Source organism: Rhinopithecus bieti, unplaced genomic scaffold, assembly GCF_001698545.2.
Source record: "Rhinopithecus bieti isolate Rb0 unplaced genomic scaffold, ASM169854v2 scaffold_2453, whole genome shotgun sequence".
Lineage (NCBI taxonomy): Eukaryota > Metazoa > Chordata > Mammalia > Primates > Cercopithecidae > Rhinopithecus > Rhinopithecus bieti.
This window is the reverse complement of record NW_016804447.1, coordinates 4,981,109-5,053,197: the sequence shown is the minus strand read 5'-3', so window position 1 is coordinate 5,053,197 and position 72,089 is coordinate 4,981,109. Positions and strand designations below refer to the sequence as shown.

At 42.7% G+C, this 72,089-nt stretch overlaps 1 protein-coding gene and 1 long non-coding RNA gene across 7 annotated transcripts; one reads left to right on the top strand and one right to left on the bottom strand.

Moving 5' to 3' along the window:
• Positions 1 to 30,596: 30,596 nt before the first annotated feature.
• On the bottom strand, positions 30,597 to 36,946 carry SOCS2 (suppressor of cytokine signaling 2). Of its 6 annotated transcripts, none has more exons than XM_017868381.1 (3): positions 36,553 to 36,946; positions 33,729 to 34,080; positions 30,597 to 32,073 (listed from the first exon to the last, which is right to left on the bottom strand). In XM_017868381.1, the coding sequence occupies exons 2-3, from the start codon at positions 33,865 to 33,867 to the stop codon at positions 31,616 to 31,618; spliced, it is 597 nt and encodes a 198-aa protein (XP_017723870.1). In that variant the 5' UTR covers positions 33,868 to 34,080; positions 36,553 to 36,946; the 3' UTR covers positions 30,597 to 31,615. The 6 variants fall into 6 exon arrangements, with proteins under 6 accessions (XP_017723870.1, XP_017723873.1, XP_017723868.1 ...); XM_017868384.1 differs by lacking the exon at positions 36,553 to 36,946 and adding an exon at positions 36,086 to 36,360; XM_017868379.1 differs by lacking the exon at positions 36,553 to 36,946 and adding an exon at positions 35,536 to 35,829.
• Positions 34,986 to 60,417, top strand: LOC108527234 (uncharacterized). The gene is made up of 3 exons (XR_001884753.1): positions 34,986 to 35,186; positions 39,783 to 40,009; positions 57,531 to 60,417. It is a non-coding gene; the product is annotated as an uncharacterized LOC108527234 (long non-coding RNA).
• Positions 60,418 to 72,089: the final 11,672 nt, after the last annotated feature.

Genomic DNA, 72,089 nt, shown 5'->3' with positions numbered 1-72,089 from the left:
GCAGAGGTTGCAGTGAGCCAAGATTGCACCATTGCACTCCAGCCTGGATGACAGTGAGAGACCCTGTCTCAAAAACAAAAACAAAAAAAATTTAATGTGTGCTTGTTTTCAACTCTAAAGAACACACCACAAAGTGCCTTACTGGATAACTGTTTTAAAAGGTGTGATGAAATCAAGCAAACACTGATGAGGTGTGGCAATCCCAAGGAGCCCAAGAACTCTCAGCCCTGATTCTAGTATTAGAGCTTCTCAGCAAACTAGATGCAAAAGCAAAAAGGAACAAAAATAAAGTCACACCTCAGCAGTTCCACAAAGTACTAACTGTGTGACCTGAAGCATTCGACCTAGTCTTTTGCTCATGTGTTGAATGGGGTAAGTTGGGCTTGACTCCTAGTGTCAGAAGGATTAACAGAAAGTCTCCACTTGTGGCACTTCTAGTGGCCCTCAGTATCCATCTCTTCTTCTTCTACAGGAATAGAACCCCAATTTTTATGGCTGCCATCCATAGCTGTGTGGAACAAAGACCAAATTTCCCAGTTTTCCTTGCAGCCAGATGCACTCACATGATTAAATTCTGGCCAATGAAATATAAGCAACAACTAGACGTTGCAGCGGAGAGTCAACAGCCATTTTAGGTCGTGAGTAAAAGGGCAATACTCTAGGAAGAGCAAAGCAACAAGATAGGAGGAGCTTGCATCCTTGACGCATGTGGAACCATCATATCAGTCGTGGACTACATATGTCCAGACTGTCATGTGAGTGAGAAATAAAATTCTCTCTTGTTTAAGCTGCTGTCACTTTGGGTCTCTGTTCAGGCAGATGAAACTATACCCTATCTAATACCTCAAGTAAAGTCCTTGGCAAGTGACAGACATAAAGCACTCAGTAAATATCATCCATGATGGTGATGGTGGGGGGTATGAATTCTGCCTCTACTGCTGTTCAGAAGAGTGTCAGACAGAATAAAATTAGGAAGGACACAATTTGAAGTACATTTCCTTTCCCCGCTCCCATTCTTTTACATTTGCTTTTTCCCCATTACCTGACTCAAGTGATATTCATACCATAGAAATACATGCAGGAGGCATCCACCTGTGGTCATTTCACATAATTCCTTTTTATTAATTGCAAATGTGCCTGATTGGCACAGGAGGTGCATTTCTAAAGGACCAGTTTCTGCCTGAAGAGTCAAACTGTCTTACCATACGCTCTACACTGAAAATCTCCAGGGATCAACAACTATTAACATTTCCCATATTCACCTCAGGTGATTTTTTTAAAAATAAGGCTTCACAGATATGATTGAAGACCCTGGCCTCATCCACCCAATTTCTGACAGGTAATGGCCCTTCAGAAGTGGTTAAGTATTTTCCCCATTGTGTATTTATGTCTTAAGAAGCATTATCCATAAGCAATACATAGTAGAGTTTGGGGTAATTTCTTATCTTATATACATTGGCTATATAGTGTATGTGACACTCAGCAACTTGCTCCTTTAAGAGAGTGAGAAAGACAAGCCGCAACAATTATCCTTGTTACATGTGGGCGGTGGTGGCATTGGTAATTACTGTGCTCTGTGCTTTTTATATATTTGAAATACATTATAAACACAATTTTAAATTAAAAGTAAGAAAATGTAAAAGTACTGAGAGCTGCTTTGACATATTTACAAGACTACTGGGACTGGAGTGGGGAGTGGGCATGGCTATTTATTTCCTAAAAATTTTACCCTATACATGTAAGCAATCAACTTAAAAAAAAAAAAAAAAAAAAAACCCAGGCCGGAACAGTGGCTGACACCTGTAATCTCAGCACTTTGCGGGGCCAAGGCTGGAGGATTGCTTGAAACCAGGAGTTTGACACCAGCCTGGGCAACATAATGGACCTTGTCTCTACAAAAATAAAAAAAAATTAGCCAGGTGTGGTGCCGTGCACCTGTATCCCAGCCACTATGGGGGTGAGGTGGGAGGATCACTAGAGACCAGGAGGCCAAGGCTACAGTGAGCTGTGATTGCAGCACTACACTCCAGCCTGGGCAACAAAACGAAACCCTGTCTCAAAAAAACATAAAGAAAAGCAAAGAAAAAGAAAAAAATCCAACATGCAAAAATTCTGAACTTGCTCATATGTTAATAGGTGACTAAACACTTTACAAATGTAAGTCTAACTTTCTAAAATACCCACCACAGTTTTTTTTCATAAAACATTGAGTTTAGGTATATTTGGTAGGCATAAATGTGCCTATAATATAATTTGTCTGACAAAACTACATTTTATTGCAGTTTTGTTGTTAATTTGAACAATAAAACTCTTTGAAGCATAAAAATATTAGATTAGGATAAAATGCATCATTTCTGCTTGGTCTGGGAAATAAAAATGCAGATTATTGGGGTGTTAATTTTTTAAAATATGCATTGCCCAATATTTAATTTATATATGGCTTATTCATGTAAGAATGTCATCTGCTTTTCACATTCTTTCCACACATCAGAGGATTACTACTGAGAAAAACTCTTTTTTTTTTTTTTTTTTCTGGAGAATTTATGAGTGCAGAAGAATAGGAACTAAGAATGCTTCAAAGCTTTTTTACACCCGTATACCCAATGAGGACTCACCAGGAAGAAGCCAACACCACAACGTTTTCCCTCTGAGAGCTGTCAAATTAGAAACAAGCATGTTGCCTCCATGTGGGTGTTTCATGTACTTTTATTTGGCAACCAAACTATCATTTGTTGTTTTCCATATGCCATTTACATGAAGTCAATAGATTTAAGTCGGAAATTTTCCAGGTGCAGCTACTCTGATAATGTGTGCCAATCATCTCAGTAAACACAGGATCCTGAACTTGATTTTTCTGCTAAAGCAATCAGCCCAAGGAGCAGGCGGCCACATTTCTGGTCCCGCCCTGAAGTTTGCTCATACTCTGATGATTTTATTGGCCATTTTCAGACTACATTCCACACAACTGCTGCGTGCCCTTTAAATTGCCAGGCATTACCCCAAATAATACTGCATTGGAAAAATATCAGGTTTCTCTGTAAAAAGGGAACATGATGAGGAAGACAAGGTAACTTGTAAACCCAATGACTTTTAAAAAAATAATAAAATAATCAGAAAGGTAATAATCTCTTGATTATTTAACTTGATTGAATCCAGTTTACCAACAAAAGTGCTTTGAGGAAACTGGACCAGATCCATGTAATAAACATCCCACCATGGATGGCATAATGGGAGGTGGAAAGGTGAGAAGGAGAAGTGGTCAAAACCATGGGCTGTGGCCTTAGGCTGTACTAACTTGGACTCGGGCTTGGCTCTGCTTCTGAAGGGCTGTGTGACTTGAGGCAGAGGGCCTAACCTTTTTGAGTCTTCTTTATCCCATCTGAAAAAAACAGGGATAATAACAATGACCACCCAGTGTGAGGATTAAACAAAACAATGCATATAGCACAATGCTCTGCACACAGTGACCCCAGGTAAGTGTTAATGGTTCTTTTATTGTTGTTGTTAAGATTGTTGTTGCCACAGGATGGTCTGTGAAGCTAAAGGCTGCTGAGACTTAAAGGTCTGGATTTCGAGCTATTTTTTGCAAGCAATTAACTACTAAAAATAGGAGGCAGTGTTTACTCTCATAGCTTCGGGGAACAGCTATGACTTGGTCTCGGACCAAGGTTAGGCAGTGGACTAAAAAGTCTGGTAACAGCCTCTTAGTTGAGCCCACATCTTGAATGGACCTCACTCCAGGAAAGTTTGGAGAACCCAATAAAGCAGCAGTGCTCTCCAGGTCAGGCCCTTTGTCAGCTACTTCATCTAGAAAACTACAAAGATGGAAAGGACCCAGATGACAACCTGGCTGTGAGTTGTATGAGTTCACTGACTTCTGTGTTTTCCCCATCACCACCCTCTCCTTCTCGCAGCGTCAAGGTGAGTATCTTAGTGGATTACAGAATGCAGGGCTCTGAGGCAAAAAAGAGCCCCCTTCTTTCCTGGGAGCTGAGTAGTGAAGGGGAGATTTGTTACAAAGCACCCTGTGAACTGCCCTGACCATAATCCTAAGTGGTGAGTACTACTCAAATTTGAGCCACTCCTGGTCTGAAAGGCCTGTTGAAGAGGAGAGACTCAACCGTGAAATAATATCTCCCAAAGTCTCTTGTAGACCTGTCATATACCTTTGAATCTTAATTGGAAACTGGTTCCATTTCCTGGAGATTATTCATTCACAGGAAGCACGTTCACATGTTCTCATGTCAATATGTTGTACAGGTCACATGACTTTATACATATGTGTGGTGTGCATGTGTACGTATATGCTACAAATACCGAGGATTGACAAGTGACAGTGGCTTATGCTTGTAATCCCAGTACCTTGAAAGGCCAAGGCAGGAGGATTGTTTGACTTTAGGAGTTCGAGAACAGCCTGAGCAACATAGTGAGACCTCGTCTCTACTAAAAATAAAAATTAAAAAAAGAAATTAGCCAGGTAGAATGGCACATGCCTGTAGTCTAGGATAAACTGAGGCAGAAGGATTGCTTGAGCCCTGGAGATGGAGGCTTCAGGGAGCTATGATCGCGCCACTGCACTCCAGCCTGGTCAACACAGCAAGCCCTCGTATTAAAACAAACAAACAAACAAATACTAAGGATTGACATAATTTTCTTTTTCTTGTTTTTTCTTGGCCACATCTTGCAATCTGTAATATGTCTAGTATGTGTCTGAGTCTATAGTCATACTCTGTCAGTAACTGTACGTGCTGATGGTCATCAGAAAGTGATAAAAGGTTGTTGAATCTCTTAAAGATTTTATTTTGCTATATATTTTAACATCTTAATCTAAATTTACGTGAAAATTTTCTAGTAAATTCAAAAGAGATGGAGGCAGGAATAAAAAAAAAGACAGCTGTATAATGCATCAAGATATTGTACAATGTATCAAGAATGAGTTCTCATGCTTAATTTTTACCCATACATAGGTACAAAAAGCACAGAATAGCATCATATATTCTAGAGTTTGGAAGAGAGACAAAGAGATTATCTAAATGCTGGTTCTTTGAGAAAACTAATAGCTACTTAAAAGCAGTATGAACAACTCTGTTTAAAAAATCCAGACTTGGGCCAGGCACTGTGGCTCTCACCTGTAATCCCAGCACTTTGGGAGGCCGAGGTGGGAGGATCAGTTGAGTTCAGGAGTTCGAGACCAGCCTGGCCAACATGGTGAAATCCAGTCTCTGCTAAAAATATAACAGCCTGGCCAACATGGTGAAACCTGGTCTCTACTAAAAAGCCGGGCATGGTGGTGGGGACCTGTAATCCCAGCACTCGAGAGGCTGAGGATGGAAAATCCCTTGAACCCAGGAGGCAGAGGCTGCAGTGAGCCAAGATCAAGCCACTGCACTCCAGCTTGGGTGATAGACCAAGACTCAGTCTTAAAAAAGTAATAATAATACATAAATAAATACAAAATTTAAAAAAAAAATCCAGACTCTTCAGACAAACTATTAGAATTAGTAAGAGTTCAGAAAAGTTGCTGGATACAAATGAATATCCAAAAATCAATAGTGATCCCAAATACCAGCACAAAACTAATAGAAGCTATATTTAAAAAAAAAAAAAAAAAAAAAAAAAGAGAGAGAGAGAGATTGAGATTCCAGCCAGGCAAGGTGGCTCACACCCATAATCCCAACACTTTTGGGGGGTCGAGACAAGAGAATATCTTGAGCTCAAGAATTCAAGAGCAGCTTGGGCAATTTAGCAAAACCCTGTCTCTACAAAAAAATTTTAAAAATTAGTCAAGTGTGGTGATGCACAATCGTAGTCCCAGCTACTTGGGAGGCTGAAGCAAAAGGACCCCTTGAGCCCGGGAGGTTAAGTCTTCAGTGAGCCATGATCACGTCACTGCACTCCAGCCTGAGTGACAGATCAAGACCTCGTCTCTAAAAAAAAAAATGAAAATAATAAATAATAAAAATTTTAAAAGATTCCATTAACAATAGTAAAAAAAGAATTTATGTAACTTATAAACAGATTTAACAAAGGAAATACAAGATCATTATGAAGTGAAGCTTGATTGAGGTACATAAAAAATCTCAAGAAATGAAAGGATATTCATGTTCATGTATGGGATGGAAAAGCTCAAAGATGACAATTGTTTCAGATTAATCTATAAATTCATTGCAATTACAATTAAAATCTATACAATTTCCCATCAGAGCATTTGACAAGTTGATCCTTAAGTTAACATCAAAGAGTAAAGAATCAAAGATGGCCAAGATAACACAGAAGAATAAAGAAAATCACTCACCACACTAGATAGCAAGGTTATTATAAAGCTATAGTAATTACAAAAGAATGGCATTGGTGTGGAGACAGACAAATAGAAGAGCAGAACAGAATAGCGAGCTCGTAAACAGACCCACGCTTATGGAAAACTTGATATTTTACAAAGATAACCTTAAAAATCAGCAAGGAAAGGAAAAGACTATCCAATGAATGGTACTGGGTTAGTTCATTTTCCATGAAGAAAAGAAAAAAACGTTTTAATCTATACCTTTATCTCCATTCATGAAATTGTTGTCCAGGTGAATTCAACAACTAAAGTGAAAAGCACAACTTGAATATATTTATGACCTCAGGGCAGGAAAACACAAAACATAAAGAATAATGTTGATAAATCTGACTACAGTAAAATTTTAAATGTAAAGCGTTACTCTAAACAGTGAAAAGACAAGCTAAACACTGGAAGAAAAAAATTCAGTGCATGTCTTAGTCCATTTTGCATTGCTATAACACAATACCTGAGGCAGGGCAGCATATGAAAAATTTTATTTGTCACAGTTCTAGAGGCTGGGAAATCTAATAGCTAGGTGCCAGCATCTGGCAAGGGCCTTCTTGCTGTGTCATCTTACGGTAGAAGACAAAAGAGCAAGAGAGCATGCATGTGCAAGACAGCAAGAGAAAGCCAAACTTGCTTTTACAACAAACCCACTCTTGAAATAATAAACTCGCTCTCATGATAACTACATTAATCCATTTGAGAAGGCAGAGCCCTCATGACCTAATCATCTATTAAAGGTCCCACCTCTCCTCAACACTGTTGCACTGGGGATTAACTCTGGGGGATACATTCAAACCACAGCAGTGCATAAAAGCCAACAAAGGTTTTTTTCAATGCATATCTCAATGCTTAAAATCCAACAAAGGATTGTTCACCTGGAATATGTAAAGAAGTCCTATAAATCAAAAAGAAAAAACAGCCTGGGCACAGTGGCTCATGCCTGTAATCCCAGCGCTTTGGGAGGCCAAAGTGGGAGGATCACTTGAGGCCAGGAATTCAATACTTGCTAGGCAACATAGCAAGACCCCATCTATACAAATAAAAATTAAAATTGAAAACTAGCCAGGAGTGGTGTTGCACACCTGTAGTTCCAGCTACTTGAGAGGCTGAGGCAGGAGGATAGCTTGAGCCTGAATTTGAAGTTACAGTGAGCACTTCACCCTGGGCCACAAAGTGAGACCCTGTCTCAAAAAAAAAAAAAAAAAAAGACAAACAGCACAACAGAAATCTGGACATAGGATAGGAATAGGAATTAGAAAAGAAATCTAACTCTAAAGGGTCAAAAAGCATAGTGACTAGTAAGCAGGAAATGCAAATTATAACAATGACATATGATTTTAAATCCATCAGATTAGCAATAGTTAAAAGCCTAACACTAACTGTTGAGGATGTGAGGAAATGGAAATTCTCATATACAGCTAGGGACTAGGGACAATAATTGGTACAACCTCTTTGGAGAGCAATTTTGAACTATCTGACAAAGTTGACAATGAGTATATCAAAAAGACCCCAGCAATTCTTTTGCTAGATATACACTCCAGAGAAACTCTAGTATCCTATCCACAAACCTCTCTCTATAAGGATGCTTTGGCAGAATCGTATCCAGGAGTAAAAAAGTTAGATATTTCTTTAACATCTACTAATAAGTAACTTAATAGATAAAGAAAATTTGTTATACTGTACTCATAGATTGGAATATACATAGCAATGAAAATGAGTTAACTTTATCTAAAAGTATCAACATAAGTAAATTTTGAAACACAACGTTGAATCCTTCAGGTAAATCCAGAAAGATAAATCAGTATCAAGCTTTCCATCTTAATAGAAGACATCACCATCCCTCTGGTTGAATTCTCCCCTGGATAAACGGAAACAGTGTCCTAACTCTTCCCACTTAAACGCCTTTTATGCCATCCCCTACATGATAACTATGTCATGACCCTGCTTTTATCTTTCAATGGCTTCCCATTGCAGCCTTAATAAAACCCAAACTCCTCAGTGCCATCTCTTTGGCCCTGCCTAATCTCCCCCTCTCCTCCCACCTTCACCTTCTACCCCTCTGAGCTCATCTCCTACTTCCTCCCTGGCGTCTGTGCTGTTCCAGCCACATTGTGCTTGTGGCTCTTCCTTGTACAAACCAAACTCATTCCTACACTAGGGCATCAACACTTGCTCTTCCTTCTCATCATTTAGGTTTTGATCTAAAACACAGTATCGTCACCAACGCCTTTCCTCAGTGCCCTGCCAATCCCATCACTTCCCCACCTCCCCTGCCAGTCTGAACTACAGTATCCTGTATTATCATTTTCACACAGTTACAGATGCCTGCAATTATCTCATGTATTCAAATATTTACATATTTAGAACAAAAGATTTGCCTTGTTCACTACCATATTCCTGAGGTCTAGTACACAGTAGGCACTCAATATATATTTGTTGACTTATGTGAATTTTTAAAACCTACAAAGCTAAACTACGTAGTGTTTGTAGACACCTAGTTATGCAGTAAAAGAGAAAAAACACGGACAGGAAGGATATACAATAACTTTTGGGTAGAGTTTATCTCTAGGGAGGGTAGGAAGCCAGTAGGGTCAAAAAGTAGGACAAAGATGTCTTAAAATAAATCAGCAAAGGAAGTACAACAGTATTTATTAAATCTGGCTATCTATTATGGCTAAGTGGTGATTACATAAGTATTGTTACAATATTCCATTCCCTGTAGTTTTCTGATTGAGCTATTTCATAATACAAAAAATTATTTTTTAAAAGAGAGATGTGAGTTTGGGTATGGCAGCTCATGCCTGGAATCTCAGCACTTTGGGAGTCTGAGGTGGGTAGATTGCTTGAGGTCATGAGTTTGAGACTAGCCTGGCCAACATGGCAAAGCCCCATCTTTACTGAAAATACAAAAATTATCTGGGTGTGGTGGTGCACAACTGTAGTCCAAGCTACTCAGGAGGCTGAGGCAGGAGAATTGTTTGAACCCGGGAGAGGGAGGTTTTGCAGTGAGCCGAGATTATGCCTGGGCAACAGAGCAAGACTCTGTCTCAAAAAAAAAAAAAAAAAAAAGAGGCATTTGAAATGATAAAAATTATAGCGATAGGTAAGAAATCAGCAGCTGCAAAGGATTAGGAATGTAGGGGTCACTATAAAGGGGTAGCATAAAGGAGGTCTTTGTGATGATAGTTCTGTATCCTGGTTTCAGCGGTGGTTACGCCGATCTACAGGCAATAAAATGGCACAGAACTATACAAACACTTTATAGCAAGATCAGTTTTCTGGTTTACTTGTGCTATAGTTACAAAAGATGCAACCAACCACTGGGGGGAAACTGGGTGACAGGTACACAGGCCTTCTCTGTACTATCTCAACAACTTCCTTTGAGATCTATAATTATTTTAAAAAATTTTTAAATATGTTCTTTTTAAAGGAGAGATATAGTCCACATGAAATAATACTTCTATTTTACAGACGAGACAAGTGAGGCCCCCAAGAAGAAAGGCAATTTGTAGTAGGTAGTGGAGGGTATAGGGCAGAAAGGCCTGCAGAACCTGCAGCTTTTTTTGTTGTTGTTGTTGTTTGTTTGAGACAGGGTCTCCCTCTGTCTCCCAGGCTAGAGTGCAGTGGTGTAATCTCAGCTCACTGCAACCTCCGGCTCCCAGATTCAAGCAATTTTCATGCCTCAGCCTCTCGAGTAGCTGGGGTTACAGGCGCAGGCCAATATGCCCAGCTAATTTTTGTATTTTTAGTAGAGACAGAGTTTGGCCATACTAGCCAGGCTGGTCTTGAACTCCTGGTCTCATGTGATCTGCCCGCCTCAGCCTCCCAAAGTGCTGGGATTACAAGTGTGAGTCACTGTGCCCAGCCCCTGCAGTTTTCTTTGAACATTCCAGAGATCAAATGCCTGGGCCTGGGTCTCTTGGTAGTCTTATCTTAGGAATCTGATATAACAATGACTTCCCAGTTAGTAACTCAGGCTGCATGGCATAACTTAAGATCCCAAATATTAAATATTGAATCAGGTATTAAAATCAGATAAGCTGGGTTTAAATTCCAGCTCTGCCACTTAGTAAAGGGATGCCTTTCTACTTTAACCTTCTTTGAGCCTCAGTTTCTTCATCTGCAAAATGTAAAGAGACTATGTGGTTTCATACCAAGCATGGTGTTATGGGGATTAAGTCAAATAATGTATGTAAAGTGCATGGCATAAAATTTGGCAAGAGTTAGCGCTCAACTAAAAGTCAAGAAACACAGCTTAATACCTGCGAAATAAATCCAAATATGTCTATTATTGGTCCCAAGGACTCTCCTTCACACAGTACTATCCAACCATTTAACAATCAGGTTTCCGTGCTAGGTGAAATGTGAAAGTTCTGAGAAGTGTTAAATTGTGAGTAAATAGAAGCAGGGGCAAACACAGGCGTGAGGCAAATTCAATAAAATTATGTCTGTTTCTGCCCTCTATTTGCTACTGGAAAGTAGCTAGAAGAATCACATCCCTACTAAAAAATAAATTAAAAAACAAAAAGACCAGAAAAGAAAGTAAAGTAAAATAAAATAAAATTGCTTATTTTGTTGATGTGACTCTGTAGACTGCAATAAGGGATAATCACAAATTAAATGCCCCCCAAAAATGTAGACTCTATTAGATTAACCAAACACAAAGTCAAACATAGTTATATAACTTGAAGCTCTCAAAGACTACAGGAAGACTATAGATGGTGGTTGTTTAAAATTAAGAAGAAAAAGGAGAGCACTTCTTTTCTTTTGGTCATGAACTAACTGAATTTAACACGAATGAAAGCAGATTTAATCTGTGAGAGGAGAAGAAGCAGGCTCTACTTTCAGTTGGCCGAAGAAAAGCATTCCAGCTCTAGGGGCACAAACACATGCAAGAAATGAGAGACTCAATTTATTTCTCAAAAGGTACATTAAAGTTGACAACAAACTGGCCTGGAGTTCTGAAATCAGAACAACAAAGAAGGGTAGAACGATTGGTCTTTCAACTGAATTTATAGTGACTGGATCTACAATTTATCTTCAGAAACACGTAAGTCAGGTATCTAAAAGGGGGAAAAAATTCTAAAATGTACCTCCTTTTTAAAAATTTAATCATAAAATTAGTTAAAATATGTGAAGCATTTCCTAAAGTTAACTATCAGCTTGGAACTCAGTAAAATAAATGTCTACTGGAAAAAGAAAAAGCTGAGCATATTTTATTTTCAGTAACGAGTAAGATTCCAAAAGCAAAATCACCCCCCATCCCTTCACAAATGCTTTTAAATCGGCAATACTTATGACAAAAAGAGCTTGTTTCATTTTGGTAAGATTTTAAGTACCCTAATAAATCTAAGTGTAATACCCATCACATAGTTTACAAACCTAAGGAAGTCAAGGCAATAAAAGAACTCTCAATAAATCCCTACTTTCAAAGTATTGCTGACAAGAGGAATTGGTACCCTATGTTTTGGATTGGATTATTCAATTCGATGTATTAACAAAATGCAGTAAAACCTAATTCATGTACTGATTATGTAATCATAAAATTCTTGGTTAATTTTTATTTACAACACAAAGATCAATGACCTATAAATTCATTTCTTTCCCTGAACTCCCAGTGTTCGAGAGCTGATATTCCCCGACAAACTCCCTTGCATAACATTCTTTCTAGTAATGTGGGTCAAACATATATTTATATTATCAGCTGTCAGAACAGAGTTCTCTACAATAAATAAATTCTATACTAATTATCCAGGGAAAAAAAAGAATTGTATCTAAAGAAATAAAATGAGAATAATAAAAGGAACCTGGAGATTTCTTGATTTGGAAAATAAAAATGGAAAAATCCTATCAATGCCATTAGCAAATTGTTAATTAAATGACAGATTTGAGAAAGAATATCTTCTAAAGTCTTAATGGACTCAAAAAATTAAAAGAGTTAGGCAATAGAAATTTTAATAGTTAAGAAACATCTTCATTTCACTTTTAAAAGCTTTTTTACAGAATATGTAAAGAGCTGTAAAAATGAAAGTACTATAATATTGAAAGTCAACTTGGGTCAAAATAAGAAAAGGAGACTCAGAGTTCGGCTCAACTGTTCTATTGGAATTTCCTATTTTGGCATTCCCTGCATTATCCTTAAATTTAAATACATTATTAACTTGAATTCATTGTCTTCTGAATTGGGATTATAAAATTGATGTATGTGAAATGTTAAAACAACCTGAACTGAGAAATCGATTTGTTTTCCCTTTTATTTCAAAAAACAATTTATTTTGAATTTCTAAAGCAAATAATCATAATCCCCCAGGTGCTTCCTGTCAGTTGTGAACATTCTATTTGGGGACATCATGGAACTGTACATTTTGCCTCCCCTCTCTTCCTGCTGGCTTCTAATGTGTTATGGAAACACTGATTTGAAATTAAGAGTTTTGATTAAACAGGTTTTCTATGCTCTTGGTTTATTTCCTTTATTTTAAGGCAGAAACCTCTGTATGGTAACAGTAGCTTACAAAGCCAAAGAGATTCAGACCTTAAATGAGAAATTTATTTTATTTTATTTTAGTGTGGTTTGGTTTGATTTTTTGTTTGTTTTCCTTTTTGCTGACACCCAGATCCTATTCTGACTTGACTTGGCTTTGTTTAAGATGAGTTTTCAGGATGAGTGGGCTTGGTCTTACTAGGGTTATTTTCCAGATAAGCAGGTAATTTAAGAAATAAAATACTCGTAAAAGTCTTGTAATTCCCAAAAAGTTGGCTATAATCTAAAAGGTAATTGGGATGCTACTACGATCACTTATAAAACAATTTAATATCATTGTGAAACACATTTTTTTGAAACATATTTGGTATCTGGTTTCATCTGTAATGGGTCTTACCTATACAAATCTAAATTAAAATTTTATTTTAATTTAATTTTGATATCTAATTTATTTCTGTTCCTTGTATATGTAAATCAAGGTCGAGTCACTTCTAGTATCTCGGGCTGAGCCCTGTTTGTTTTTTTTAAACCTCCTTCTCTAACCATAAAAGCTCTCTCTTCTGGTGCTTTAAAGAAGATGTGGTGTTTCTGTGTAGGTGGAGTGCTTTCGGCATTTTGGAGTCATAGCAGATCAAGTATCCCACGGGAAGCAGGATCTAGATATAGAGTCGGGTCAGCGTGATAATAACCTTAGGCAAAGCTAATCCCCTCTCCAGAACCACCTTCCAGTTGTAGGAAATCAGTTTTACTATTCCTAGAACTGGCCACTCCATCTGGCATCAGCAGTGGGTGCAGAGGATAACTGCTATGAAAAGAAACAGACACAAAAGGGGAGAGAGAAGACGGGAAACCAGGATAAGGGGACAGAGAATAGGGAACTGGAGAAATTTTTACCATAGTTGTGCTTAATCAATGTCCTTTGAACAGAACGAATTGAAGATATTGTTACACATACCAAAAAAAAGAAAAAAAGAAAAAAAGCTTTCTCAATCCTACCCTAGGGTTTTTAAAGACAGCTGTCTTTGAAGCCACAGTCAAGGAATAGAGCCATGTGCCTGTCCGATAGCTGTGAATGTCTCTGATCAAGGCTGGGACGAAGTTGTTGAGGCCTTTCCACTAGGTTTCCAAGACATCTTTTCTAGAATAGAGATTTAACTTCAAGGGCAATTAATTAGCAAATAAACAAGTTTATTTGATCTCCGTGGAAAATATGCTGTTTAAAAATGAACAGTATTTTAAGGAAAACCTTCAGCTATGTGTACAACTTGAAAGACAGAATTTATTTCCATCTGAAATATGCATGGGTACAACCTTTTGGGAATGTGATTTGGAAATAAATATCTATTAAAATGTTTAGTGCCATGTATCCTTGGACCCCAAAGTTCCACTGCTAAGAATGTACTCATCATATATGTTCCCGTAAGCACACAGCAACATTAGTACACAGATTTGTACTGCACCATTGTTTGTAACAGCAGGAAACTGGGAACAACCTGAATATCCACTAGCAGGAGATTGATTCAATCAGCAATGGTGCATTCATATTATGGAATATTGTGCAGCTGTTGAAAAGAATGAGGCAAAGTCTTATGTTGCCACGAAGATATAAATAGATATAGATATAGGTAGATACAGAGAGTCCAAATATTAAAGTTTAAAGCAAATTGCAAAGCAGAAAGTATAGTACAATAATATTTGTGTGTGCTTTTAAAAAATGATTTAAATAGAGGCTTCGATTGCATTAAAAAAAATTCTGGAACAATAAAAAGGAAACTTTTAATAAAAGTTACCTCTGGGGAGTGGGACGAGAGTTGGGCAATTTTTTTCATTTTGTGCACTTCTGAACTGACTAAATTTTGAAACATGAGCATGTTATCACTTTTAGAATAATTGAAAAACTAGCTCCTAAGAAGAGGTTGTATTTACCCTGCATTAACAAAAATAAAAGGGATGCTCTTATCTGGGACAATCTATGGAAGCCACATCCCTGGACACATTCTCGTATACTGTCAAGTGAGACTCTTAAGGCTACGTGAAAAGATTAAAATAACCCATGAGATATACTGCAAAAGCGTTGCACCCAGCCGTCTGCTCTCAGTACCACACTCAACTGGTGCGCTTCCAAAGTGAAACGCCTTGACGTGGGTCAGCCTGTGACCCGCTCCTTGCTGCCGACGCCGGGTTACATAAGGTCCTGGGAGACCCTAGCGGCGCCCCGGACGCGTCTGGGAGGAACTGCCACGCCACAGCTCCATGGGGCTCCGCACTCGAGCCTGGCCACAGACAAAAAGAACTTTGCTGCATCACCCCCGTGGCGCCAGGATCACTTCCCTCTCGAGAGACCGTGTATGCACATCGTAGACGCTACAGCCAGCCCCTGCAGGAACTCCGTTTGAAAATTCTTCAAGAAGAAATAACCGAAACTCTGAGATTCGTCTTTCCGCAGACAGACAGACAGACAGCCACACACGAACGCACACACGCTTTCTTCTCGCTCCCATCTTGTTCATTCTCCCTTAACTAGTTCCTAGAAATATCTAGCGGGCTAATTCATTTCTGTTCCTTGTATATGTAAATCAAGGTCAAGTCGCTTCCAGTATCTCAGGCTGAGACTTGTTTTTCTGTTTTTTTGTTTTTTTTTTTTAAAAAACCTCCTTTTCTAACCACAAAAGCTCTCTCTTTTGGCGCTTCATTAACCTAGTGATTAAATGTCAAGTCTCAGGGAAAAAAGCTGGATTTGAAGGTCTGTAACCTAAATACTTCTTCCAAATCGAAAATGTTTACTCTCTTAAAGTTTATATTTCAATAAAGCGTTAAAAAAATTAGTTATTTTGTTCCAAGAGTATTCGGAGGCTAAACTGCACTGCCAACAAGTAAAAACTTGTTATCCAGCCCATTAGTGTTTAGGGAAAAGCCAGTAAGTTTAAAGAAAAAGTAACTCATCATATTACCAGGTAATCACTCTCATTTCTTCACTAACAATATCTAATTTGCTCTTCAAATAATTATAATATAAATGAAGAAAAGGAATGTAATTTTCATGTGTACATTGGGAAGCTAACTTTTTTTTTTTTTTTTTAGGTGGAGTCTTCCTCTGTTGCCCAGGCTGGAGTGCAGTGGCGCCATCTCAGCTCACTGCAACCTCTGCCTCCTGGGTTCAAGCGATTCTTCTGCCTCAGCCTCCCGAGTAGCTGGGACGTGCCACCACGCCCAGCTAATTTTTGTATTTTTAGTAGAGACAGGGTTTCACCATGTTGGCCAGGATGGTCTCGAACTACTGACCTCGTGATCCACCTGCTTCAGCCTCCCAAAGTGCTGAGATTACAGGTGTGAGCCACCACGCCCGTACGGGAAGCTAACTTTTAATAGTTCATTTCTCCCAAACTCTGCTCTCCTCTCCAAAAAACAAGAACAGTAAACAGCAATCAAACCTCAAGTTAACCCCAGAGTAGTCTCCCTGGTTACCAGATTGAGAAATGTTATTGGAAAATAAAAGGGAAAGAGTGCCTTTTTCTAAAATCTTGGGTGCTAGTCTTGCGTCAGTAGCTAAAACTGTATTTTACTGTATCAGTAATGCTTAAAAGTCCAAATACAGTACTTGCTTATTATTATTATTTTTATTTTATTTTATTTTATTTTTTTGAGACTGAGTCTCGCTCTGTCACCCAGGCTGGAGTGCAGTGGTGCAATCTCGGCTTACTACAACCTCTGCCTACTGGGTTCAAGCAATTCTCCTGCCTCAGCCTCCTGAGTAGCTGGGATTATAGGTGCATGCTACCACACTCGGCCAATTTTTGTATTTTTAGTAGAGATGGGGTTTCACCATGTTGGTCAGGCTGGTCTCGAACTCCTGACCTCATGATCTGCCCACCTTGGCCTCCCAAAGTGCTGGGATTACAGGCATGAGCCACCGCACCCGGCCTAGAAAGTCCATCTTAACAATCCAGTACTTTATCAACCTTCTCAGCTTTGGCACTAAAGGGAGTGCTGTTAACAGCCCTCAAAACTAAAGTTCCTTTATTTCTTCTGCCACTTAGAAAAAGTTTTGCCACAAAGTTCTAATAACGCTAAATTCCTACAAATCAACTTGGAAATGTCTACATGTGTTTCTCCTAGAAAAAGTGCCAGACATCAGTTTTATCTGGCAATCATCAAAATACATCAGACCGCAAATCTATACATTCCTGGACCTCATAAGAAGCATAGCGAGGAATTTCAGCAAGCGAACCAAAGTACTCAGCTACACTGCAACATCTGCAGTCTACAACATGGGCAACAATACTGACATCAACCACTGCTGCCAAGAACATGCAACAGCAAAAACAAAACAAAACAAAACAAAAACAAAAAAAGGTAATGGGGACATTTCAAATCCATATTCTCAATTTCTGGCTTAAGATTACAGTATTATTTAACCCACCATCACTAAACTCACTTAAGAAAAACAATCAGGAAGCCCAAGGATATGGATTTATTTTTATTTGCACATTTTGTATTATTTTATGAGAAGACAAATGATAGAACCCAAGGGAATTTAGGCTAAAAAAAAAATTTCCCAGAATGTCAAGGTTGGTATAACTTCTCTAACTAGAATAGGGTGTACATGGTGACCTCAAAACAGGAAGTGCATTTGAAATCTGTCAGTCATGTATTCACCACCTACTGTGAAAAATATATGATGGGGTTGCAGACTGCAAGGCACTGCCTGCCAAGAATCTGCAGTCTAACTAGAGAAGATAACACTAAAAGAGTTGAGAAAGGTGTAGGACTGGCAGGCACAGAGGAGGGAAGCAAAGGATGGATGTTTTCCATGTTTTAAACCATGCTGCACGGTAAATAATGATAGCATTGGGAAGAAAGGAACACATGTGACAAGCATAAGAATTCTGCTCCAGCCAGAAACCTGCTGGAGGAAATGGGGTCTATGCATACCCCTACCCCTGCTTTATGTCCCTGATCTATCAACAAATTCACTCTGTCAGGCCAGGCGCGGTGGCTCATGGCTATAATCTCAGCACTTTGGGAGGCCGAGGTGGGTGGATCACCTGAGGTCAGGGGTTCAAGGCCAGCCTGGCCAACATGGCAAAATCCCTTCTCCACTAAAAATTAAAAAAATTAGCTGGACTTGGTGGTGCTGCCTGTAGTCCCAGATACTTGGGAGGCTGAGACAGGAGAGTCACTTGAACCCGGGAGTTGGAGATTGCAGTGAGCCGAGAACATGCCATTGCACTCCAGCCTAGGCAACAAAGCGAGACTCTGGCTCAAAAAAAAAGAAGAAAAAAAAAAAAAGAATCACTCTGTCTCCAGAATTTCTCACAAATTCCTCCAACTCCTCTTCTTCCTTCTCCCCATTGCTGCCTTAGGCTGCACTGACCTCCTCAACGATCACTTTCCTTTGATGATGTTGAGTTTTGACTCACGTCCTCTGGTGTGTGAGTTTTGACTTTTTTTAATGGACCCCTTCTCAGAATACTGTGCTTAAATCATAAAATAAAATACAAAAGATAAATTATATTAAAATGTAAATACAAAATTTTTTTTAAAGTTGTCACACAGTATATATGTGCTCCTTTATTAATTCATTAACAATTTCTGGCAGTGAGTCTAATATCTACAATAATTTCAGTTTAGTGATAAGTGTAAAAGATATTTTGAGATACCTACAACAGCTGCAATATGCTATCAGAACATTTCTACTGGTGATAAACTCATATCTTCTGTTAATTCTACTGTGATCTGTTGCCTAGATTCATATTTAAAGGAAAGGCTAAATTTCAGTTTAGAGGATAGTGACAATGGCCAGTATAACTTTTTTCCAGTCCAAGTTCACAGATCCCAGACATCTTATCCATGGGTCCCTTGGAAGTCTAGGGATAAAGTTCAGAAGCCCTGACCTCAGGTCATGTCCCTCCAGAGCAGCCTCCACATTGCCACCAAATCTGATGTGGTTACTCTGTTGTTCAAAAGCCTTCGATAGCTCCTTCACTTCCCAGGTAAGATACTAACTCTTTTGAAAGGCAGGCAAAGCCCTAAGTGCTCAGTTCCCTGCCCACCAACTCCGGGTTATCTCCTGGTTGGTTTCCCCTTTTGTGTTTGGAGTTCCACCCACAGTGGTAGAACATATGGGAACAAACTGTGTTCTCTCACACCTTCGTGTGGTCTGCTCTACTTGGAACTGCCTTGCCTGGCTTTTTGGCCAGGCCAACTCTTTTTTTTTTTTTTTTTTTAGACAGAGTCTCGCTCTGTCACCCAGGTTGGAGTGCAGTGGCACAATCTCAGCTCACTGCAACCTCTGCCTCCCAGCTTCAAGCGATTCTCCTGCCTCAGCCTCCTGAGTAGCTGGGACTACAGGCGCATGCCACCATGCCCGGCTACTTTTTTGTATTTTTAGTAGAGACGGGGTTTCACCGTGTTAGCCAGGATGGTCTTGATCTCATGACCTCGTGATCTGCCTGCCTCAACCTCCCAAAGTGCTGGGATTACAGGCGTGAGCCACTGCGCCCAGCCACCAACTGATTTTTTAAGTCTCAGATGAAAAGCTGCCTCCTTTCTGATGTCTTTCTTGACTCCTTCAAACAGATCCAGATAGGTCTTCTCTGCTTAGCTGCTCTTTGCAGAGACCTCCATTGCAGGCATTATCTTACTGTACCATGCATCATGGCACTGCTGGCTTGTGTGTTTCTCTGCTACACAGAATCTCCTTGAGGTCGGCGACTGTGTTTTTTGTTTTTGTTTTTTGTTTTCTCTTTGAGACAGTCTCACTCTGTCGCCCAGGCAGGAGTGCAGTGGTGCCATCTCAGCCCACTGCAACCTCTGCCTCCCAGGTTCAAGTAATTCTCGTGCCTCAGCCTCCAGAGTAGCTGAGACTACAGGCGCATGCCATCACACCTGGCGAATTTTTGTAATTTTAGTAGAGATGGAGTTTTGCCATGTTGGCCAGGCTGGTCTTGAACTCCTGGCCTCAAGTGATCCACCCATGTCGGCCTCCCAAAGTGTTGGGATTACAGGTGTGAGCCACTGTGCCCGGCCAGGGACTGTGTTTTTTAACATTCCCCAGAACCTGCCTCATGACTGCAACAAGTAGATGCTCAGTAAATACTTATTGAATGAGTGACTGAATGAATGATCGAATAAATGAATAACTAAATAAATGAAGGAAATAAATATAAAGAGGGAGAAGTTAAAGATAATGCAAAGTTTCAATCTGGGTTAGTGTAGAAAAACTGAAATGAAGAAAACATTGAACGAGGGAAAAAACAATATGTTCAGTAGAGTGTTGTAAATTAAGTACATTTTTCATATTCTAATTTTTTCAGAGATAGTGACCCATGAATGTAGTAGTGCATAATTGTCCATTAAAACACAGCATTTATTCTGGTATTTTCGTTATACAGAAATTTGCTACAGAAATTTGCTATAGGAAAAGGCCCCATCCTAGAAAGAAGTTGCATTCTAAAGCAGGGTTTGCAAACCAGTTGTCTGGAATTTACAATACAATTTTCCTCAGAAGCAAATTAAAATTGGTGATTAGGTAGCCAATTTATCACACAAAAGTCCATTTACTCTCTAATGTGCCTGAAAAGCTTCAAGTCTGATTAAAAACTGGTAGAAAATAATACTATTTAATATTATTGAAATATAGCCAATTAAGCAAAACAGTAAACAATAGAAGTGAATGTGAACATAATTTATTTATCTTGAGTATTGACACTGGAGAAAAGACAGGGTTAATTTTAGCAAGTGAGGAAGCCCAAGAGATGTTTGTGAAGATCAGAAGAACTTCCGATCATTCAGAAACTTTTTGAGGTTAGTAGCCCTAGCTCTTTAATACATAAAGAGCAAGACCCCTAGCTCTTTAATAAAACTTTTTGAGGTTAGTAGCCCTAGCTCTTTAATACGGTCAGTCCTCTGTGTCCGTGGGTTCCCATCCACGGATCCAACCAACCAACAGAATGAAAATATTTGGCAGGAGGAAAAAGCAATAAAAAATAACAATACAACACTAATAAATAATACAAATCTTTAAAATATAGTATAACAACTATTTACATAGCATTTACATTGTATTAGGTATTATTAATTTAGAGATGATTTAAGGTATATGGGAGGGTGTATGCAGGTTATATGCAAATACTATACCATTTCATATAAGAGACTTAAGCATCTTCAGATTTTGGTATCCTTGGCAGGGCTTGCGGGGGTGGGGGGCGGGGGCGGGAGTCCTGGGATCAATCCTCAAAGATAATGAGGGATGAATTACATGTAATTTCACTTCAAGGCTTGAGATCATTCCTTTGGCTTACACAAAGGACAGACACTGTTTTGCAGTACCTGAAAATCTTTTGGAAGACAAAGGCAAAAGATAAATGGAATTAAAGAGGCTATGTGTGTCCTATAGAGTTTACGTGAAGTCAGATTTGCCAAGCTAGGCAGAAAAAAAGAAGGAAGCAGGATATATATGGCATGGTATATGTGGTGGTTACACCGTGCCGCTCACCAAACATTTCTGTTTCTCTCCTCGGCACAGGGGAGAACTGTCCTTCCTGGCCCCCTTATGGTTGGGTGGCACTATTTTGCAGAGTTCTGACCAAACATTCAGGAGCAGAAGTGACAGGGCATTTAAACACCAATAAGAGATCCTCTGATTCTCCTCGCCTATTGGCTCGGCACCTCAGCCCAGTTTTTTGAGGAGGTGCTGCAGCTGCTTCATCAACCTTGTTCTGAGTGGCTAAAAGAGCCTCCCTGGTGATTATGACAGACATGTATAGATGTAGAAACCTTTACTGTCTTAAGCCACTGAGAGTTTGGGGTTGTTTGCTCTGCAACATAAAATGGCTGTTATGATGGACACATCATTTATAAAATTTACCTCCATAGAAAGGAAAGGAGTAATAGGGAAGAGCTTGTGGGCTATGGTTGCCCCAGATAGACACCTAAAGGAGATTAAAAGAAGGGAGGAATGGCCAGGCGTGGTGGCTCATGCCTGTAATCCCAGCACTTTGGGAGGCCGAGGCAGGTGAATCACCTGAGGTCAGGAGTTTGAGACTAGCCTGGCCAACATGGTGAAACCCCGTCTCTACAAAAAATACAAAAATTAGTTGGGCATGGTGGCAGGCACCTGTAATCCCAGCTACTCGGAAGGCTGAGGTGGGAGAATCGCTTGAATCTGGGAGGTGGAGGTTCCCTTGAACCTGGGAGGCGGAGGTTTCTGTAAGCTGAGATCACGCCATTGCACTCCAGCCTAGGTAACAAAAGCGAAAGTCCGTCTCAAAAAAAAAAAGGGGGGGGAAGAAACGGTGTAAATTCAGATGTCAGGGACTCTTCCAAGCTGGATGATCAAGATTTGGGTAGATCTTATATTACTTCTGAAACCAAAGTCCCAATAATAGCATCATTATTAAGATGCATCATTGTTAAGAGGTCATAACCCTCTTAATATTAACCACAAGATGATATATTAACTACATGTGACTAGCAGACAATATTGAGGTACATACTGGTTGCAGGCATCAGAGGTTAAAAGCGTTTGCAAGCTTATTGAGAAAATGAACAGAAGAATGAGAAAACCATGGTTTTTGAGTCAGAGTGGTTTGAATTCAAATCTCAAGTTTCCCTCGTGTTAAATAAAAATTATAGAAAGTCATTGTTTTGGACTAAGGTCTTACACTAGATCCCAAAATCTAATCTAATCAAAATGGAGTCACTTAAGCTGAGGTTTTTACCAAACTGAGACTAAGTTGTTATCTGACCTTCTGAGAAGAAATCAGGAGAGGGATAACAGCCTAATTTCCCAAGCAGGCTAGTTTCAATCAGCATGATAATGAAGTTCCCTCTACTGTAATCCTTACAAAAAAGTAACCTGGAGTAACCTGATGTTAACCAATCAGCTGCTTTTCTATTTTTCTGTCTCCCTGTCCCCACCTTACAAGGAACTTAACTTTGGAAAGGACTAAACCACTCCGGGTTCTGTTTTTGCTTTCTTCAGCTCCTTTCTGGCTGTAAAACCAACCTCTTCTGCTCAGCTCATTGGAACACTTACTCTATTTTACGGAATTAAGTGCTACCCAATTCTAGAATTGCAAATAAAGGTAATTAAGGTCTTTAAGAGAAATTGTTGTGATTTTGTCTTTTGACACTGTTAAATCATTTAATCTGTGTACGTGTCAATCTCCTTGTCTCTGAAGTGGTGATAAAAGCAGAATCTACTTCAGAGGTTTGTTGGGAGCTTTCAATGAGGTCATACTTGTAAAGGGTCAAATGTAATGCCTGGCATTAGTAAATGTTCTAGCTTTTTTCAGTCTTCTGGAAGCCTAAGAGTTGGTTTGTTATAGAGTGGTTGCCTATCATGCCTCGGACATAAAAAATCCCATGGCCTACCCAATGCAGCTTCAAACTGGATCTCTGGGGGGCCTTCAGCCATTACCAGGCCCAATGATGTACCTCTCCTTGAGACATCTGATTACCCCAACCTTTCTCCTTGCCTATCAAGACTAGAGATATGCCCCACTTTAACGAAGATCCAGGAAAACCCAAATATGCAAGATGGATAGATTGGGGCAGGATGATTCATGCACCAAGATTCTTTTAATTTTACCAAAGAATCTAAGAATTTCCTTTAGTATTTTATAGCTTTTTTGTTTCTTTTACTTTTTTCTTAATTGCTTGACAGATGAAAATAAAGCTCAATGGCACTCTTATCTATTGAGGATCAATTGGAAATAAGAATAATCTATGTAAATGGGAAAAATGACTTGCAAAAACACACCCTATGCTCATCATCTACTGGGAACACATCTGTATGTTAGCTGGGGAGCAGAGCGAAGACAGCCCTCTAGGTCCCTTGATAATGAAAATTCATCTAAAGGGTTATGATGATGATCATGATGACTGGCACACACCAGATTCCTGTGTCTCCATCACAACCAAGATCTAAAAACCCAAGTCAAAACTCGTCGATGATAGGGTGGTGCTCAAAGATCCATAGCTAAAAGAAAACACAAAATTCTTCTAACCAGGATAAAAAACAGCTGGCTGTGAAAAAAATCCCAGAGTTAAGAAGGAAGTATAGTTTCAAAATAAATGAGAACATATGATGGCATGGAGGTAAAATCTATATTACAATCTACATAGAAACTGAGATTCCACAGTTATGTGGAGCCCGTCTCTCCTCTGAGCACTCCCGCCCCAGTGTGCTATCACATCTGGGCAGATGGGGACCTCCTTGGAAGGGACCGAAAATCATGAAGACTCCAGGCTCTTCAATGTACAGATAACAGAGATTCAACGTTTGGCCCAAGGTCAGAGAACCAGAGTGGACTCCAAGTTTTCCAATTCCTAGTTCAGGGTTGTGCCCACTGTACCATGACCTCTTGCTTTCCTGAGAATAGAATCTGTGCCAGTTACCCCAACTTGCCCAAAGTGGAAGCCGGTCCTCAAAGGGAAGCGTGCAATCTGTGTGACTCAAAGCCCTAAACTCCAGGGCAAATCTGAGCCTGCAGGCAAGGAAAGAGAGTCAACGTCTGACCCTCTCCCCAGTCTTCCCACAAGGACCACCTCCCTCCTACCCACTTTGCACCTAACCGGTCTCCCTCACTCTGCCCTTGCTTTGTTCCATTTTTCCAAAGGACCTCCAAAGGGGTGATATAAAACACAAACCTAGTTCTGTTGTTTCCCCCTCCATTTGAAAAGCTGACATCTGCTCCCTACTGCCCTCAGGATAAATTCCAAGATTTTCAGCCAGGCCTGCAAGATCTGCCCCAAGTCACCCTCAGACAGCACCTCCTACAAGCCTCATCTCTACCCTCTTCTTCAACCTTTCAGGCAAAATATCTTCCCCACTCAGCAGGTCTGAGGACTCCCTCCAGCCTATTAATACTCAGACACAAGATACCTTCCTCTGGGGGCTTGTCTTCTACAAACCCTCAAAGCAGGTCAATGGCACCCGGTCCGCAAAGTAACTACACTGCCTTTAACAATGCATTTTACAGTAAGTTATTCATGTAGTTACATCTCCTGTACAATATGGTATCCTGAGATACAGAACCTGGGTTTGATTCATGACTTCCCTACTTAACTGGGCAGGATATTTTTACCTAAGTTTCTGTTTCATTTGGAATAAATGAGGGTCATACATACCTCTTCAGGTTGTTGTGATGATTCAATGCAATGGCTAAGCAGAGTATGGGATATATTAGACTGTTTAATAAATGTTAGTCCCCCTCCTCTCCATCCCTTCTCACAGTCTGTAAGAGCTCCCTCCGTGAAAGAACACTTCCTACTTGTCTTTGTATTCCTGTTGAGTAATACAGTATACATTCAATAAATGTTGGCAGAAAGGAGAGAAGGAGGGAGAAAGCAGGTGAGAAGGGAGGGAGGAAGAAAAAAATTAGAAAACTAATGAGATAAATGAATGAAGCTAGAAGGAAAAAAGAGGCCCTGATCTGTAAGAGTTGTTATAAACAATGATCACGTGATTTTGAGATTGCCCAACACCTTCCTACTAAGAAATTGAAAAGGTAGCTACAGATACCACAGAGTAACTAGAAAAAGACACAGAATCAGGAGATGGCCTGATCCACAGTAGAAGACAATGTAGCCCAATATAATATTGACACACATTAAAATAATAATAATAATAATTCCTTGAATTGTTCACTCCTACTCTGCTCTAAGCACTGGGCTTGGTATAAAAGAGGCTACAAATAAACTGATCTTACTCTAATGAGGTTTCAATTATTGAGGAGGACATAATACCTAGATCAGTGCTATGTTGTTAAATCAGCTATCTGGTGGGGGCAGTCTTAATTTATAGCATCTGCCCATTTCTGTGGCGTAACACTCCCACCATGGCTGATTTTAATCTACCAATAATTTATGTATAATGATTTAGCTCACAAAATCTCTCAGTATTTAATAATTGGCTCTCAGGAGCCTCCACACACTACTGATGCTCCATCTCCCTTGCTTTTCTCTCTTGATATTTTTTTTAGCCAGTTTGTTGCATATTAACATCCCTATCATGTGACGGACAAGGAAAATAAAATGACAGAACGGAGAAGCAGCTGAGTTTTCTGTCAGTGGTTCTAGCAAAGGAGATAGAATGGGGAAGTTGAAACTATTGGCTAGATGTGTTTATGGGCTTCTATTATTCCCCATTCTCTCTGCCTCTTATTCCTACAGATAATTATGAGCAGATGCTCTAATCCAATATGTAAAATACAAAGACGCTTTCTGACCAAATACAGAATTGATGGCCACAACCTAGAAATAAAAATGAAGAGAAACAAGCTATGCTGGAAACCTAAGATGGGTCAAGTTCATCAAGATGGCAGGGGGGATGTTAAAATGGGAAGTCAAACAACTTTCTCTGGGTAGAAATAACATGGCCTCTTTTTCTTTTCGTTTTCTTTTTTTTTTTTTTTGAAACATAGTCTCACTCTGTTGCCCAGGCTGGAGAGCAGGGGCGAGATCGCCACTCACAGCAACCTCTGCATCCCGGGTTCAAGCAATTCTCCTGCCTCAGCCTCCCAAGTAGCTGGGACTATAGGTGCGCGCCACCACAACCGGCTAAATTTTTGTATTTTTAGTAGAGACGTGGTTTCTCCATGCTGGTCAGGCTGGCTTGAACTCCTCCGTCTACCTGGGCCTCCCAAAGTGCTGGGATTACAGGCATGAGCCACCACACCCGGCCAACATGGACTTTTTCTGAATGTTGAAGATCACAGTGGCATTCTGGACCAAACACTAAACAGGAAAAAGGATACCAAACTAACAGAAGGGAAAAAAGTGCTTAGCAAAAGAGAAAAAAACAAACGAACAAACAGAAATTTTTATCTTTAACACTGTAGGAAACTGGGGAGATGTAGGAAAATTTTATGAAGTTCTGTGATGGTTTAACTGGCAAAAAAGCCTTACCCCACCATGGCAAGGGGACTCCTTGGGTGGCATTTATGCTGAGACAGGAGAAGAAGGCAGCTGGCGATACTTCCTTTTCTCTCACTGGGACTCTGGCAAGCCTTTCTCTAAGAGAAGCAAAGCCATGTGAATAATACATCACAAAATGCACTCCTGATCTAAGGCAAGTCAGAATGCCTATAAGTTAAGGATGTGGGTCAAAGTGAGAGTTGTCTGTAAAAGCAGTTCATTTTATCTTTATAGATACATGTTTATTGAAGTAAGTCCTATTCTCTGTGGCACACTTAGCTGATCCAGCCTCCTTTGCTGACAAAGCTCAGGTAGGTATAGATAGGAATAGCCAGCTCTGCTCCATGACTTCAGACACTGGGGACTCCAGGACTTTTAGAGGCTACTCTAACAATGGTTGTTAACTTTATTACCTTAGTAATAAAGTCACCTGAACTCAAGCCATGCAGAGGAAAAGTTAGAAAAATCAAAAATATGTGAAGATGAGAATACAAGAACCATGCATATGAAAAAATGAAACAAAACTCTCACAGAATCATTCTTACATATAGACATAAAGCAGAAGCAAAGGAATGGAGGGCATTTTTATTCCGTGCAAATGAAGGTTAACTTAACACTGAAAAAGGAGCCTGCTATACTTAAAAAATAAGTGGATTTAAAAAATGCCCATAACAAAAGTGTGGCATCTGGGGCTGGCTACTTGCTTCATAATCTGAATGGAACCAAAGAGAGATACAAAGAGATTTAATCTTACGGTAGTCCAAATCATTCAATTACCTAACTCAAGGAGAGTATAATTATCCTCTTTCACTGGAGTATCATGCGGCCAGAAGGTCTGTGTTAGATGAGTCAAGAGGGCAACTTTATGATAGGAAAGGGAGAAAGTAAGGCAGGAATTAACTATGCCCTTATGCCCATGAGCAGGCAAAAGCAAGAGTGGGTCCTGCTGGTAAGGAAGGGAGGGTGGGCAGTGGCCCGGGCATTGTGGCTGGGTGTGAGTCACATCTGGCGGAGGTAGAAATGAGATCATCAAACAGCATGGATGGGAGGTTTTGGATTTTAAAACAGCAAACAGATTAGAAATGTTAAGGAGTTAAAATTAACAAAAAACTAATGTGGATCAAGACATGAAACCCAGCAGAGGCAGATTTTTCAGAATCGGGTAGAGGAGGCCGAGAACTGGAATTATCCCACAGGGTATTCCACAGGCCTGGTTTCTGAATCCCAGCAGAAGAAATATATGATGTTAAGAGAACTGTAGGGCTTGCAGGAGAGCAAAGAAGAGTCTCGGCAATCTTAACAAAGGGTAGGAGCGTGCAACTTTTACAAATAGCAATCCTAAGATTAAAATATCTGCGTTTGAATCCTGACTCTGTCATTGATTGGCTGGGTTGTGTGCATGTGTGTGTGTGTGTGCGTGCAAATCTCCCAGCCCCTCTGGATCCGAAAGTCTTCCATAAAATCCATAATATGTGATCTAAAAAGTAGTTTCAAGCTTTAAAATTCTAAGAAGTCAAAAAAACTGGAAAAGGAGAATACAGAAGACCTGTTAAGTAAATGAAAGGCATACAACAACATTGTTTTGCTCTAAAGGATAGGAAGGACCACTTAGAGAGAGAGACTTCAGTCCAGCTGTTAGACGTAACCACAGCCACTCAAACCCCACCTACCCTGTGCCTAAACTCACAACTGAGAAGGGCACGGCCTGGTCTCAGGACATTCCATCCCTTGGATTATTTGACGAGATGACGTCTCCGTCTCCTACCCTCCTAACAGGGTACAATTTTCTAAAACCAGAAAAAATCCTCCCCAAGAAAATAAACACTCCCAAACAACTGTCCCATTCTGTTACCTATTTGGATTACATAATTATTATGAAGTCAAGACTTTCTTACTGACACACCAAAAAAGACCTCTCATCTCATAAGCTGAACTGCCTTTTTCTCCACTATCCAAAGTTCCGAAAATCTCTAAGTCCTTAAAAAGCAATCACCACTGCTCACTGTAATGGTCATGAAAAACTGCACTGCCTCATCTCTGCCCAGAACAGAAACTGAGGTCAAAATATTTTCAGAGTCTGGGGATATATAAATCCTGTATACCATATTCTTCAACAACAACAGTAATAAATGTCCTCACAAAAGCCCTAAATTGCCATGCATTGGGAGAAAACACTGGATATTTTTCCAGGCTTTGCTGAGGAAAATTCAGACAAGTGTACTTTTTGTTCCACCATGTATAAAATGGGGCAACCAATAATTGGTAACTGGCATTGATCAGCCACTGAGTGAAATAGGAAGTGCCCTCCCCACCCACCTGCACAGCAGTCATTATGAGCTCCCCTTTCAGGCGTGTTGGAGGGGGAAAAAACCACTGGGCCAGGCTGACTAGAATCCCACAGAGCACGGTGCTAATTAAAGTATCTATACTTTTCCAGTTGATCTGGCTGAAGAGCAGTAAAAACACCAAGGGTTCCTTTTCAGCCTGCTCTAACTTGTTTGTCTGGATCAATGTAGACATTTTCGGCAGCAATTTGCTCTTCCCAATTCGTCTCCCGAAAAAAAAAAAAAAAAAAAGAGCTAGGATATTTCTAGAATGCCTCTTGACTCACCAATCGGGAGGGGAACCTCCTATCATCATTGTACTTTGCTCCTTTTGTTCTTGGGAAAATTAGATAATACAAGTGCTGAGTAAGAACCTGGTTCACAATAAACTCAGTCAATAAATGATGTCAGTCATCGTAAAAAAATAAATAAATAAAATAATTGCCTCCTGATGTTTATCAACTTACTTGCAATACAGAAGATTAAAATATAAGGCAATAGGTTTCATGGCACACTCCAGAGATGTTTGTGCTGTCCTCCAGCCTTCTCATAATTAGTCACTTGCAAGCAGTAACTCAGAACTTTTTCCAATTTCACGGGTACTCATGCCCCACAACTGCCTCCCCGCTCCCAGTAACTGAGAAATAGTGTTCGAAACAGTGACAATAGAAATGCAAAAGACCTTTAAAGAAATTCCACAAAGCCCCTTGGCACTGATCACATAGAAGTTGTGCCAGAAAAATCAAACATCCAACACTAAACAGATGTTGTCAGTGGGAGAAAAAGGGTGAATGAAGCAGATTCTGAGCATCCTAATGAAATGGCTATGGCCCCATCATATATCCGACCCTAAATGTCTAGCTTTTCTTGAAGTTTTAGGCCACAAATAAACTCTTCCTAAGGTACACCTAGCAATCTTTTGTATTTGGCTTTGCTGTTTGGATATACATAGTATGTTTCCTGCCAGGCACAAAACCATTTTCAACTTCTTCATGAAAATAAGGTAAGATAGGCAGTAAGCAGGTTTTATTATAATTTATAACTGAATTTCCTCATTCACACAGGGTCCACCTTTATGGTGACACACCACAGTATTGTAGCTATGCAGGAAAATTTCAAAGGCCATAAAATGAATAATGTCTGGACTCTAGAAAAAATGATACATTTATAACAGTTATGCAGACTAATATAGCAAAAAATAAGTGGCCATAAAACTTTGTATTTTTCTTTAATATTATGCCTACTCAACTTGTAAAAGACTGGCCATGTCATAATGTTTGTAGCTTCTAAACCATGTTTTTGGAAACACAGAGGACATCAGTGTTATGTAAAAGACCAGGCCACTTGGCAATTCCTGTAGTTTCTAAACCATGCTTTCTAAATTGCAAAGGGGGCAGGTACAGCCCATAACTTTACAGAAGTGCAAGTAATGTTCTACCTCTTGTTGAATATTTGGCTTATTTCACTTGACATAAGTTTTTATGGCAATCCTCTATTACCATGAAAGTGTACGTTCTCTAGTACTCAATAAGTGCAACTTGTAGAAATCAGGTTTTTTTTATTTAATACATTCTAATCAAATAGTAACAGCAGTAAATAAACACTTTGAAAAACAGGCAGGTATCCCCCTGTATCTGGAAGAAAATTAAGTCAAAGTATTCTACACAGTAGAAGGGAGACAACGGTTTATGTATGTCCATGGTTAGACAATTCAAGGACAACTTGGACATTTCTAAAGCCATTTCCAAAAAATCAATGGCAACAGGTTGGGACACAGCTATTTTAAAGGGTAAAATGCCTATACCTACATTGGTTTTTATTAACAGGGATTGAGTTGCACCTGTATAGCATGACATTCTTGTCTTTAGCCTTAAAGGAAAAGAGAAAGTCTTTTCCATTTGCACCAGTTTGAAATATTTCTGAAATAAGGCTCCCTTAAAATGGATTACTACAGTACTCATTCACATGAGAGTATATACATGTAGTAAAAAGACAAATACAGGACTTCATGGTCACTTTTTTTTGGTTGATTTGGTTAATTGCATAAAATGGGAAACTCACACACATAATCTGTTTAACAAAACTCCTAGGTACATCAGAATGCAAAATATAAAATGCCCAAAAGAGACTCTGATCAGCAGGCATATCAAATTGCAGTGAGGCCTGTGTCAGCTTGGTTCCTCCCACTTCTTCAGTATTCCTATGAGGAGTTCTCTCTCCTACTGGAGCCTGGACCTTTGACATAATGGAAAGGAACCTAGGAAGGCAAGCCATTCTGATAAAACGTGCCTTCAGCCTTTACATGCGACATTTTATTTTTAATCTAAAAGGATCAACTGGTCTTGGTCAGCCTTAAGAAGGGAAGCATCACTCAGGTAAAAGTACGTGGAGGAACTTTAAACACCTAGCTACCTCTTCAAGCATTTAAATTAGATTAGCTTCAGCTTTTCTTAGAAAGTATTCCATATAGTTATCCAGAGCACTCAAGTTTTGGTTCTCTTTTACATAGCTGCATTCGGAGATACTCTATGTGAGACATGTTTAAAAAAAGAGAAACATTTATACCTGGAATTTATATTCTTCCAAGTAATCTTTTAGTCTTGTTGGTAAAGGCAGTCCCCAGATGGCACCTGTACATTTGTTAATGGTGAGCCTACAGAGATGCTGCAGAGATGGTGCTGACGTGTAGAGCGGGTTGGTCAGATAAAGGTGAACGGTGCCGTTCCGGGGGGCTTCTGGCCCTGTCCGCTTATCCTTGCACATCTGAACATAGTAGTCGATCAGATGAACCACACTGTCAAATTGTTTAAGCTTGGATTTGACACATATGATAGAGTCCAATCTGAATTTTCCGTCTTGGTATTCGATTCGAAGATTAGTTGGTCCAGCTGACGTTTTAACAGATATTGTTAGTAGGTAGTCTGAATGCGAGCTATCTCTAATCAAGAAAGTTCCTTCTGGTGCCTCTTTTAATTTCTCTTTGGCTTCATTAACAGTCATACTTCCCCAGTACCATCCTGGGGTTTTGTTCAAAAGAAAAGAAAAGAGGGTAAAACAGTTATTATAAGAATTTTTAGAACAGAGCAAGTAATTGGCAATAATTTTTTTAGCTCTAAAAAAAAAGGTGGTGTGTGAGTGAAAGTTTACCAGGGGCCACCACAAATACTTTCAGTAGAAATTTAATAAAAATTTGGGTACATTTTATGAACGCAGTGAGCCAGTTTTCTTTCTTTTTTAAAAAATTAACTTTCTGAAGCTCTTCTTAAGATTTTCTTCAAATGAACCAAAAGAACATTTGCAGCATGACACACTGGCTGATGAAGCATGACACTTTGAACATTATTTAAGTAAAATAAAGATTTAAGTAAATTAGAAAAAAATCAGAAGTTAGAAATAAAAGCCATGCCCTTTAAAAAGTGGAAAACCCTACTCCTGTAATTGAACTACAGTAAAAACAAAAGCAACTTTTTTGGATGGTTGGTGTCCCCCCAACCACAAAAAAAAAAAAAAAAAAAAGGCTGCAAAGCCTGCTATGAACAGCTTGCTACGTAGAAAGCACTGCTATGTACTTGTTGTAAAAGCACAGCTCTAGTACAATAGCTTCTGTTCGCTGCTTTATGACTACCTTACCAGTCACTAAGAAATGGGAAGTCCCCAGTGATAATTACTATTTCAGGTTTACAATCTTCCCTAAACTCTTTTGAACTGTGCCCTAATCCAAATCCAATCACAACCATCGGCCTCCCCTGCATTCTCGATTTCATCTGCCTGCACCATCTCCCCGGCCCACCCTGCTTTCTAAGGAGGCTCAAAGACCGTCCATATTTAAGAAGTCTGAACATTTGTGCTCCCCCCAACCCCACAATTACCAGGATACTTGCAATCTGCCGGTGCCTCCCCTGGAGGGAAAGCCCATGGCCCACACGTAAAGACCGGAATCGCAAGCGAGAGAACTTTTCCCTCTCCCTCCCCTTGTTGCTACCAAAATTTTAACTGTGCCACAACTGTAAGCTTTTAGGATACGGATTTGGAAAGCCAGAATGATTTGCCAGATACTTTACTTTTTTTTTTTCCTTTTTCAGATGCCTAGAGATAGCGTGCCGCACAAATTGCCTGACTGTACTTGAAAGCGTCAGTCTCCTGGGCGCGCCGACCCTGGAAGCCGCGCTCGGCGGGGGCTTCGCAGCCTACTCTCGACGCCCGGGCAGCCGCCCTCGCGGCAGTGTCAGTCCCTGAACTTGGCTGCCAGGATCCTGGGCTGCAGCCGCAGCTCCGCCCGGGAGCCAGATGCTGCTGGGCCTGCGGGGCCCGCAGCACCCACTTGCTGACTGCACCCCGCGCAAAGGGAGGCGCCCGACGCTTTCCCCGGCCGGGGTTCGAGCCGGAGCGCCCAACCCTGAGCAGCTGCGGAAAACAGTAAAGCTTCCAGCGTGCTAAGAAGCTACTTCCAAGAAGCCCTTCCCGCGCTCTGCCAGGCCTGAGTCTCTGGAGAACCACTTTCCTTACGCATTCCCAAGGACCCAGGACCCTGCGAGCGTGCTCTCCGCGGTCCCTTGGAAGCAAGAGAAGTATTTCCATCTTATTCTTTGCTTCCCACCTCGGCCCCTCTTCCCAGCTGCGTCTTTGGGGAGGCGCCCCCTCCCGCACGCGTCGCGGCCGGCCGGCTCCCTACCTGTCTGACCCAGCTCCCGCAGGGCCTTCGCCAGACGCGCCGCCTCCGGGGATGGCTCCTCCGCCGACCCTGCGGTCCCCCACTGGCTCCGCGTCCCTTCTCCGCCATTCCCGGAGGGCTCGAGGCACCGCAGGGTCATGGGAGAAGGGTCACCGCGGCAAAGACAGGTGGCCGCCCGAGCTGGGGTCAGAGAAGGGATCGTGTCCTTCCTTGAAGTCAGTGCGAATCCCAAAACGAGTCCCTGCGGGGTGTCCGAAATGGTGGCAGAGAGGCAAAGGATGGGGCTTTTTCTCCCCACGTCCTGGAGGACGGATGACAAAGTCCCTCGCAGACGCGGTCACCCAATGATCGCCTACAAAGAGAAAGCGGGAGGTTGGGTCAGTCCAAACTGGACCCCTGCGGCTGGGGTGGGGGTGGGGAAATGGACGTGGAAAATCCCAGGGACTCCTCCGCCTCTACGTTCCTGCACCATTTAACCCCAAGCTTCCAGTTAGCGCCCTGGCCCAGCTCTAGAGAAAGAATAAAGAGAGCAGAGATCCAAGACACAAAGTTGGCTGAAGAGGTGGGGGGCGGAGGTCAGGATGAGGGTGAACAGGGTGTCTTCCCGCCCAGGGCCACTAGTTGAAATCAAAGACTGGAGACCTTGGAAGAGCAAATAGTCACCTGCAGATCCAGTGGGAATAGGCCCTTGTCAAGGACAAGTAGAAAAAAATTAAAAAGGAAAGAACAGGAGAGACTCCCCAAATTGGCATTCCGGTCTCACACCTGGGGCAGCCCGAGGGCCCCCCCCAGGAAGAAGCACCCACACAAACTTGGTTCTCCACCCTAAAGCGCTGCGGGGCCCGGAGGCACCAACCCGGGGTGCGGTGGCGCGGCAGCTGCCGCATCCCCGCCCGGGAGGTTCCTCGCTCCCTTCCCCCCGCTTCCCCCCGGTGCCCGCTCTGGAGGGGTTGGGGGCGCTGCGGCGGTCGCTCCCGGACCAGGATGGCTGCGGTAGCTCTCGCCGCCGCGGGCGCTGTCGAGGAATCGGCCCCAGCGCGCAGCCTTCGCGGGGCTCCGAGCCGAGGCCGGGGCCGAGCGGGCGGTCGCGAGCGCTGCGGGAAGTGCAAACCTCCAACGCCGCGCTCTTACCTCGACCTCGGCTGCCGCCGCCTCCGCACCAGGCAGCCTCCTCAGCGGACATGGGGCGGGGTGGGGGGGAGCGGGTGGGGCCCAGGAGAGGAGGGGCATCTACCCTTGTTTCCCCCGTTAACGTTTAATTTGGGAACGAGATGCCCGTGGATGCGACCAGCCCAGCGCTCGGAGGCGGCGGCCGGAGTTCCGTGCGCAGAGGGCACACAAAAGCCTCGAGGATCATTGCCTCGACCCCCTCCCCCACCGCGCGGCGACGCCCCCTCCGGGCTGGGACACCCCACCCTCGGACTGCTGCCGGGTTTCCCTCCGGCTGCTACCCTGGAGGTGGGGAAGGAGAGAGGGAGGGAGGAAGGAGCGAGGGCAGGAGGCAGGCCGGTGGGGAGGAGCGGGAGATCAGGTTATTAGGAGGATTATTAATTTGGATGGCAGTTTAGGTTAAATAAAAAAAAAGAAACTCCAGACACTTCCCGACGCCAAGAAGGGGCCGGAGAAAGCAGGCAGCAACGCCAGGCCGCGGGGCAGAGCCGCAGCTCGGACTCTCTCTTCGCCGGTGCTCCGAGCGGCGGAAGCCCAGGCCGTCCGCCGCTCCCCGGCGCACGCTGCCGCGCCTCGCCGCCCTCCCCTGCAACTCTCCTTGGGGCGGAGCCTTCGGGCTTCTCCCCGCTACCGGTACCTGCCGCGGGCGCCCGAGCTGCGGGCACGGGGGATCCTGAGGCTGTGCGCCCGGGGCCCCGGCGCGCACTGTCCGCGGGCCACGCGGTGAGGGCGGCTGCGGGCCAGAGTGCTCATGCTTCAGGGGAAACCCAAGGCCCGCCAGCCGCGGCGGCGGCGACGAGACTTGGCAAGAGTTAAACGTCGGTCCCAGGAGCAGCGAGTGCGCGCGACTTTCCAGCCCGACGCGCCTCCCTTGCTCCCCGCCTCCCTCCCAGTAAGCGCTCCGCTCGCGCCCCGCCCGGCTGCTGCGGAGGCCGCTTTCCAGGAACTTTCCAGGAATCGGCCTCACGTGACCGCGGGCCCCGCTACCGCTTTAAAGAGGCTCGGTCGCAATACACAGGCTTCAGAGAAGACCGGGTGAGAGCGCTCGAGTGCAAGGCGGACGGTGTGCACGCCGGGGTCCGCCTGCCTCTGGCCCCACACCCCGGGGTGCTCGGACGCAAGCTGGAGATGTCCCCCGCCACCGGCCACAGCCAACCCCGTTTCGGCTGCCGGAGCCTGCCCCCTACCCGGGCCAGCTGAGCGCCCGGGTTCAGGGAAGGATGGCGGTCCTCGGCCCTGGGCCCGCCCCGGGGGTGGGTTCCTCTAAACATCCCGGCGGCGCCCCCTCGACGCGACCCTCCTGGCCGCACTTTTGCGGGGGGTGGGCGTGCAGGAGCGACTGTGGGTCCTCGGAAAAGGGACTCTCCGGCTCTAAGACACATTGATGGCGTGGGGACGCCGTGCTCGGCCCGGTGCCCACGGCCGGGGACCGGAGGCGGTCCCCTTGAGCAGGTCCTGGAAGGCAGCGAGCGAGAGAGCAGCGCCTCCTTAAGCGGCGCCGGCCGTCCTTAGTCCCCTCCCCCTGGCGCTCCGGCTCCTTGTCACTAGCACCCACCCGACTCCTCCCTTCCTCCTCCCCTCTGCTCCAATGTCTCCGGCAGACCCGGCGGCCCGCCCGGCTCACCTGCGCCGGCTGCTAAGGGGGCGGCCTTACCTGCGCGCCCGGAAGGGGCTGGGTGACTGGCCTCGGTTCCCGCAGTCCAGCAGTCTGGAGAGTGCCTCTGCCATTCCCTGCAGGGCTGACGTCCCCGGGCCGGGAATTCGGAAGGATCCCGGCACCTCTACCTTACCTGGGATTCTCACCTCCAACCCCGTTGGAAGCCACCCCACCTTAGTGGAAACTCATCTCCTTGTCTGCGCACCCGCCCCCGAAATATGACCTACTTGAAATGTGACCTACTTTTTAAAAGAAACCCTTAACAATCACGGGAAAACCGGATCCAAAATTTCGATAAGCATTTTTCTTTGAAATACTATTCTATTGCATCACTGCTCAAAAGCTTGCAAGGTCAATGGCCACTTTTAGTTGAGGCCGTGGCTATGGGAAGTTGGGCGAGGAAGGGGGAGGGGTGGGACGGAGGCGCGTCTTGCAAACCTTGCCTGGTGCCCCCCCTGCCGGCTCTGTGAGGAAACGTGAACCAGCTCCCAACCTTGGGGTCTGGAGCCGGGGACCAATGGTTTTCTCAATAATTTTCCTGCTTTTGAGTACATAACTCTATGCAGATGATAAGCAGATGAGTCGGGGAGGGGGCCATTTCCCAGCTAGCACAGAGCTTTGTTAACGCTGGAGCCTTGTGCCCGTAATCATGTTTCGTTTTTTAGAAAGAGCCTTTTATGGTGTGGGCGGAGCTAAATGAACCCTAGTTAAAATCCTCTACAGAGTAGTTGAATAATTTTGCACAAGGCACTTACCCTCTTTGGACCTCTGGCCCTTTTTATAACATGAAGGGCTAGATTCGGGTTCTGGGTGAAGGAGCGGGATAAAGGAACAAATCAGATTCCATGTGAAGCCTGTGTACAGTCTGAGGCCCCAAGCCTTTAAGAACCACTATGTCTACTAGGGTTAACTGCCCTCTAAATTATCCTAATATGGCTTCTTCTTCCTTGATTGAAAATCATAGAGGAAGGGTGTACCCACACTTTAGCTTAAATAAAAAGGTATTTATTCCTAAAATTGGCGGGGGCGGGGGAGGGGACGTGACCAAGTCTCTCTCTGTTGCCCAGGCTGGAGTGCAGGGGCGCGATCTCAGCTCACCGCAACCTCCGCCTCCCGGGTTCAAGCAATTCTCCTGCCCCAGCCTCCTGAGAAGCTGGGATTACAGGCGCCTGCCACCGCGCCCGGCTAGTTTTTGTATTTTTAGTAGAGACGGGATTTCGCCCTTTGGTCAGACTGGTCTCGAACTCCTGGGTTCAACTGATCCTCCCGCTCGGCTTCTCAAAGTGCCAGGTTTACAGGCGTGGGCCACCGCTCCTGGCCCTAACATTTTTATAACGTAAATTTAATATCTACTTGGTTGTGGGTTGAAATGAATCTTCCAGCAACTCCTTTTTATGTGCTTTCCTGTTTCCTTGGCACATGCTGTTCCCTCTTCCTAGAATGCTCCAACCCCGGTGGCTGCATCACACTTGATTAAAAGAATAATGGCCGGGGGCAGTGACTCACGCCTGTAATCCCAGCACTTTGGGAGGCCGAGGCGGGTGGATCACTTGAGGTCAGGAGTTCGAGACCAGCCTGGTCAACATGGTGAAACCCTGTCTCTACTAAAAATACAAAAATTAACCGGGCATGGTGGCGCGTGCCTGTAATCCCAGCTACGCGGGAGACTGAGGCAGGAGAATCCCTTGAACCCGGGAGGTGGAGGTTGCAGTGAGCCGAGACCGTGCCACTGCACTCCAGCGTGTTTACCCCTCTGACCTCATTTCCTCCTGCTCTGTTCTTTGATCACTCTGTTCAAGTTACACTGGACTCCTTGCTAATTCTAGAACTCATTAGCCTTGCCCCTGCTTCAGGATCTTTGTACCAGGTCGGGTAGAGAGCTGTCTCCTCTACCTCTCATGCTCTTCTTTTAGATAGCTGCAAGGTTTGCTCCCTCACTTCCTCAAATCTTTATCTAATGCCACGTTCTTAGTGAGACCTTGCCTGTTGTCTCACTCAGAATTGACCCTCCCCCTGCACATTTCTCTCTCCTCCCTGCTCTAGTTTTTTCCTTAATCGCAATCACCAACTAACCTAGTTTATATCTTTTTTCTCCAACTTACTTTCTCCCCAACTCTGCTTCATAGATTTGTACTTGCGTTGTTCACAGCTGTACTTCAGCACCTTGAATATAATTCTTAGTATGTAGTAGGCATCCAATATAATCATTGAATGAATGGATGGATGGATGGATGGATGGATGAATGCATTAGCACCATGGCTTTAAAGTTAAGCTGCCCAGGTATGAATCCTCACTCTGCCACCAGTTGCTACATATGTGATCTTTGGCAATTGATTTAGCCTCTTCTGGAGATGATCGTGGCGCCTACCTTACAGGGCTGTTGTGATGATTAATTGAGATAATCTATGAAAAGTGCTTTGGAACTTAGCAAATAATAACAATTAGCTGTTATTTCAACTATCATCCTGTTACTGTCAGTGAGTTTGGATTTTTCTCTCTATGGATAAGATTGTCTTACATTTACCTACGTAAAATCAATGGTCACCTCCACCCCCACCAAACCTCCCATCCTGTGGCTTCCAGAGAACTTCATGTAGTTGGTTCCCTGGAGCACCCTTTTGGCTTTAAAATTTACAGGTTTCCAAAGTTATTCTATTTGTCCCTAGATTTTCAGACCATATGTGTTCAGTGTGGCAGGTTCATGGCTGCAGTGATGAACGGTTATTCTCCATGAAGAGGGAAGGGAGAAGATTTTCACAAAGCTGGAGCATTTCCTCCGCTGCCTGCACTGAGGAGTTGCCAAGGCTTGAAAATCTCCTTAGTGTGCCAAACCAGGACTGGACGTTTCTGGTTTTGCAATGCAGACATTCTAATACTGGAACTGACAAATGCTCCACACTGAGCTACTGCCAAATTGCCAGGAGGGTTTTTCATTGTTTGTTTGGGGGATAGGGGAACAATAGGATGGCCTTTGAAGATTGTGTCTGACACACCTGTGGGCAGAAGGTAGGCTTTAAGTATCCACCATCTCTTCCTTTTAGAGTTTGTCGTCTCCCTACCACCCTACCACACACAGCACCCTCAAGACTCCCTGTGATCCTGGGATGCACTCACTGAAGAGTGTGTGACCCGGGTGAGCCAATGGGAGTGCCTTGAGCTCTTGGACATAGAGGTTTGTCCAGTATCACAAGTCCAGTAGAACTAACCAGATTATTTTTCTTTTCAGGATTTGATGGAAATGCTACAAGAGAAGTAGGCTCTCCCCTTCTGAAATGATGAGTGATAAAGACCATGCAGGTCAACTTTTCCACCACATGGAGGGAGCCTGTCAAAGAACAAAGGCAACAGAGAAAAGAGCAGAGCTGAGGTTGGGTGAGAGGGAGAAATTTCTGAGTGCTTGAATCCCACATGCCGGAAGCTGCACCACACTTGGGCTTCTCAATACAGGAACCAGTGAGCTTATTTTTTCCTGACCTGGTTGGATTTGGGCATTCTGAAGAGTTTGGGGGTTGGGTGTGGGGGTGTTTAGGGGAGACAGCAGAATGCAGAATGGAGAAGGGGAAGAAGAGAGCTGCCTTCCACTTTAATGAGCATATCCTACTTTTCCTCTGGTGCTTCTCAGCACTAAGTCCCTTTTACAATATACTGCTTGCTCCATTCCCATAACGGGAGGACACTCACTGGTAGACAAAGGGAGAGGGAGAGGAACAGAGCAGATGCCACTGGCATTAGTGCTCTGGGCCCAGGATGGGGCAGGGAGCAGTGAGGCAGATGGCTTTCCCCTAGACTTCTGGGACCCAGGAACATGGTAAATGTCCATGCCCTCTGTCTTTCCGCCACAGAATGGAGGGGAGTCATATTCTAGGACAGTGGTTTTCAAACTTATTTAAGACACGAATCAATCTGAAATTCTGGTAGAACCTAGAGACCAGAGGTCACAAACCACCTGCCTATGGGGACCGTATTTGACTCACGTAGAGTGTTCTGGTTGGTATGCCAGGATTCTCTAAAGAAAATGTGAACTAAATTGAGATTTCATCCCCAAAGAGAACCAGATTTCTGCTTTCTCTTAACCAGCCATAAGGTCTGTCAATACTGGGTCCCATTTCCTCAAGACAGTGATCAACTGAAGCGGAGGAGTGATTGCCCGCCTTAGAGGCATGTGCCCTCCCATTCGCCCAATCCTCACCAGCCCCAAAGTCTCCCCAACACTGAGCATTGTTTGCCTTTTGTCATCACCCTTGCATTACTGTTTTTCTTATAATGAAGAGATATTTATCTGGACCCAAGTCTCTACCAGAAGTGAGGAAATAAAAGATAGACCCAAAAGACTGAATATGTCAGAACAAAAGGGAGAAGGTATATTTCTCTGCAGAAGAAAATAATATTCCTCTGTGTTTAAGAGACTGGGTTCTCACACCTGATGTATTTCATTCTTCCATATTCCCACCTGGCTCTGCAGGCATTTATTGGCAGGCTACATCTAAGACTTTCTCTGCAGAAAAAATGTTCTAGATGCACAGATTTGGGGGCTTAATTGACAACCTGAAGCCTCACTCTAAATCTGCAGGGGTCTGTTGACCTCAGGTGAGAACACTTGTTCTAAGGGAGTGGAAGATCTTTATTAAGATACTCCTGAGAGATAAAAGTCTGCCTTCAGCATTGTATGGGACTCATTTATTTGTTTATTGTCTTTCTTGCCACTGTGATATAAGCAGAGACTTTGTTATATTCACCACCATATCTTCAGTGCCTACAACAGCTTCTGGCCCAATATAAAGTTACTGAATGAATGAATAAATGAATCTAATGCGTCTGTAAGTGAGGGAACCGAAACACTTTTACCACCTTCTTTCTGCCCTGGATCCACTTTTTTTATCTTCCCCTACTTGGATGTGCTTCCCCGCTTACACTTTGGCTTACCCTTCAGACTCTGGTCTTCTACCAAGAGGAGTTTGGCTTTCTTGAAGTTTCTGCTTAATCTCCATGAGCCTGGCCCCAAAACAATAGTACCTAGCAGACAGCATGAGAGAGATTCACCAAGTCAACAAACATGCATGAGTACTTACAAGGTTCCAGGCCTAGCAGAACCCACTAGGGGGACTCAGCCTTCCTCTCAAAGAGGTCTAGTTCTAGTAAGAGAGAAACCATCAACAGATAATTCTAACAAAGGATGAGAAGTCATGGGGGAGTGCACAGAATGGTTTTGCAAACAGCCAGAAGCACCACTGCAATCACCTTGGGATGTCCAGAAAGGCATCACAGTAGAGGGGACCTGGGTGGAGCCCCCTAAAATCTCTGGATTTTTGTTTTCCTATCCGTGTCATGAGAAATTTGGACTGGATGAGCTATTAAGTTTCCTTCTCATTTGAATCACCTCCAACCTCTTTTCCATGACCTTGCAAAGAGCAGTTGATGGTGTTATTAGACCTAAGCCTGGTCAGGCTCTAGGTATGTTTGACTTTCCAGAGAGGTTCACAAAGGTCAAGGCCTGGTGTGATGATGTGGTAAGCAGAGCAGGCAGAAGAAATACCTATCAGTAAAGAACAAACACCACTCCTGGCTTAGTCATGGAATTCTGAGAAGCAGCAGCACCCAGTGAACCAACCTGCAGGCTGGCAATCACGGGTAATCACGAGTGAGGCTACCTTTAGCCAAGGCTTGCGGCAGAGCCACATGAGGGAGGCTCAGCAAACAGTAGCTGCTTCCTCAAACAGGACAACTTCTACATACATTCCACATGGGAAGGCCAGCTGATCACGCATATAGGCCTTTTCTGCTATCCTATCGCATTAAATTTACAATCATAATGATTCTGTCCCACCATAAAGGAACGTAATATAATATCAGTTTGCCTTTATCACTTTGCCTTTACTTATGGTTTTAATCTCTCTTCACCAACATATTATAGCATATGCCTGATTTTATTCTTGTAGAACACTTTGATGATGGTAGAAAAAAATACCTCAAATGTAAGTAAATTAAACCAAAGTACATTAGGTAGGTTATTCTGTACTTGTAAACAAATTGTCCTTAAGAAAACACTATAGGGTTTAGTATAAATGAAAGTAACATTTTAAGTGAAAAAGTAGCTTGGCAAGTAAGTTGCTTTTAAAATAGGTGATTCAAATCACTGAGTACTATTCCAACAAATGTAACTATAATATTCTCAAATGTGATTCCCAATATTTAAACATAGGACAGGGATAAAGAATTGAGGAAAATTGTTTTTTTTTTTTTTCTGTTTTGTTATCAAAACTTCCCAATCAAAAAATCTGTTACATTTAAGTATGTGGCAACAATTCCAAAATAAATACTAAAGTCAAGTCTTGTTTCTTATAAAATGCGAAAAAATAAATAAATAAATAAGAGAGAGAGAAAGCATCATGCTGGTAAGTCCTGCCAATGTATCTGGCTTTTCTCTGGCTTTTCCAATGCTTGCAGGGAAGGAGTATTTTTTTAATTACAAGTTTCTCTGAACCAGTTACTCTTTTCTAAATTTTCTCCCGTTTTTAAAATCCATACTAATTAAAAGAGGCAAATTGGTCTGACAAAGCCATCAGGCAAATCCTTGTCTTTCTTATATTTTCAGCCCAAGGTCTACAATGCCTTCTACTTTGCCACAACCACAAAGTTCCCCCTGCCACATCTTCACTGACGACAGATTATACTGTGATCTATTGATTCCAGCCATTGAATGGACAAAAATGATAGCATAAGATGATATGAATAAATACATAGATGATCACTGTAGCAACTGGGAAGTCAGAAGATAGTTATATGCCAACATCCCACACAGAGACCACCACAAAATAAAACACAAACTAACAAAGCTTATTCAAGAAGAAGAAGATTGCTGATGTACCTTCAGAATAAAAATAAATAAATAAACAATTAAAAAGTGGATAACTTTATAGCTCTATTTATATTAACGAAATAAACTCTCCAGGTTCAGAAGCCTTCATTGATGAATTATACCAAACATTTAATGGAAAAATAATATCCACCCTACATAAACTTTAAAAAAAAATAAATCAGAGATGTGAGAACATTTAACAACTTGTATTAGGAGACCAACATTATGTAGTCTGTTATACCAAAGACAGGCAAGACAAAAGAGAAAAGTATAGGCCAACATCTCTCATTTTTAATTTTTTTTTTAATTTTAAGTTCTGGGGTACATGTGCAGGACGTGCAGGTTTGTTACGTAGGTAAATGTGTGCCGTGGTGGCTTGCTGCACCTATCAACCCATCACCTAGGTATTAAGCCCCGCATGCATTAGCTACTTTTCCTGATTCTCTCACTCCCACCACCACCATCACCCCTACAGGCCCCAGTGTGTATTTTTCCCCTCCCTGTGTTCATGTGGTCTCATTGTTCACCTCCCACTTATAAGTGAGAACATGTGGTGCTTGATTTTCTGTTCCTGCGTTAGTTTGCTGAGGATAATGGTTTCCAGCTCCATCCATGTCCCTGCAAAAGTCATGATCTCTTTCCTGTCTATGTCTGCATAGTATTCCATGGTGCATATCTACCACATTTTGTTTATCCAGTCTGTGATTGATGGGCATTTGGGTTGGTTCCATGTCTTTNTGGGTATATACCCAGTAATGGGATTGCTGGGTCAAATGGTATTTCTGGTTCTATGTCTCTGAGGAATTGCCATACTGTCTTCCACAATGGTTGAACTAATTTACATTCCCACCAACAGTGTAAAAGCTTTTCCTATTTCTCCACAGCCTCGCCAGCATCTATTGTTTCTTGACTTTTTAATAATCACCATTCTGACTAGCATGAGATGGTATCTCATTGTGGTTTTGATTTGCATTTCTCTAATGATCAGTGATGTTAAGTTTTGTTCCATATGTTTGTTGGCTGCATAAATGTCTTCTTTTGAGAAGCATCTGTTCATGTCCTTTCCTCACTTTTTAATGGAGTTGTTTGTTTTTTTTTTTCTTGTAAATTTGTTTAAGTTCCTTGTAGATTCTGGATATTAGGACTTTGTCAGATGGATAGATTGCAAAAATTTTCTCCCATTCTGTAGGTTTTCTCTTCACTCTGATGATAGTTTCTTTTGCTGTGCAGAAACTCTTAATTAGATCCTGTTTGTCATTTTTTGCTTTTGTTGTAATTGCTTTTGATATTTTTGTCATAAAATCTTTGCCCATGCCTGTGTCCTGAATGGTATTGTCTAGATTTTCTTCTAGAGTTCTTATAGTTTTGAGTTTTACATTTTACATTTTACATTTAAGTCTTTAATTCATTTTGAGTTAATTTTGTATAAGGTGTAAGGAAGGGGTTCAGTTTCCATTTTCTGCATATGGCTAGCCAGTTCTCCCAGCATCATTTATTAAGTAGGGAGTCCTTTCCCCCATTGCTTGTTTTTGTCAGGTTTGGAGAAGATCAGGTGCTTGTAGATGTGCAGTCTTATTTCTGAGTTCTCTATTCCATTCCATAGGTCTATGTGTCTGTTTTTGTGCCAGTACCATGTTGTTTTGGTTACTGTAGCCTTGTAGTATAGTTTGAAGTTGGGTAGCATTATGCTTCCAGCTTTGCTCTTTTTGCTTAGGATTGTCTTGGCTACAGGGGCTCTTTTTTTGGTTCCATATGAATTTTAAAGTAGTTTTTTCTAACTCTGTGAAGAATGTCAATGGCAGTTTAATGGGAATAGCATTGAATCTATAAATTACTTTGGGCATTATGGCCATTTTCATGATATTGATTCTTCCTATCCATGAGTATGGAGTGTTTTTGCATTTGTTTGTGTCCTCTCTGATTTCCTCAAGCAGTGGTTTGTAGTTCTCCTTGAAGAGGTCCTTCACTTTGCTTGTTAGCTGTATTCTTAGGTATTTGAGTCTCTTTGTAGCAGTCGTGAATGGGAGTTCATTCATGATTTGGCTCTCTGTTTGTCTATTTTTTGTGTCTAGGAATGCTAGTGATTTTTGCACATTAATTTTGTATCCTGAGACTGCTGAAGTTGCTTATTACCTTAAGAAGCTTTGGGGCTGAGATGATGGGGTTTTCTAGATATAGGATCATGTGATCTGCCAAAAGAGATAGTTTGACTTCCTCTCTTTCAATTTGAATACCTTTTATTTCTTTCTCTTGCTTGACTGCCTTGGCCAGAACTTCCGATGCTATGTTGAATAGGAATGGTGAGAGAGAGCATCTTTGTCTTGTGCAGGTTTTCAAGAGGAATGCTTCCAGCTTTTGTACATTCAGTATGATATTGGCTGTGAGTGTGTCATAAATGGCCCTTATTATTTTGAGGTATGTTCCATCAATACCTAGTTTATTGAGAGTTTTTAACATGAAGGATGTTGAATTTTATCAAAAGCCTTTTCTGTGTCTATTGAGATAATCATGTGGTTTTTGCCTTTAGTGCTCTTTATGTGATGAATTATGTTTATTGATTTGCATATGTTGAACCAGCCTTGCATCCTGGGATGAAGCCAACTTGATCGTGGTGGATAAGCTTTTTGATATGCTGCTGGATTTGGTTTGCCAGTATTTTATTGAGGATTTTTGCATCAGTGTTCATCAGGGATATTGGCTTGAAGTTTTCTTTATTTGTTGTATCTCTGCCAGGTTTTGGTATCAGAATGATGCTGGCCTCATAAAATGAGTTAAGGATTAGTCCCTCCTTTTCAATTGTTTGGAATAGTTTCAGAAGAAATGCTACCAGCTCCTCTTTGTACATCTGGTAGAATTCAGCTGTAAATCCATCTGGTCCTGGGCTTTTTTTGGTTGGTAGGTTATTTATTACTGCCTCAATTTCAGAACTTGTTAGTCTATTCATGTATTCAACTTCTTTCTGGTTAGTCTTGGGAGGGTGTATGTGTCCAGGAATTTATCTATTTCTTCTAGATTTTCTAGTTTATTTGCATAGAGGTGTTTATAGTATTCTCTGATGGTTGTTTGTATTTCTGTGAGGTCAGTGGTAATATCCCCTTTATCATTTTTTATTGTGTCTAATTGACTCCTCTCTCTTTTCTTCTTTATGGCTGGCAGTCTATCTATTTTATTAATTTTTTCGAAAATGCAGCTCCTGGATTTGTTGAGTTATTGAAGGGTTTTTCGTGTCTCTGTCTCCTTCAGTTCTGCTCCAATCTTGGTTATTTCTTGTCTTCTGCTAGCTTTCGACTTTCTTTGCTCTTAGTTCTCTAGTTCTTTTAGTTGTGATGTTAGGATGTCAATTTCAGATCCGTGGGCATTTAGTGCTATGAATTTCCCTCTTAACACTGCTTTAGCTGCATCCCAGAGATTCTGGGGTGTATGTTGACTCTTTGTTCACATTGGTTTCAAATAACTTCTTGATTTCTGCCTTAATTTCACTATTTATCCAGGAGTCATTCAGGAGCAGGTTGTTCAATTTCCATATAGTTGTGTAGTTTTGAGTGGGTTTCTTAATCTTGAGTTCTCATTTGATTGCACTGTGGTCTGAGAGACTGTTTGTTATTATTTCAGTTCTTTTGCATTTGTTGAGAAGTGTTTTACTTCCAATTATGTGATCAGTTTTAGAGTAAGCACCATGTGGCACTGAGAAGAATATATATTTTTTGTTTTTTTGGGTGGAGAGTTCTGTAGATATCTATCAGGTCCACTTGGTACAGAGCTAAATTCAAGTCCTGAATATCTTTTTAAATTTTCCATCTTGATGACCTGTCTAATATTGACAGTGGGGTGTTAAAGTCTCCCACTATTATTGTGTGGGAGTCTAAGTCTCTTTGTAGGTCTCTAAGAACTTGTTTTATGAATCTGGTTGCTCCTGTATTGGGTGTATGTATATTTAGGATGCTTAGTTCTTCTTATTGAATTGAGCACTTTACCATTATATAATGCCCTTCTTTGTGTTTTTTGATCTTTGTTGGTTTAAAGTCTGTTTTGTCAGAAACTAGGATTGCAACCCCTGCTTTTTCTGCTTTCCATTTGCTTGGTAAATTTTCCTTCATTCCTTGATTTTGAGCCTAAGTGTGTCTTTGCACATGAGATGGGTCTTTTGAATATAGCACACTGATGGGTCTTGACTCTTTATCCAGCTTGCCATTCTATATCTTTTAATTGGGACATTTAGCCAATTTACGTTTAAGGTTAATATTATTATGTGTGAATTTGATTCTGTCATCATGATGCTAGCGACAAATATCTCTCATGAACATAGTCACAAAAGATTAGCAAACTGCATCCAGAAATATTTAAAAAGGACATACTTGGGCATATTCTAGGAAGGCAAGGTTAGTTCAACATTCAAAGTCAATCAGTAAAACTCTTGATCTCAATGGACTAAAATAGTACAATTATATAATTGTCTCAATAGGTGCAAAAAAAAGTGTTTATAAAATTCAACATACATTCATCATAAAAAATTTCAGCAAACTGGGAATAGAAAGAAACTTCCTCAATCTGACAAATCTTATTTATAAATAACCTACAGTTAGCATCATTTTAATGGTAAAAAATCAAATGCTTCCCCTAAGGTTCTAGCCAGTGCTAGAAAATAAAATATGTAAATTTAGTTAGGATTCAAGATATGAAGTCAATATAAAAAAATAGTTTTCTATTTACTAGCAAGAAACAATTGGAAATGTAAAATGTTAAAATACAATTTATAATAATTTTAAAACATGAAATACTTAGTGATGTAAGACCTCTACATTGAAATAATGTTTTTAAATACTGAGAGAAACTATGGTAGAACAAATAAAGAGACAGAGTATGCTCATGGCTTGGAAGAGTCAATATTGCTAAAATGTCAGTTCTCCCCAAATTAGTCTGTAGATTCAACATAACCTAAACAAAACCTCAACAGCCTTTTGGGGGGTAAAAATTAACAAATTATATAAAAATGCAAAAGACCTAAAGATGATTCTGAAAAAAGAATAACAAAGTTGGAAGAGTCATGTTATTTGATTTTAAGATTTATTCTAAAGCTACAGGAATCAAGACAGTGCAGTACTGGTATAAGAATAGACATATAGACCAAAGGAACAGACAAGGGAGTCCAGAAATAGACCACAAATATAGAGTCAATTGATTTTCAACAAAAGTGCCAAGGTAATTCAATGGAGAAAGGATAGCTCTTCAACAAATGGTACTATAACAATTGGACATTCACACATCAAAACAAATGAACGTTGACCATTACTTCATACTATATACAAAAATTAACTTGAAATGGATTACAGACCTACATGTAAGTCAAAATTATAAAACTTCTGAGAAAACATAGGATGAAATTATATGATCTTGAATTAGGCAAAGCTTTCTCAGAAAGGACACAAACATCTCAAACCATATAAGAAAATTTAATACATTGGACCTTATCCAAATTAAAATGTTCTGCTCTTCAAAAGATGTCATATGAATGTAGCTCAATAAAGCTGCTATAAAAAAATTAACTTTTTTCTTTTCTTTTCTTTCTTTCTTTTTTTTTTTTTCAAAGACAGGGTCTTACTTTGTTGACCAAGCTGGAATGCAATGTCACGATATCCACTCACTGCAACCTCCATCTCCCAAGTTCAAGCAATTCTCCTGCCTCAGCCTCCAGAGTAGCTGAGATTACAGGCATGTGCCACCATACCCAGCTAATTTTTGTATTTTTAGTAGAGAAAGGGTTTCGCCAAGTTGGCCAGGCTGGTCTCAAACTCCTGACTTCAAGTGATCCACCCACCTCAACCTCCCAAAGTGCTGGGATTACCATGCCTGGGCAAAAAGATAATATTAAGAAAAAAATTTAAAGCCACAGACAGAAAAATTTTATAAAATTTTATGTCTATAACTTGTATCCAGAATATATAAAGAACTTTGACAGCTCAAAATAAAATATTTTTTGAATCGAACTAAAAAATGACCAAAATATTTGAACAGACACTTTCACCAACAAATGTACATATTAGTGGAAATTTGTTCATTAAAAGATGCTAATTTGAATTTTGGGGAATGTAAATTAAGATATGACAAAGTACCATTGCATACCCACTAGAATGTCTAAAATTACAAGGAGGGACATTATCAAACATTTGACAAGCGTATGGAGCAACTGAAACTCTCTTACATCGATGGTGGGAATGAAAAATGATAAAACCACTTTAAAACAGTTTGGCAGTTTTTATAAAATTAAATACATATTTACTATATGATCCAGCAATACCACTCTCAGGGATTTATGCAAGAGAAATGAATTCATATGTCTACACAAAGACCTGTATTCACATTACAATTACAATTTTATTCATAATAGCTAAAGACTGGAAACAGCCCAAATGTCCACCGACAGGGAAATGGATAAACAAATTCCACTACATTCAGACCATGGAATAATAGTCAGCAATGAAAAAAAAAAAACTACTGATTCATGCAACAATATGAATTATTCTCAAAACTGATATACTATTAGCAACCAGAAACAAAAGGCTATATTTTATTTGATTCTATTAATATTACATTCTGGAAAACAGATCAGCTATTGCCAGGAAGTGGGGGTGGGTGAGGAGATAACTGCAAAGATGCATGAGAGGATTTCTGGAGTTGATGGACGTATTATGTATCTTGACAAGGCAGTTACATGACTGCAGGAAATCAACAATACTTACTGAATTATGTACAGTACGGGGTAAATTTTGTTAAAATTAGTCCCTAATAAACCTGACTCTTAAAAGCAAAAGCAAAAGTAGAAAAGAACCACCTTAGAGAAGAACAAAGAAGGGGGGAAATGCTGAAATCTTACATTATTCAGGCTAAGAGGTCCGTGTGTATGGAGGACTCCATGATGGAATAACCTTTCTTCCCACTAACCAATAATTTAGCATTTATATGGTGCTCACCCTGGGAAAACAAATAAGGAAGTTAAGAATTTATATTTATATATTTATATTTTTTAATCCCTACCACTGAAAGGTCTAGACACACCTTCCAACCTTAATTCAGGTTGTTCAAGAAAAAACAGTTCAAGTTTAGTGAAATTACACATAGGAAAAGATATTGACATATCTTTAATACTAAAAATAGAATTTAAAAGGGTCTTTTACAGTTCCCCAAAGGAGGTAAAGATATTTTACACACATTCATTCTTAGCTCTTGATCTATGGATGCATAGAAGTTCAGACCCAGCAAGATGTTGTGGAACTAAATAGTTTTGCCCAAGAGAGAAACGTGACTGGATTGACATGTTGGAAGTGCTGGAAGACACTCTGGCAGTTGCAGTGTGGAAAGGGAATTTGATCAGGGCAAATTCAGATAGATAGACCCGGTTGCTGAAAGTATCCCTTGAACAGATGCTGAAGCCCTTGCCTAGGGAAATTGGGAGTGACAGAGTTAGAGGCAACAACTCAGTGGGACTCGGCCATTGGTCGAATGTGAGGGAGGGATGAGGGAGAAAGTAGCATGGGGGATCACATTAAGGTTTCTGACTTGGTGGAGGATGATGTTATACCAAAAGACTCTGGTAAGAGGGGCAAGACGGTATGCTTGGGAAGAGGAAGTGTTCCCTTGTGACACCTATCCGTGTTGATCTGGGCATTTCATCTTGGCTTTTTCCAGAACCCCTTCTCTACCCTAATCAGGGTTTGGGGTCTCTCCTCTGTCTTCTCACATTATATTAAACTATGACATAATTAATAAATGATCTGTTTTATGTCCACCTCTCCTGTTTAACTTGAAGCTACTCAAGGGCAGGATCTGTGACTTCTCCATCTTTAGATCAAGTCCAAACTCCTTATCATGGCTTAACAGGCCTGGATGACCTCACTGCTGTGTCCCTTCTTTCCTCTCAGCACCCCACAACTTCTCCACCAAACCATTCCTCTCTTACCTGCAGACTGTACATTGCTAGTCCCTCTGCCTGGAATGTTCTTCCTCCTCACAGTCTGATATGGTTTGACTGTGTCCCCAACCAAATCTCATCTTGAATTGTAGCTCCCATAATTTCCATGTGTTGTGGGAGGGACCCGGTGGGAGATAATTGAATCATGGGGGCTGTTTCCCCCATACTTTCTCATGGTAGTGAGTAAGTCTCATGAGATATGATGGTTTTATGAAGGGAAACCCTTTTACTTGACTCTCATTCTCTCTCTTGCCTGCCGTCATATAAGGCATGACTTTCGCCTTCTGCCATGATTGTGAGGCCTCCCCAGGCACGTGGAGATGTGAGTCCATTAAGCCTCTTTTACTTTGTAATTTACTCAGTCTTGGGTATGTCTTTAACAGCAGCATGAAAATGGACTAATACACAGTCCCTCCCATACCTGGAAATGTCTTGATCATTTCTTGTTCTCAGTTAAGCCACAGTTTTCTTTAGGAAACCTTCAATAACCCCCAATCCTGTATAGGGGCCCTTCCAGAATATTCCCATGGCACCTCTGCTTCCAGTTATATTAGTACCTACCACTCTATTATAATTGCTTGTTTTCCCCATTACCCTCTAAGTTCCATCTCACCATGGTAGCAGTTGTCATAATGTCTTAGTCCATTCAGGCTGCTATAACAAAATACCTTAGACTGGGCAATTTATAAACAACAGAAATGTATTCCTCATAGTTCTGAAGGCTGGGAAGTCCAAGATCAAAGTGCCAGCAGAGTCATTGGCTGGTGAGGGCTGCACTCTGCTTCAAAGATAGTGTCTTCTGGCTGCCTACTCATATGACAGTGGGGATGAACAAGCTCCCTCAGGCCTCTTTCCCAAGAGCACTAATCCCACAGATGAGGGCTCTGCCTCATGACCTAATAAGCTCTAAAAGGTTCCACCTCTTAATCATAGTGCACTGGAGGCCGGGTGCAGTGGCTCACACCTGTAATCTCAGTACTTCGGGAGGCAGAGGCGAGCGGATCAACTGAGGTCGGGAGCTTGAGACCAGCCTGGCCAACTTATTGAAACCCCGTCTTTACTAATAACACACAAAAAATTAGCCAGGCATGGTGGCACTCGCCTGTAATCCCAGCTACTCAGGAGGCTGAGGCATGAGAATTGCCTGAACCCGGGAGGCAGAAGTTGGAGTGGGCTGAGATCATGCCACTGAACTCCAGACTGGGGAACAGAGTGAAACTGTGTCTCAAAATGTGTGTGTGTATATACACACACACACACACACACACACACACACACACAAATTTGGTGGGGGCACAAACATTCAGGCTATAACAAATAATAAGAATTTTTAAAATAATGACAATATTGGCTAATATTTATTAGGTACGTAATATATGCCAGACATCCTACTGAGTAGTTTGATGTATTAACTCACTTCGACTTTACTACAACCCTTCAGGGTGGGTCCTTTCATAGTCACATTTTACAGATCAGGAAACTGAAATATCGAGAAGCAAGTAACTTGCTCGAGGTCAACATTCTACAAAGAATATTAATAAACAACAGCTATTTATTTCATTCTCCCTGGTTCCTAGCATGATCCTGTCAGGGAATAGATGTTCAGTAAATGTTTGTGGACTTGATCTGACGTGAGCAGGTTGTACCTGAGCTGGCAGTGCTGCCTGGCACAGAAGAGAGGGCAGACCGGGCCAAATGCTCATAAACACAGGGCACCTATACCAGGCTTTGATGAACACTCTCTAGCACCACTGCTTGGAGCCAGAAGAAGGCTTCTATATCTGACAGTTTGTATCCAGAACATACAAAGAACTTTTGGTCTGGACATGGTGGCTCACACCTGCAATCCTAACACTTTGGGAGGTCGAGGTGGGAAAATTGCTTGAACCCAGGAGTTTGAGGACAGCCTGGTCAATATGGTGAGACTCCAACTCTACAAAAAACCCAACAAAAAAAGCCAGTTTTCCTTTTTAAATTTTAAAAAGAAGCTTTTACAGCACTTATCATTATGTAGGTGTGTATACATAATATAGTACTATTATATATATATATTTTTTTTTTTTTTTTTTTTTTTTTTTTTAGATGGAGTCTTGCTCTGTCACCTAGGCTGGAGTGCAGTGGTGCAATCTTAGCTAACTGCAACCTCCACCTTCCCAGGTTCAAGTGATTCTCCTGCCTCAGTCTCCCGAGTAGCTGGGATTACAGGCGCCCGCCACCATGCCTGGCTAATTTTGGCATTTTTAGTAGAGATGGGGTTTCGCCATGTTGGCCAGACTAGTCTCGAACTCCTGACCTGAGATCCACCCACCTTGGCCTCCCAAAGTGCTGGGATTACAGGTGTGAGCCACCACGCCCAGCCAATAAAAAATATTTTCCAAAAATTGAACTAGTTGGGCACAGTGGCTCACACCTGTAATCCCAGCATTCTGGGAAGCTGAGGGGGGCAGTCACCTGAGGTCAGGAGTTCGAGACCAGCCTGGCTAACATGGTGAAACTGCGTCCGTCTCTACTAAAAATTGCAAAATTAGCCAGGCGTGGTAGCGGACGCCTGTAATCCCAACTACTTGGGAGGCTGAGGCAGGAGAATCACTTGAACCTGGGAGATGGAGGTTGCAGTGTGCCAAGATTGCGCCACTGCACTCCAACCTGGGTGACAGAGCGAGACTCCGTCTCAAAAAAAAAAATTAAACTAAAAGATGGTCAAAATATTTGAACAGACAGTTTCACCAAAGAATACACATTAATAGCAAATTAGTTCATTTAAAAAATGCTAAAAGGAATTTAGCATGGTCGAAAGCTGCTCTCAGTACAGCTCCAAGAAGCTTTTTTATTTCCAGGGAACATGCCCTAGACACAGGCCTACAATCGACCCTGTGCTGACCTGGTGATCCTCCTACTTCTTCCCAAAATGATTCCACGTGCACAGGCCGTCCTCACCTCGCCTGCAGTGGCTGGTTCTCTCTTGTGGTCATGCAGTGGGGTTCCTGAAGACCTTCCTGGATAGCTACTAAGGCAAGTTCATGCATCTGATTAATGGAGGTGCCTCTGAGGGGGTTGTTCACCCTGCCTGTCAGCCATTCAGAGAAGGATCCTCAGAGAATATCCCAGAACAGAGTGGGCGGGATAGCAGTGGCTCCCAGCCTCAAGTGCACAGTAGTAACCCCTGCTGAGTTTTCAAAACACTGATACATAGAATGCAGAATTAATTAAATCAGAATTCCTGGGGGATGGGACCCAGGCATCAGTATTTTTTAAGCACCCTGGAACACTCCACATTCCAGACCCACTGCAGAGGCACTCAGGCTTGTTCTCTCTCTCTGGCCTTGGTCCCCTGGCCCAGAGTTTGAGAACAGTGGATGTCTGCCATGTGAGATGGGATGGGTGAACCCTGGAGAGCAAGTGAGACCACGTAATCTCGAATGTGGTAAAGCCCTGCGGGGAGAAGCCAGCCTCTGTGCAGGGTTCTTGTGCTCTGAACGTCATAACCTGGTCTAAATGTTGAAGGGAAAGTGGTACCTCCCCACTCACTCCTGAAGGGGCAGGAGGGGGTGGCTGTGGGAGTTGGATCTTTATCTCCAGGACTTGATCTGTCCTCCTCTGAAGAACATCTGGAGCTTTCTACCCCTTAGAGATATTTATGTGTCTTTTACAGACTGGACACACAATCTCCAGGGAACAGTGGGGTGAAATGGTTTGCCTACATTCTCCTCACACTCAGATTTCTCCCTCCAGGGCCAATTTCAGAGGATCTGAGTTTTTAGTTTGTTCTGGCAAACCTCAGCATCTTTACATATCTCCTCATGATTTGGCTTTTGGCAAAAACTGGCTCTGACCTGAGGTGTCCCTCCCTAGCCCTGCCGTGCCCCTGTACTTCTCTAGTTTCTTTTCTGAAGACAGCAGAGGGGAAATAGGGAGCACTAGAAAAAGGCATCAGACACAACAGCCTGAACAAAAGCGAAGGTGGTGGCAGCAATAATAATTATGACTATTACTATTAGTGCTGCTGCTAACATTTCCCGAGTATGTACTTTGTTCCAACCACTGTGCCAGGCACTTTCAGGCATCCTTCTCTTTGTCCTCTCACCAAAGCCTATGAGGCAGGAAATGCAGGAAATAGCATCACCATTTTATGGAGGAAAAGAGGAAAGTCACACTGTGGAGCAATGCTTTGTGCCTTTTTAAAAGAAAGGACTGGCTGGGCATGGTGACTCATGCCTGTAATCCCAGCACTTTGGAAGGCCAAAGTGGGTGGATCACCTGAGGTCAGGAGTTCAAGACCAGCCTGGTCAACATGGTGAAACCCCATCTCTACTAAAAATACAAAACTTAGCCGGGCGTGGAGGCGGGCACCTGTAATCCCAGCTACTCAGGAGGCTAAGGCAGGAGAATCGCTTGAACCCAGGAGGCAGAGGTTGCAGTGAGCTGAGATTGCACCATTGCACTCCAGCCTGGGCAACAAGAGCAAAACTCAGTCTCAAAGCAATAAAAAAAAGAAAAGAAAAGAAAAGAAAAGAAAGAAGAAAAGAAAGAAGAAAAGAAAGGAAAGATCAACTGCTTCTCAGGGTCACCTGGGAACTTGCTAGAAATGTAAATATTCTCTGGCCAGAGTTGAATTCACAGTGCAACTAGTGTCGCCACACATAACATCGAAGCTGAAGTTTGATTTTACCTTCGAATTTGTGTTTACTAAGTCCAATTGGACAATGGAGCAAGCATGGGGGTTTGGAGACTTGGCTCACGGCTTGCCTCCCCTTTCCACCCTGGGTTCTCAGCACCTGCACCCCATCCTCCACACCCCACTTAGTCTTCCCACCCTGCCCAATGACCACTGCCACCCTCCACTCGAGGTGTGTTGATGAGTGTTGTGTTGATGAGCTTGTGTGTGATGAGCTTGTGTTGATGAGAGGAGGCTTGTGTTTGCCATTGCCCTCTGTCCCTGGCGGGGGCCTGGGCACAAACACGGAGAGGATCAGGGTTGCATGCATGCTGCGTGGTGCTCAGGCCAGGGCCAGGCAGCAGCTGTCCCCACTCTAGGGTGGCAACACCAGTTCAATCCGTGGGCTACTTATCAGGGGCTTCTTCCCATCCCTGATCCAGGTACTAAGCGTGTCCTGGTGTGAGGCTGCAATTAGCATTGGTGGGCATGGTGGCCTGTCTGCTATGGACTGGGGCACTGAGCCAGTGGGAAGGGGAAACTGACTTCCCCACCCTAGGATGAGACCTCTACATATTCTTTTTCTTTTTTCCTGAGATGAAGTCTTGCTCTGTTGCCCAGGCTGGAGTGCAGTGGCATGATCTCAGCTCACTGCAACCTCCACCCCTTGGGCTAAAGTGATTCTCCTGCCCTAGCCTCCCGAGTAGCTAGGATTACAGGTGTGCGCCACCATACTCACCTAATTTTTGTATTTTTAGTAGAGATGGGGTTTCACCAGGTTGGCCAGGCTGGTCTTGAACTCCTCACCTCAGGTGATCCACCTGTCCTGGCCTCCCAAAGTGCTGGGTTTACAGGCATGAGCCATCCCGCCCGGCCTGCATTTTCCTTTTGCACTAGGCTTTGCAAATAATGTAGCCGGCCATAGCTCTGGCTGGCACAGACCAACTGAATCAAAGCTGTCATGGTGGAGCCCAGAAATCTACTTGAAGAAGCACTCCAGTGATTCTGCTGCATACTAGAGTTTGAGAACCGTTGAGTGACAGGGAAGCTAGGGAGAAAACCTGAAGGTGAACAGACCGTGTGGCCATGGAGAGTGGCAGCTTAGGGGTCCGACAGACCACAATTGAAATCCTAGTGTTTGCTGAGTGACCATAAGCAAGATCCACAGCTCACTGTTGAACAATCATAGATGGGTATATATAATTCAGACACACAGGAAGCTATTCCTGAGAGAATGACCAGCCTGGTAAACTGGATAAAAGCCACTGTAAGATCTATTTACCCTGAGAAGGGGGCTGCCCAACTCCACTTATCAATGCCAAGTGGAACACCCCAGAGGAAGCAACCAATAATATGCTTCATATGCAAGCCATTGGGAACTGGCTTTATAATGATGGGAATATGAACCTTGTGTTTTAAAAATGTATTAACTAGTCTTTCTGAGCTTGCTTCCAACAGGTTCCAGTGTCCTACAGATGTGCCTCTTTTCTCTTTGAAGCTGAGAAACCAAGTCATGCTGAAGACCTGGAAATCCCAGCAGGCTGCAAACCAGCGGCAACCACCATGGGTCAGTCCTTTTGAGATGCTGCTGATTACCCACTCATCCACCAAGTTACCCAGTGTTAAGCCATGGATTCACCACACTCAGATAAAACCTGTCCCTCTGGCATCCCTCCAGAAAAAAACAGGCATGCTCTTGTGAACCCTAAGATGGCCTTAAGTTAATATTCAATGCCCAGGCAAAGACCCTAAATCAGAAATCATAAAGGGAATATGTGCTTTTCAGGTTGGCATTATTCTCCCCAAAACCCTTCTTGCATGCAGGATATAATGAACCAAAAATAATTTTTAGTAATTTTTTTTTTGAGACAGAGTCTCACTCTGTCACCTAGGCTGGAGTACAGTGGCGCAATCTCAGCTCACTGCAACCTCCACTTCTCAAGTTCAAGCAATTCTCATTCTTCAGCCTCCCAAGTGGCTAGGACTACAGGCGTGCACCATCACGCCCAGCTAATTTTTGTATTTTTAGTAGAGACAGGGTTTCATCACTTTGCTCGGGCTGGTCTTGAACTCCTGACCTCAAGTGAGCCACATCTGCCTCGGCCTCCCAGAGTGCTAGATTACAGGCGTGAGCCACTGCACCCAGCTATGAATCAGAAATACTTTTTAATAGGCTTAGGATTGTTCTCTTGGATTCCTTAATGGATTCACTTTAATACGTGGGCTTTTTTTTTTTTTAAATCATGGTGCTCCAACAAGCAGGATGCCAATCAGGTGCTCCTGAGCCCTTCAGATTCAGGAGTGATGTTTTCATTTCCCATCATTATCCCACAATGCACCCCTTAGCATTAAGTAGCCAGAAAGGTAGACAACCATATTCCCCATGATTGAAAAATTAATGAATAGAAAAAGGGGATTAAAACCAGCCCAATTGTCCCATAGAAATGATATTACAGTTTTAAAAGAACATAAAACCCTTCCTGTTTTAAAATTTAAAACGTACATTTATCTCATCTGAATTCCTTCCTCAAAAAACAGACACTCAGGCAAAAACAAAAACCTAAAACTCATCAGATCACTGTATCCAGACAGAGATGCCAGACCCCTCATCCATCATGATTACTTCCATACTCCTCCTTAATTCCTGTTTTCCCACTTTTCCTGCTATACAAAACCCTCAATTTTAGTCAGTCAGACAAATACATTTGAGACTTTATCTCCTATTCTCCTTGGCTGCAATACCCCATTAAAGCTTTCTTCCCTGGCAATACTTATTGTCTCAGTGATTGGCATTCTGTGTAACAAGCAGCAGGACCTAGACTGGATCTCTGGTGTTTCAGTAGCATTACCTTTTAGTAAATGCTGTTGTGTTGTGCCCAGATTCCCTTTATGAAACCCAGATCCCACAGGTTAAAAGGCTCAGCTCCACAAGACTTCAGACACCAGCCACAAATGGTGTCCCCAGGTGACCCACACTTCTGCCCAGTGGACTATAAATTCAAGGGTTCCATGACTTTCCCCACCCAGCTTTGATAATTCACTAGAATCCTCACAGAACTCAGGAAAATGCCATACCTACTATTACACTTTATTATGATGGACACACACAAGCAGCCAGATGGAGGGGTATTGAGGAAGGGTCTGAATGCATGAGCCTCTGTCCCTGGGGAGGTGGGATGAGCCACTCTCCTGGATATGTTCACCAACTCAGAAGCTCTCCAAGCCCCATTGTGTAGGGATTTTTTTATGACAGTTTCAGTAAGTACACATGATTGATTAAATCATTGGCCATTGGTGATTGAACTCAATCTCTAACCTCTCTCCAGCTCTCAGAGGTGGGAGAGCAAGGCTGGAAGTTCTAACCTTCTCAGTACATGGTTGGTTTTTCCTGTGTCCAGGCCCCATCCTAAAGCTACCTAGGCCCCCTCTCCCCAACAAGAATCATCTCATTTGCAAAAGAGTAATTTCCAAGGGGGTTAGGAGCTCTATGCTGGGAACCAGGGACCAAGGTTAATATATATTTTGTATTATACCACAGGTACCAATCACCCTCCAGATCTAAGAATGGTTTCAGGCTGGGGCTTTGGTCACCTCTTTACCCAGCTTCTTCCCAGCCCTATTCTGCTCCACTTGCATCCTTAAAGGTTTCACCCAAGAGCTCTTCTTCAAGATAGCACCTATAAAGCCAGACACACTGACATATGCCTATAATCCTAGCACTTTGGGAGGCCAAGGTAGGAGGATGGCTTGAGCCCAGGAGTTCAAGACCAGCCTGGACAACATAGTGAGGCCCCATCTCTACAAAAAAATAAAAAATTACCCAGGTGTGGTGCTGCATGCCTCTAGTCTCAGCTATTCAGGAGGCTGTGGCAGGAAGATGGCTTGAGCCCAGAAGGTCGAGGCTGCAGTGAGTTAAGATCATGCCACTGCACCCATCTTGGGCAACAGAGGGAGACCCTGTCTCTAAAAAAATAAAAACAATTTACAACAGTAAGCACCTGTACACAAACCCCATCTCCAGCCCTGTTTCTAGGGCTTCCAATTTAACACACCTAGAGGCTGGGCATAGTGGCTCACGCCTGTAATCCCAACACTTTGGGAGGCCAAGGCGAGTGGATCACTTGAGGTCAGGAGTTTGAGACCAGCCTGGCCAACATGGCAAAACCCCATCTCTACTAAAAATGCAAAAATTAGCTGGGCATGGTGGCACACGCCTGTAATCCCAGCTACTCAGGAGGCTGAGACAGGAGAATCAGTTGAACCCAGGAGGTGGAGGTTGCAGTGAGCCGAGATCACACCACTGTACCCCAGCCTGGGCAATGAAGGAAGACTCTGTCTCAAAAAATAAATAAATAAATAATATAAAACATACCTGGAGCTTTCTATACCCCATAGGTATCTGTGTGTCTTTCCCATGCCCTATTTGATGAAGAAATTCTTGAGCTCGAATCTATGTCTACTTTAGCTTTGCCTTCTTGTAACACCTGTCTCAGTGTCTTGCACGTATAGAATGCTCAGTAAAGTTTTTGGAATAAGTATTTAATATTTTGGAATCATTTACAGAGCAGGGGTTACATTTCTGACTTGTTTTCTCTAGTTCTTATTCTGTACCCCCTGCCCTGCAAACCCGCCACATAAGCAGGTCATTTCTCCACCCCTCAAGATGAGGGCAAAGAACTTCAGAAACTGCTCACAAACAGGCCCCTGTGGAAATACCTCCAGGCCACTGGCATTCCTGCCTGCTGCCAGAGACCTGGGAGGCTGTTCACTGCCTTGAGTATTTTTGTTCTTTCCAACTTCTCTGCCCCATCAAGTTAAACAGTCCTTAAGAGTAAATAAATGTGGCAAAGATAAAACAAATATTTTTTTCCAATTGGATTGGTTCATTCCTTGTGTGGGTTCAGATGAGGGAGAACCAGAATGTTTTGATGAAATCAGCCTTTGCCATTAGATGATTTGCTTGTTTACTAACGGGCTGTCGTATTTCTTGTCATTATCTACCAAAGTGCGAATTCTTGGTATTGTTGAAAGGACTGCTCTGAAAACGAAAATGGCAAGCTTCCTTAACCTAATGTTCTCACTATGTTACGTAGTGTAAAAACACTAAATCAAAAACATCAGGCAAATGCAACCCTGTAGAATTGCAGAGCAGAGAAATAGGAGGTGTAAGTGGGTTCTCTCTACATCCCTTTCAGGAGTCTTACAGTGTGTTTCTGCTGACGAATTTTTCCACTTTCTTTTCTTTTCATATATTATATAGCCATCTCACCGAGGTGCTTCCATGGTTTGAGTTTCTGATAGGAAGATAGATAATGTTGCTCCCAGAGGTCCCTACAGTTTGGGAACCATGGTTTTTCCCAACCTAAAAGGTCTTCACGATCACATAAGATGCCATTGCATCATCACGGTGGTGGTGCTTTAGTTATTAGTCCTCCAGAGTGATGGTGACCTCATACTAGTACTAACGATGATGATGCTAGATAACAAGTATCGTGCATATCAGGCGTTGTTCTAGTACTTTACATAAATTAATGTATTCATTCTCATCACAACTCTATGAGGTAAGTACTTTAATATCCCCATTTTACACATGAAAAAACCTGGGGCTCAGAGATGCTAAGTAACTTGCCCAAGCATAGAAGTTCTAAGTGGCAGAGCTGGGCTTTGAACCCAGGTAGTCTGACTCCAGAGCTAGGTTATACTATTAGTCATAATAGCAGCCATTAACATTTATTGAGCCTTAACCATATGCCAGAAGTGAGTCTTAATTCTTTTTTTTTTTTTATAGTTGATCCTCCATATCCGTGGGCTTTGCATCCACAGATTTTTTAAATTAATTCCTTATGTGTATAATTGTCATTGATCCCCATGAAAAATCCTATCAGATATTTATCATCCTCATTTTACTGAAGCACAGACAGTCTAAGTAACTTGCCCAGAGTTACCCAGCTGGTGCATGAGGGAACCAGGTTTCCAATCTCTGTGGAGTGCCTTCAGAGGCCACACTCCTAACTCCAGGTCTTCTGGTCTTGCTGACAGGTGCTATGAGCTTAGCTTTTGCTTTGTGGAACAGGTCCATACCACTATTGATACTTTGAAAGTATATTCTGCCTCCCCTGGGAAAACATCCATCCAGGGAGCTATAGAACAAGCGCCCCCATGGTCTCATCTGCAGCACACATCTGTTCTGACCTTTTTGTTGGTCTGCCCGGCATCTTCCTTCTCATTTTGGTAAGAGCACCCTAATTTCCTGTTGGGGAATGTATTTATTTTATATTGTTACCACAACTAATGACGATAAACTTAGTGGCTTAAAACAACACAAATTTGTTACCTTATAATTCTGGAAATCAGAAGTCCAAAATAGATCTCTCTGGGCTAAAATCCAAGTGTTAACTGGGCTGTGTTCTTTCTGGAGGCCCTAGGGAGAATCTGTCTCATTGCGTTTTTCAGCTTTTTTTCCTTGGCTGGTAGTCCCTTCCTCCAACCTCAAAGCCAGCAACGCCAGGCCAGATCCCTCTTATGCTGCCTTCTCTTTGGTGGTTCCTCTTCCACTTCCTTCTTCTTCTCTCAAAGATCCTTGGGATTACATTGCGCCTACCTGGAAAACCTAGAGTAATCTCCCTATGTTACAGTCGACGGATTGGCAACCTTAATTCCCATTCCCCTTTACTATGTAACATATTCACAGATTCTGGGGATTCATATATAGGCCTCTTTGGGGTGGGTTTGGGGACATTTTTCTGCCTACTGCAGGGAAGCTTCCCTTTCTACTCTCAGACCATATGTTCTGGATCAGTTCAACCCAACAACGGAGTGGCTCCCAGCGCAGGCTTGGAACTTGGACTGGAATTCTTGGGAAAGAGATGCTCCCCTTCTGATGAGCCAGTCTGATCACAGCCCATCTGCTTGGCAGATGGGTCAGGAACAGGGCCTCTCCCTGATTGTTCAGAACCCTTTCTGGACCAGCTGTTAATTCTTGTAAATATCCTTCCTCTCCGCTGCCGGCCCATGCACCAGCAGCTGACGTGTCCACCTTTGCCCAAGCATAAGGCAAGCTTTCCTAAAAATGAGGCCTCTTCCTCCTGCTGCTTCTTTAAGGAAACCTATGGAGTACTTGCAATCTCTAAAAAACAAACAAAGACAACTAGAATAAGATCTATTTAATGATGTCCAAAAAAAAATCTCTCTTGGCAAGGTTGGGAGCAGCAAGGAAATTAGAATCTGGCTAGGAGTTTACATAATCTGTAATAAGGATGAAAGATTCTTTTTCTACTTGTCTTAAATACATTCTCTTCAAAATCTGTATGTAGCTCTAAATAAATGAAGCCTCCTTGAGGGCATATTAGAGCATTGTCAAAGAGACGTGCTCATATGTAATGACCTGGAGGGAGAATGGCAAATGTCTGGATTATACCATGCTTTAATATATTCATGCTATAGGAATGGCCTCAGGCACCACACAGTCACCAAGAAGCCTGGCTGAGGGGCATTCAGAGAAGTGTAGAAAGGCAGGGGCATGCGTTCTTACTGACATTTAGCCATAAACCTGATTCCCCTTTTGCAAACCCTTCCCACATACCTTGAAGGCTTTTGTATCTCAAGGTCTTCTTGTGGGCCCAGTTCTAAGGTTGGGAATGGTAGCTACATCCTGTGAGAAAGAGCCCTGGGCTATGCAATCAAGTGGATTATTGGCCCAGTTTCCTCAGACACATCATGCTAGGTAAGGAGAGTAGAGTTTGGGCTGCTGGGAGTTGGGAGCATCATCTACTCGGGCATCAAACTCAAGGTGTGGGTGAAGGCAAGAGCAAAGAAACAGGTATTTGAGTTGATCTTCAAGGAGGAGGCAGAAGGAGAAGTGGTCTGAAGTCAAGTCAAGTTCAGGACACAGATAAAAGTACCTTGAATTTCCCCAGGACCTTCCTTTACTTTTTATTTTTGAGACAGGGTCTCACTCCCGCTCAGGCTGGAGTGCAGCGGTGCGATCTTGGCTCACTGCAACCTCTTCCTCCTGGGCTCAAGTGATTCTCCAGCCTCAGCATCCCAAGTAGCTGGGACCGCAGGTGCAAGCCACAAGGCCTGGCTAATTTTTGTATTTTTTGTAGAGATGGGGTTTCACCACGTTGCCCAGGCTGGTCTCAAACTCCTGGCCTCAAGTGATCTGCCCACCTTGTCCTCCCAAAGTGCTGGGATTACAGGCATGAGCCACTGGCCCTTGCTTTTTAGATGGCAATGTAGCAAGGCGTGGTGATTAAGTGTGCAGCTCTGGATCCATCCCACCTGGGTTAGGATCCTGGCTTCACTACTTCCAAGCCATGTGACCTTAGCTGAGTTACTTACATCTCTCTGATTTTTTGCTCCCACAACTGAAAATGACAATGATATTAGCAACCTCACTCATAGTGTCACTGGCAGGATTACTTGAATTAAAGCTTGCATAGTGCTTAGCACTGAGTTTGTTTAGGACTTATTGACCTGATTTGAGCATCATGTTAAACCATCTTTTGAGCAGGATTGTATACCAATATTCAGCATTAATTTTGATTCTTTTTCTAGTCTCTCTTGTTCTTTTTCAGCATCCTCAAAATTTAAAAAAAAAACAGTTGATATTCATTTACTAGGATCCTCCTGAAGGATACCTTCTTAGGTTTCTGTTATGTAAATGCTGTGTAACAAAAGACTCCAAGACCTTGTTGGCTTACCAAAAACATTTCTTTTTCATCCTTCTATGTAGGTCTGCAGGTTAGCTAGGGCAGCTGCTTGGGATCAAGTCTACCCCATATTTCTGTCATTTGCTTGAGCCAACAGCTACCCGGGACAGTTCTCATGGTAAAGGACAGAGCCTGAGAAGAAAAGCCAAACCACATGGGCACATTTACAGCCTCCGATCACGCCCACTAACATTCCATTGGCCAAAGCAAGCCTCACGATCCAGCCCGACATGAGGAAGTGGGGAAACAGACTCCAATCTCTCCAGTAGGAGGCATTGTAGAGCAACATGGCAAAGGATACACTCCAAGGAGGAAGAAAAGAATTGGGATAATCCAATCCTATCACAGACAAACTTCATTTTTAATGTTGCCTTCTTTTTCATGGAAAAGGAGAAAATAACTACATAAAAATGTCATGGCCGGGCACAGTGGCTCATGCCTGTAATCCTAGCACTTTGGGAGGCCGAGGCGGGTGGATCACCTGAGGTCAGGAGTTCGAGACCAGCCTGGCCAATGGGGTTTAGTGAAACCCCATCTCCACTAAAAATACAATAATAATAATAATAATAGCTGGGCATCATGGTGGGCACCTGTAATCCCAGCTACCCGGGAGGCTGAGGCAGGAGAATCGCTTGAACCCGGGAGGCAGAGGTTGCAGTGAGCTGCAATCACACCACTGTACTCCAGTTTGGGTAACAGAGTGAGATTCCATCTTAAAATAAAATAAAATAAACAGGTCATTTCAAGGATTTCTGGAAAAAAAATTAAAGCCATTTCCAGAAAATTACCAGGATCGGTAAAATTTTGTCCCATTCCTTACCTGCTGGGCTGGCTTCGTGGGTGTGACTTGTGCAGGAGCACAGGGCTCCACACTCAGAAGAGCCGCATGCTTGGCTGAATACTCTGCTAATGCTGTCTCACAGTTATTAATTTTTGAACAAGAAGCTCTGCATTTTTATTCTGCACTGGCCCCAACAAATTATGCAGCCATTGCTGCCTACACATGCTATATTTAGGGTCCCAGATGGTGAGAATTAATGCTCAGAACTGGTGACCCTGAATCTGTAGGTTTCTGAGTGATCCAGGATTCAATTATAATTAGCATTTTTTTCATTCAATCAACACGTGTATTGTGTGCTATTCTAGGTATCGGGGATAAAACATTGAATCAACCAGCCCTGTCTTCATAGAATTTACACGGTGCCACACTTCCTGTATCTGCCCACCCAACAAATGACATTCATGTATCAGCTATTAATAGGACATCAGCTACAGACACACATACCAGCGTGTGTCACAGATATTGTGTGTCAGGGATCACATGCAAATCCCAGCAGCTAGCAGGAACTCCAAGCATCCCAATCTCTTTCTCTCAAGAAAGCAAATCAGAATGCAAGTAAGAGTGACATTAGAGAGCTACATCTTAAACCCATTCTGATTTGTGAAGATAAAAAAAAATCTTTCACAAACTTTGCTCTTTTGGATTTTATTCTAGCCTCTAAAGTGTCAAAAAGACAGATGCATTTGAGAAAGGTTTTCACCCATAAAGACTGAAATCAAAGAGCAAACTGAGTCTCCGGTTAACATTTCTCAGGGCCTCTGCAAATACTGTGAGAAATGCCACTTTGTGACAGCTCCAGCCAAGCACCAGGCTCATCCTTCAAGAGATCTACTTAACACTGTGTTGCTCAGAGGAGTGGAAAGATGTCAAATTGCTCATCTGCTTGATAAACCCAAACAGGTGGATTTCATACTCAGACAGCAGGGATCCTGCCCTGGAAAGGCAACAGTCCTTTTTCTCATTTGATTGCTATACAGAAATCTGTGCCCTTACCCCCTACTCAAATCAGATTTTTTGCTTCCAGCAAGCCCAGCTGAAGTAAACATGTTAACAACACACACATTTGCCTCCCTGAGACAGATAATATAGTTCAACTCCATAAAAACCTAGTCCTAAGGCCCTAGTTCTCAAACTTTAGCCTGCATCCAAATCACCTGGAGTGCTTGTTAACATACAGACCACAGTACCTCACCTTGAAGTTTCTGATTCAGTAGGTTTTGGGTAGGTTCCCAAAATTTGCTTTTCTAGTAAATCCCAGGTGGTGGCTGCTGATGATCTTTGAGAACTGCTGCTCTAGGGCATTGCCTTGGGCCCTGAAGGGCTGCATGGGCAATTCTGTCCTCAATGCAGAGAATGTCCCCACACAAACCTTAATTCTCTTTGACTTCTGACCACCCTATCTCATTTTCCTCAATTCTCATTCATTCCTCAACTCCCTTTAGCTGGCCTCCTGCCCTGCACTCTATTGAAAATGTTCTCAGTGAAGTTGAAGGTGACAAATTTGCTGCCAAATTTAATGGGCAGAGGACATCATTATTTGGGTATCTGATATGATTCGGGTCTGTGTCCCCGCCCAAATCTCATATCGAATTTTAATACTCATTGTTGGAAGAGGGGCCTGATGGGAGGTGATTGGATCATGAGGGCAGATTTCCCCCTTGCCATTCTCATGAGTAAGTTCTCACAAAGTCTGGTTGTTTATAAAAGTGTGTAGCAGCTGGGCGCAGCGACTCACGCCTGTAATGCCAGCACTTTGAGAGGCTGAGGCAAGTGGATCACCTGAGGTCAAGAATTCGGGACCAGCCAGGTCAACATGGTGAAACACCATCTCTACCAAAAATACAAAAATTATCTGGGTGTGTGCCTGTAATCCCAGCTAATTGGGAGGCTGAGGCAGTTGCTTGAACCAGGGTGTCGGAGCTTGCAGTAAGCCGAGATCGCACCACTGCACTCCAGCCTGGCAATAGACTGAGACTCTGTCTCAAAAAAACAAAAAACAAAAAACAACAACAAAAAAGTGTGTAGCACTTCCCCCTTCTCTAGCTCTTCCTCTTTCTCTGGCCATGTAAGACATGCCTGCTTCTCCTTCACCGTCCACCATGATTGTAAGCTTCCTGAGGGCTTCCCAGCCATGCTTCCTATGCATCCTGTGGAACCATGAGTCAATTAAACCTCTTTTCTTTATAAAGTACCCAGCCTCGGCTGGGCACGGTGGCTCATGCCTGTAATCTCAGCACTTTGGGAGGCCAAGGCAGGTGGATCACCTGAGGTCAGGAGTTCAAGACTAGCCTGGCCAATATGGTGAGACCGTGTCTCTACTAAAAATACAAAAATTAGTCTGGCATGGTGGTGCATGCCTGTAGTCCTAGCTACTCTGGAGGCTGAGGCACAAGAATTGCTTGAACCCAGGAGGTGGAGGCTGTAGTGAGCCAAGATTGTGCCATTGCACTCCAGCCTGGGTGACAGAGTGAGACTCTATCTCTAAATAAATAAATAACCCATTCTCAGGTCATTCTTTATGGCAGTGTGAGAACAGACTAATACAGTATCTCACCAGCCAGTGTAGCCACCAGTCTACATTGAACTCACTGTTTTCTCAAGCACTCATCATCGTGTGTTTGGGCCTGAGCAGCTTCATGTGTTATTTGCAGCAACTGCCACTCCCTGCTAAGTGTAGTTCAGACGGGATTTTCAACCATAACACCCTATAGCACTGGCCACAGGGATAGGCCTGTATCCCAGTACCAATCATCATACTCCCCTATCTCTTGGGTCACCATGATTGGCCCAGGGACAGTCAATGACACACACCAAACCAATCAGAGCCCTTCTCTAAAATTTTATATGGATTTCATTACATCTAAGACTCCATTACAGTAAGAAACACTATTATTTTATCCATCACTAAGAAATAATACTGCCAATTGAAACAACAAAAAAGGAAGATGCCATCTATTAAAAGATGCTTCCGATTTCAGAAATGTTAAAATTGGATGGGGCTAAACCTTGCACAGTGAAATTCAAACTAAGATGCTGGGAGAAAAAAGCTCTGTCTCCTAGAGTCCCTGAGCTGGGAAGATGTAAAATGTCAAGTTGCGACAATACCACCTTCTCTCCATTGCCTGGAGGAAGCAAGTCTGCAGTAGGAAAGAGTGAGGCCAATACACCGAGAGAAGTGAAAATTTTAAAAAGAGAAATAAAGAGGGTAGTGCAGCTCTGTTTCTTCACATCAGTCCTTTATCCTTAAATTATTTGAAATCAGTTTCTGTCACTTGCAACCATGGAAATCCTGATAAATATAATCCCTTCACCCATAAGCATCTCCAATATACCCCAAAGTAAAAGACTCATTACCCATCAAATTATCCAAATCGTACTTAACTCCTTGCTCCTCCTCAACCCTTCTACACTGAACTAATGAGGAAATGTGTTTTCTTCAACTTCCTAAATATCGAATTCTTCCATTTCTCTCCATCTGCACTCAATCTCTCACCCCATCCACCATCCCCCTTCGCAGACCCCTGGGACAGTCTCCGGGTTCTAGTCTTCCCCTGTCTAACTCTGGCTCCACACTGCAGTCAGAATGACCTTTCCGGTAAGAACATCCCTGCCCAAAACCCTTTGGCGCCTTCTCATTGTCCTTCCACAATACGGCCCAGCCTATCTCCGCAGCTTTCTCTAGTTTTTTTGAACGTTTTTCTGCTTTAGACTTTTTTTTTTTGAGACAGGTTCTGACTCTGTCACCTAGGATGGAGTGCAGTGGTGCAATCACAGCTCAGTGCACTCCCCACCTCCCCGTCTTAAACAATCCTCTCACTTCAGCCTCCTGAGTGGCTGGAACAATAGGCGCACCACCACGCCCAGCTAATTTTTTGTGTTTTTCCTAGAGGCAGGGTTTCACCATGTTGCTCAGGCTTTCTTTAGACTTTTACTTTTCCCTGACTGGAACATTCCTCCTCGCTCACCCGTGATTTATTCATTTTTGATCCCAGTTTAAACATCGCATCGTCTAAGCCTGGGTGGACTCCTCTAGTTTCACTGAACTCTTTCACAGTTTCTATGGCATCTTCCTCGTTATACTTTCAAAAATCAGCTGTTTACTGTAGCTTTTTATATTTGAAGACATAATAAACTCTTGTTTACACCCAAATCTTTAGAATAATAAACCATATCACTGAAATGTTAGTAAGAAACAAATAGTCCTGGCCGGGCGCGGTGGCTCAAGCCTGTAATCCCAGCACTTTGGGAGGCTGAGACGGGCGGATCACGAGGTCAGGAGATCAAGACCATCCTGGCGAACACGGTGAAACCCCGTCTCTACTAAAAAATACAAAAATCTAGCCAGGCGAGGTGGCGGACCCCTGTCAGTCCCAGCTACTCGGGAGGCTGAGGCAGGAGAATGGCGTAAACCCGGGAGGCGGAGCTTGCAGTGAGCTGAGATCCGGCCACTGCACTCCAGCCTGGGCGACAGAGCGAGACTTCGTCTCAAAAAAAAACAAACAAACAAACAAACAAACAAAACAAAACAAAAAAGAAACAAATAGTCCTGCTCTGGGGGTAGTTGGTGAGCTATCTGGACTAAAATGGTAATTATCTCCAGACTCACAGCCAGTCCCCAGGCAGGATGTGCCTCTGCCTTGTGGAAGATGTGGCAGAGAGTGGGTTCTTAGCAACTGCACTAGTTCCCAAGGGCTGCTGTAACAAAGTACCACAGACTGAGTGGCTTCAACAACAGAAATACACTTTGTCATAGTCCTGGAGGCTAGAAGTCTGAGATCAAGTTGTTGGCAGCATTGATTTCTTCTGAGTTCTCTCTCCTTGGTTTGCAGATGGCTGCCTTCTCCTCAACTCCCCCTCTTATAAGGACACCAGTCATGTTGCATCAGGGCCCACCCCAATGACCTCATTTAACCTTAATACCAATTTAAAGACCTTGATATGGTTCGGCTGTGTCCCCACCCAAATCTCATCTTGAATTGTAGCTCTCATAATTCCCACCTGTTGTAAGGACCCCATGGCAGATAATTGAATCATGGGAGGAGTTTCCCCCATACTGTTCTCATGGTATTGAACAAGTCTCACAAGATCTGGTGGTTTTTTAAGGGGGAACCCCTTTCACTTTGTTCTCATTCTGTCTTGTCTGCTGTGTTGTAAGATGTGCCTTTTGCCTTCCTCCGTGATTGTGAGGCGTTCCCCAGCCACGTGGAACTGTGAGTCCATTAAGCCTCTTTTTCTTTATAAATTGCCCGGTCTTAGGTATGTCTTTATCAGCAGCATAAAAATGGACTAATACAGGCCCCACCTCTAAATACAGTCACATTCTGAGGTACTGAGTGTTGAGTTAGGACTTCAAGACATGACTTTGAGAGCAGCGGGAGAGCACAATTCAGCCCATTACAGTAATGAATGAATGAACTTGTGAAGATTCCACATGCCACCACTTGAAAGAGTCAGCTCTCAAGAGTCACCATCACCTCTGGGAGAAGATGGGGCCAGGCGGTCATAAACCCTTATCCACTGTAGTGGGTTAAATTGTGGCATAAAAAGATATGTCCATGCCCTAACCCCTTTCACCTGAGAATATGATCTAACATCCTGGTTAGAGTGGGCCCTAAATCCAATGGTATCACCATAAAAGACACATGACCAGGCATAGTAGCTCACGCCTGTAATCCCAGCACTTTGGGAGGCCGAGACAGGAGGATTGCTTTAGCTGAGGAGTTCAAAACCAGCCTGGATAACATAATGAGAACCCCAATCTCTACTAAAAACTGAAAATTCAGCCAGACATTGTGGCACATGCCTGTAGTCCTAGCTACTTGGGGTGCTGAGGCAGGAGGATCGTCCGAGCCTGGGACATTAAGGCTACAATAAGCCATGACAGTGTCACTGCACTCCAGCCTGGGCAACAGAGCAAGACCCTGACTCAAAAAAAAAAAAAGAAAAAAGAAAAGAAGAGACATGAAGAGAAGGGAGAAGACCCATGGAGAAGGGGCCGTGCAAATGGAGGTAGAGATCAGAGGGATGCACCTATGAGCTAAGGAATGCCAAGGATGGTGGCAGCCTCCAGAAGACAGGAGCCAGGCGTGGAACTCACTCTCCCCGCATGCTGCAGAGGGAGCCAGTCCTGCCGACACCTTGAGTTTGGACTTTTGGCCTCAGAACTGTGAGAGAATAAATTTCTGGGGTTTCGAGCCACCCAGTTTGTGGTAATTTGTTACAGCAGTCACAGAAAACTAGCACCTCTACTTCCATTAAAGGGAAGGGAGACCCTGTTCAGGAGATCTGACCTAGGATAGAGAAAGCGAGACACTTCAAAGCTTCATCAGGAGAGGTCTGGTTGCTTGAAAAATAGTCCAGTTACCAACCGAGCCAATCTGAAGATAGTCAGCATTTTGGCACAGATCAGGAGTCTCCAATCCCCCAGCTGTGAACCAGTACCTGTCCATGGCCTGCTAGAAACCAGACCACACAGCAGGAATTGAGCGGCCGGTGAGCGATCATT

What these genes read in the sequence shown, in the direction of transcription:
- SOCS2 (XM_017868381.1), bottom strand. Translation starts at nt 33,867, where the DNA reads ATGACCCTGCGGTGCCTCGAGCCCTCCGGGAATGGCGGAGAAGGGACG. An exon ending in GCGGGAGCTGGGTCAGACAG is followed by an intron (nt 32,074 to 33,728) that starts GTAGGGAGCCGG and finishes ACAAAACCCCAG; the next exon opens with GATGGTACTGGGGAAGTATG.